Source organism: Coccinella septempunctata, chromosome 6 (assembly GCF_907165205.1).
Source record: "Coccinella septempunctata chromosome 6, icCocSept1.1, whole genome shotgun sequence".
In the NCBI taxonomy this organism is placed as follows: domain Eukaryota; kingdom Metazoa; phylum Arthropoda; class Insecta; order Coleoptera; family Coccinellidae; genus Coccinella; species Coccinella septempunctata.
In genome coordinates, this window is record NC_058194.1 from 1,467,552 (window position 1) to 1,539,640 (window position 72,089).

Genomic DNA, 72,089 nt, shown 5'->3' on the forward strand with positions numbered 1-72,089 from the left:
ACTATTTGTAACACAAAAATTTTCGTTTGTAACCTAACCTATGATGGGATAATGACACCCCCAAAATGTGAAGTTAGCACCCACATTTTCGAAAATGACGAAAATTTTTTCTGCATTTGTTAGTAAATCGTTAGTAACTATTTGTAACACCAAAATTTTTGTTTGTACCTAAAAAATACTGGTAGAATAACACCGTATTCCGCTGAGTGCTAACTTCACGGGCACCCACTGTTCGATTTTTCGCGAAAAATAAAGTACAGTTGAGAAGTTCAAGGTTAGTAACGACTCGGAACACACAAATTTTCGTTTGTAACCTAACCTATGATGGGAAAATGACAACTCCAAAATGCGAAGTTAACACCCACTTTTTCGAAAATTAAGAAAATTCGTTCTGGATTCGTTCGTAACTCGTTAGTAACTATTTGTAACACAAAAATTTCCGTTTTTACCTCAAAGATACTGCTAGAAAGCACCGCATTTCTCTGGGTGCTAACTTCAAGGCCATCCACTGTTCGATTTTTCACGAAAAATAAAGTACAGTTGAAGAGTTCATCGTAAGTTACTATTAATTTTTTTGCATTCGTTTGTAACTCGTTAGTACCCTCTTACTAAATGTTCGACTCACATAATTTTTCATTAGTGAACTACTCTTCAATTGACAACACCCCTAAAGTGTAAAATTAGCATATACACATTTTGGAGAATTCTGAATTAGTGTATTGCTTCCGTAAAATGAGTACTTCTTCTGTAACTACATATTTGTGACACAAATTTCTGTTTCTTTTAAGTATTTTTGTCATGGAAATTTTCGTCTGGGGCCCAATGTTTGTGTTCGAAGTAACTTTGTATTTTTATCCATACCCACATATCTCACATCCAATTCATATTGATTTTTATCCGTAATTTCACCGAGCAGTCTTAGAATTGTCAGGTAGGAGGAGAAATGAAATAAACGTTTTTATACCCAAGCCTTTCACTGTCTCATCAATTTTAGGTTTTTTGAATATAAATTGAATAATATTTTGAGAGAAAGTATATTTTCAAAATAAATTTACATGGTAAAATATAAAATTTTTCAAATACTATACAATAGTAGGTGGACGTCCAGTACCACTGTTTTTGGTACAATTTTCATTTTTTTGGACATATCATTGTATAACCCCATCATTTCTCCGACATATAGCAATGTAGTGTCCCAAGCTCGTCTTAGTATGTGATTTCTGGTAACATACCAAACCCCATACTATGAACTGATGTTCAGGAAAATTCAAATTCAAAGGCAAATTTTCCAACTTTACATTTTCGGCTTCACTCGTATCAATGAAAATATGAGTGCTGAATTCATTGTCCACTAATGTTGCCTCAGAACACATTCTGCAATTAAACTGTCCTTGCAGTGATTCCAGAAGAGTGTTTTCGAGGTTTTTAGGCTCAGTCAGCTGAATGGTTTCATACATTCGTGTGAACGTTTCTTCGTGAGAGCATTCCATGCACTTACGCTTTTCTATCACACTATATAATCCTTGTCCCATTTTTTGTAGAGCAGATTTGATATTATCTTGGCAGTCCACTTTAACGATTTGGTGGTTTATCGTCAGCTTTTGTTGTTCGAAGAGTTCACTGAGGAACACAGCTCTTTCCTGATAAAATTGGCTGCCCGATCCTTTGGTAGCTAATGTACTGAGTAGGTTGAATATTTTAAGATCTTCCTTTTTTTCATTAATTTCTCGTTGGAAAGCCCTACCCAGGCAACACAGACTTCTCCGCGAGATCTCTGGGAGGTTATAATGAGGATCTTATGCGAACTCCTATTGCGAAGTCTCGACGATCGCTATGTGCCTTAACTAAGCGACATTCTCACTGGTGTACGCAGGAGAAATCTCAGAGACCTCAGATTGCTTTTTCCTGGTTTCATCTTATTGCGAGTACCAGAAGATGTCTCGAACTTAACATCAATGAGCATTTCTTATTGCGACTTTCTGAAGTTATCCCGAATATAACCAGAACAATAAATTCTCAATGTGAGTTTCTAAAGTTATCGCGTACGTGACATGAATGAGAAATTCCCAATGCGAGTTCCTCAAGTTATCCGAAACGTTGCCTGAATGAGATATTCTTATTTCGTGTTCTTGAGATTTTCTTAAAAATGTGTATTTGCTAACTTCGCATTTTAAGGGTGTCATTTTACCAATATATGTTAGGTTACAAACCTTGTTACAAATAGTTACTAACGATGTACTATGTATATTCTAATAAGTAAGTAAGCACCCAGTGGAATGCGGTGTTTTTCTGGCATTATCTTTGAGGTAAAAATGAAAATTTTTGTGTTACAAATAGTTACTAACGAGCTACGAAAGAATGCGAAAAAATTGTCTTCATTTTCGAAAATGTGGGTGCTAACTTCGCATTTTGGGGGTGTCATTTTCTCATCATAGGTTAGGTTACAAACGAAAATTTTCGTGTTACAAATAGTTACTAAGGAGTTACAAACGAATGCAAAAAAATTATCTCCATTTTCGAAAATGTGGGTGCTAACTTCGCATTTTGGGGGTGTGATTTTTTCATCATAGGTTAGGTTACAAACGAAAATTTACGTTTTACAAATAGTTACTAACGAGTTACAAACGAATGCAAAAAAAATTATCTTCATTTTCGAAAATGTGGGTGCTAACTTCGCATTTTGAGTGTGTCATTTTCCCGTTATAGGTGAGGTTACGAACAAAAATTTGGGTGTTACGAGTCGTTACTAACGATGAACTTCCCAACTGTACTTTATTTTTCGCAAAATTTTCGTCATTTTCGAAAATATGGGTGCTAACTTCATATTTTGGGGGTGTCATTTTCCCATCATAGGTTAGGTTACAAACGAAAATTTTTCTGTTACAAATAGTTACTAACGATTTACAAACGAATGCAAAAAAAATTATCTTCATTTTCGAAAATGTGGGTGCTAACTTCGCATTTTGGGGGTGTCATTTTCCCCTCATAGGTTAGGTTACAAACGAAAATTTTTGTGTTACAAATAGTTACTAACGATGGACTTCCCGAGTGTATTTTATTTTTCGCGAAAAATTGAACAGTGGGTGCCCGTGAAGTTAGCACCCATCGGAATGCGGTGTTTTTCTACCAGTATCTTCAAGGTACAAACGAAAATTTCGGTGTTACAAATAGTTACTAACGAGTTACTAACGAAAGCAAAAAAAATTTTCTTCATTTTTGAAAAAGTGGGTGCTAAGTTCACGGACTTCTAAGGAACGTTTTCTTGCCCATACTAGCTCCATCTCATGTTGGCCGCACTCGTGGCTATTGAAACTCACTGGAAGGCTGGAAGGGCGCGTCCATGTGTTATAGGTCTATGGAACTACTCGACATAGACATAGGAGTATATCTCCCTTTCAGAGGTAGGTTTGTTACAGAGCTACAGTGGTCAGACCCAAGAGTTTGACTACCGGCCGCTAGATGAAGCAGGGAGTCACAACATCAGGTTTTGGCATTTTACATATTTCAGAAAAGTATTTTCTAAAAAGATCTGCAATGCTCACATCATCGTTTGCCACCTCATGTCACAAATACATAGATTTGGGGAATCGCTCCTGTGTTTTCTTATCATTAATAAATTTCCAGAAATATCTGGGGTTAGTGGAAATTTCAAGTTCAACCGATTCAACATATTCTCTATAACATCTATCAGTTTCCACCTTACACTCGCCTCTCAGTCTTGTGAACAAAAAATAATCGTCTAAACTTCTAGTTTGTTTATATATTTTATGAAGGTGTTTTTTTTTCAGAAATCAATTTTTTCAGCTCGGTGGAAAACCAATATGGGAAAGTAAAAACTTCTTTAACTTTTTCAGGGATATATAACTTGATAGCGTTCATAATGATTTCGTAGAATCCCTCGGTACAACTCTCGATATCCTTGTATGCCCGTAAGACTGACCAGTCAACTTCATCCAACTATGATATTTAACTCTCATAATCGCCATTTTTGAAATCATAAAAGGTGTGAACTGATTTTAAAACCTCCGGAGATGTTTCACTAAAAAAAAAAAAATATAGTGTGGGATGATGTAAATCGCATAGTAAAATAATATCGTTTGACTCTTCTATTTTAATAGTTGATTGAGGTGCAAATATAAGATCCAAAAAAATATCGTTAGAGTTTTTTATGTGATTCCGTGGTTGGAAGATCCCCTACCAACCCCTAACATATCGATGTCCCAGGTAGCCCCAGGCATGTTATAGTCCCCACAGCAGATAAATTGGCAAGAGGGATACTGCTCTAAAATACCCTCCAGATCCTCGCAATGTGTAGTATATTGAGATGCTGCTGAACTCGGTGGGATTTATACAGAAAACAAAAAACATTTCGATGCAATACTAATCATTACAAATACCTGCTCAATATTAGAGCGGCCAAGAAATATTTGGCGAGAACAAATATGCCTCTTTACGGCAATCAAGACCCCACCACCTCTCTGTTTTTTGCTATTATGTAGTTTCGTCTCTATCTTTTCTATATATACAGTACTCGTCTAAACCAAGTTCGGCGTTATTAAAACTTGAATGAGCAGTAGGTATTACATCGAAATTAACATTTGATACTGACTAAGCAAATTTAACAATTTTTGTTCTTAAGCCTCTCACATTCTGGTAATAGCAATGGATCCTAAAACTACCTACTTGCACCTTATGAATAGATGATCTATGGGCCAGCTCCTCTTCGTTCCGTGTGAAATGGCCGTATAAGCGTTCCCTCCGCCCAATGTTCAGCTCCCAGCAATACCCCAAGGTCCAAATCTCTACTTCCCAACTTGAAAGATTTCTTGGCACGTTTTGATTTGAGATCAAAACACAGAATGTCCCTCTCCGGCCATCTCTTGTTAGCATATGAGATTATGTTCGGAGCAGTAGTAGTATCATTAAGGCCTCCCACCCATATCCAATTTCTTCCCTTTGGTGCCGGTTGGATTAATGAACTAGGTTGAGAGGTACCTCTTCTGGTCTCGTTTCAACATTTTTCCTCTGAAACTTTGAGCTTTTATGAGGATCCTCCAGAGACATCCCCTGCTCGCTCGATCTAGTCTTCATTCCATTCTTCGATAAGTGTTCAATCTTTGGAATTTTCTTTTTGGGTTTTGTTGGTCGCATTTCTTCTTCGACACGATTGGCCAATGAAGCTTTTTCTACAGGAACTTTTTCTACTACCATTGTTCTATGTTCACCTTCAGAAGATAATAGCCGAACCATGTCGACGTTACTTTCCTTCAAAACACGGACCTCGGTCCGCAGCTCGGATATTTCATGCATTTACCATTTTTTGTACTATCGATTCTGATGCCTTTGAAATTTGTTTGTTTTGCTTTGATGCAAGGCTCACATAATTGAGATTCGCTTTTTGAATCACTTGGGATACCTTCGACCATGTTATTCTTGAATAAATTGTTCAAACTAGATTTACCTAAATGGCCATAATAACATAGTTTCATTTTTCATGGGCCGAACAAGTGAAGCCATGCTATCAGTTATAATTGGAAGATTTATTTTATATAATTTCATACCTTTTAGTGCTTCTCCATATATTTGGTCATTTCTTTTGATGATAGCTCTTCCCTGTCCAAAAATTACTTGGAAACTTTTTTCTTCCAATTTTCAGACACTCGGCAAATTGTGTTTTAAATTTGGAACAAATAATACATCCACCACGTTTATAATCTTTCCATTGTTGGACATCTTGATTATTCCTTTCTTTGTTGCCTTCAACTTTATCCCATCCTTAGCCACTGCATTTTCTATTGAAGTTTGCAACAATTTTGAGCTGTAAAAATAATTTTCATTATTAATCATGTGTTCTGTAGCACCTGAATCTAAAAACCATTCTATTCTTTCATCATTTCCAATTACTCCGGAGTCTTCATTTCCTACAACGAAACAAATTTCTTCATTGGAATCCTCCGAATGCGTTTCACAAGTATTTGCTTTTTGTCATTCGTTGATTTCCTTCTTGGGTTTTTGAATTTTTGTTGAAGTTTCCCCCTTGAGAATTGTTATACTGCTTCTTCCTACATTCCGAGCGTTTGTGTCCAAACCTTCCACAGTTGTGACACTGTATTTTGTAATTCGATTGTGTATGGAAAGCGTTGGAGGTTTGTGCAACATTTGAACGTCCAGTGAGTTTGCGTTTATTAGTTTCGTCTAATAAACGTGCTTCAACGATATCTAACGTGAGTTTGGTCTGGTCAATCGTTTCCAGAGCTGCTGCCATCGCTCCATATGATTTGGGCAAACTTAATAATAGGTGACAAACTGCGTCGGCTTCTTTTACAGTCGCTCCAGAATCTTTCAATTCCCTTATTAGCTTGTCGAACTGCAATAAGTATCTTTCAATGTCATCGGTATCTTGGTACTTCATCGTAAGCAATTTCTTCCTCAGGAACAACTGACTCGATATAGTTTTCCTATCAAATATGGACTTCAATGTGTCAATTATGCTTTTTGCCGATTTTTTATTCATAATATGTTCCAGCTGATCATCCGAGATATGGTTAATAATAATTGCCTTACATTTCTTTCCTTGTAGTTCCAACTCAGCCTTTTCTTGAGCTGTTTTGTTAAGGGTTGAATAATCTATGTCATATTCGGTGAACTTTTTGAGATCATGCTGTTCGAAATGCATCTAGTCTGAATTTAAAACTTCCAAATTTTTACCATCGAATTGGCATATTCTGTATTTTTCCGCTTCCATCTTCTGGCGTGTGCTTTCCGTTTTATACGTTTATGTTCTTCAACTTGTAAAATTCCAGCAAAATATTCCCAAAATTATTTTGCCGTTACTGGGCCCATAACCTGATTAAACCAGAATAACTTTTATAATAACTATTTATTTCTAACACCTCGTCATTCGATTCGTTACATAGTACGACACAAGGAGATATAGGAAAAAAGGGGCAGGTCACCAGTTGGTCGGGAAAATCTGACGTCATTGGACGCTTATGTCAAGCTAAATTGTCAGAACTGGTGTCCTTAGCAGTAGCTTAGATTATCTGCACGTAAATTGTTTTAGAATAAGCGAATCCAACTACCGAATCGATATATTTGTAAAGGTAGTGAATAATTATGGGATTATTGCTTGTGCTCGAGTTCCTCCAAAACTTTCCTGAACATGTTGGTGTCGTTTGATGAAAATTTTACAAGAACTTATATATAGAAAATTTCATTCTAACATCTCACTTACATAAATTATGTAATTTGTGGAGATAAATGAATGTAAATATTTGAGATAATTTATTTGGATGAAAACATATTATAATAATAATAATAATAATAATAATAATAATGTCTGGCCTGCCTGGCAGCTATCTGGTAGATGGCCTGCCAGGTAGCCATCGTAACGACGTAGACGGTGCAGCCAGCCACGCCTGCTGTCCGCAGTCCCACTCCTTCTTCCTCTCTCTTTCACATCCTTTATAGGGGTGCTCTTTCTGCTCTCATTTCTCTACCCCTCACCCAAACCGAGAAAGGGGAGCACAAACCCATGAAAATGGTGATTACGAGAAGCCTCGGAAACAAGTCGCTGCCTGGGGATCGTCAGGGCATGTCTGGAGCCGGCGCTGGACATGACAGCATGCGGGACGTCGGTGGCAGGATGTTGAGGAAGCGGGCTCCTGCTGCACAAGAAGCTACAGCTCCAAAGCAACAACAGCAACCAACGAGTCCAATTCAATTGCCGACTCGAACCGCTGAAGGTGCTGCGCAGGATATTCAGCCAGTGCTCACCCAAGCGGGGTTAGTTAGAAAGCGCATGAAGTGGACAACGTCCATGAATGAAACTATTGTGCGCATATATAACTCCATCACGGGACTAGGGCAGAACACGAACAACTATAGGAAAAGGCTCCATGAGGAATTCTGCATTGCCTACCCAAATCTCAATGTCACTGAACAACGAGTGGCAGACCAGTACCGCGTAATTCTGAGAAATGAACTAATACCAACGGCACGAATCGAAGCAATTAAACGAGAACTTCAGCGTCCGCCTACAATAGAGAATAACACCAACACCTCTGATGAAATTCTCATACCTGGGCAACAACAGGCAGAAGAAACTGATACTGAAACTCCATCTTGCAACGCAAGTGAGCCTGAACACCAGGACGATAGGGAAGAGCTCCACCGACAAGTTGACTCTGACATGAGGAGATACTTTGCCGAACTGGAAGGAACAGATCCTCTTCATCGAGTAGCACCTCCACGACTCAATACATCCAAAAAACTGTCACTTATAATCGACATCTTGAATAAGGACGTTTTACCTGAATACCTACAGAACGGAAGTTCATTGGAATATCTGCATCTAGTTTTTCACTGTGCAGCGCTGACGACAGCGAAAACCATAGGGGCAAAAATTCGCCGAACGAACAACGATGGTCAAAAATTACACAAATTACACGCGCCAGCATGGCAGAAACGTCTTCAACACAAAACAGAAAGGCTAAGAAGAGACATTGGACGACTGACGGAGTACTTGAACGGGAATCGAGGAAGAAAGGTTGTGAAAGCTGCCAAAGAGATCATGGATAGAAACAGGACACACACAGAACGAGAGACGGAGAATGCTACAGCTCACCATTGCCTCGACACTCTGAAGCAAAAATTAAGTCTGTATGCAGAACGCCTGAGAAGATATAAAAGCAATTATAGCCGGAAAAGAGACAATAATTCATTCGAAAAGTCGGAAGAATCTTTCTACCGGTCACTCACATCGTCGGATGGAGAAAATGGAAAGTTACCACCAAAGGAAGCCATTGAACAATTCTGGACCGAACAATTATCAACGAAACCTCAGTTCAATGGAGATACCGGATGGATTGAAGATGAAAAATCTGAAGCTATAAAATATGAGCCGATGCAGCATGACATGATCACAATTGAAGAAGTAAAATCAGCTATCAGAGGACTGCACAACTGGAAAGCACCTGGGCCTGATGGATTACAGAACTTCTGGATCAAGAAACTTTGGATCATGCATGAGAAATTGACCTCCGCAATAAATGATGTCATTGAAAATCCTGAAAGAATGCCAGTATTCCTTACACATGGCACAACATACCTGTTACCTAAAGACCAAAGGAATACAGAAGACCCATCCAAGTACCGACCGATCACATGTCTTCCAACGATGTACAAATTAATCACATCGTGCATATCAAACCGAATTCACAACCATTGCGAAAGAAATAACATCATCGCCATGCAACAGAAAGGATGCACCAAAGACAGCCGACGTTGCAAAGAACAACTAATAATAGATTCAGTTATCTGCAATCAAGCGTTCTCCAAGCGAAGGAATCTTTACGCTGCGTACATAGACTACAAAAAAGCATTCGATTCTATACCTCACGAATGGCTCTTGACGATCTTGAAGATTTACAAGGTGGATCCCAATATTGTTAAGTTCCTGAAAAACGCCATGTCAACCTGGCGTACTAGTCTTCAAATGAAAGCAGCAGATTGCTCCATTACAACAGGACCTATTCCAATAAGACGCGGAATTTTCCAAGGAGACTCGCTGAGCCCTCTGTGGTTCTGCATGGCCCTGAATCCCTTGTCTCATAGATTGAATTCTACGGACTACGGATTTTCCATCAAGAGCGGCAGTAGAACTATGATGAAACTGAATCATCTCCTTTACATGGACGATTTGAAACTCTTCGCATCTACCAAAAAACAAATGCAACTGATGCTGAAAATGGTGGAAGGATTCTCGGAAGACATCAAAATGAAGTTTGGACTAGAAAAATGTCGACTGCTAAACATAACGAGAGGGAAAATAGAAGATGGTACGTTCAAACTCAAGGAAGGTGCAGAAATTGAAGCATTAAAGGAAGGAGACACATACAAGTATCTAGGCATAAAACAGGCAAGAAAAATCAATCAGACTCAGATGAAGAAAGAATTAACGGAGGAGTTCACCCGAAGATTGAGGAGGATAATGAGAACTGGTCTTAACAGCAAGAATCTGATAAAAGCGATTAACACCTACGCTTGCTCGGCGCTGAGCTATTCATTTGGTATTATCTCTTGGACGACCACCGATTTAGCAGCTTTACAGAGAAAAATAAGGACGATGCTGACTAAACACAATAAACATCACCCCAAAAGCTCAATAGAACGGACAGAGCTGCCACGACATCTTGGGGGTAGAGGAATTGTTGATTTGTCCAACCGTATGTCCCAGGAAATTGAAGGACTTCGAAACTATTTCTTGAGCAAGGCAGCTTCGTCAGAACTCCATCGAGTAGTTTGTGTTGCTGATACTTCTACACCGTTAAAGCTACACCAGGATCACTTGGAAACCGTCGAACACTCTGCAGAAAGTAAAATGCAGAAACTGATTGGCAAACCTTTGCATGGGAGGCACCAGAATGAGGTCAACCATGATTACGTCGACATATCTGCGTCGAACTACTGGTTGACTTCCGGAAGGTTGTTTCCTGAGACAGAGGGCTTCATGCTCGCCATCCAGGATCAGGTGATTCCAACAAGAAATTACATGAGATACATCGCCAAGGATGCTTCAGTGGCGGACGATAGCTGTCGTTATGGCTGTGCGACACATGAAACTATCCAGCACATCACCGGGGGATGTCAGAAGTTCGCAGGCACGGAGTACAAAAATAGACATGATGCTGTTGCCAAGATTCTTCACCAAGAATTGGCACTAAAACACCAACTTCTAACTTCGAAAAGGGTTCCTTATTACAATTACCATCCAGATGCTGTGCTGGAAAACGAACATCACAAGCTCTACTGGGATCGCACTGTTCTCACAGATCGGAAAATAACCCACAATAGACCAGACCTCATATTGCTCAATAAGGATGAGGACACAGCACTATTCATCGACGTGGCAATTCCAAATAATAACAATCTTCTAGATAGACACACTGAAAAAATTTCAAAATACAGAGATCTCGAGGAACAAACCAGAAGACAGTGGAAGCTGAAAGATATAAACACCATCCCTATTGTCATTTCATCTACAGGCCTGATACCGAAGAAACTACTAGAGAACTTGAGAAAACTTCAGTTGGACGAAAATATTTATAAAGTCATGCAGAAGGCGGTACTGCTCGGAACGGCGAGAACTGTACGCAAGTACATGGGGAATGCAGAGGAACACCGTCTGCTACGACAGGAAGTGCGGGTGGAGCAGGAATCCAACCTACAGCAGGGAGCCGAGGAGCGACCCGAACCCGACCACCACCACGAGCCCGAAAACCTGGAAAGGGCTCCAACAGAGCTTAATCCTTTTGATATCTGAGATATCTGGGATAAGTGAATTTTCCTCTGGAGAGGAGTGTGAAAGCCGCAAGGCTAAAGTCATGCATAATAATAATAATAATAATGTTTATTTAACATAAATAAACATGATGAGTTACAGAGGTTTACAATTCTAGTATGCAGTTCAAAATGCCAACACAGAAATTATTTTCCAGCAATTACAACCAACTCAAGAAGACCGCCTGAAAATTGATTCTACAGTTGTAATTTCATTAACGAAATTTGAAATTCTTGTCGAACGGTTTAATTAATGATCACTCTCAACTGCTTGCAAAATTCCAAGTCAAATCACCACTTTTCATTTGAAATTTTCCCACCATATCATTTCTTGAAGATTGCAAGTCCAGTAATGCATGTACAACTTCAGTTATGTCAGAAATTTAATCTCGTATACTTTCTTCTGCTCAGGTTTCTCGGCACTATCAAAATCATGGAAATGAATATTCGCATTGCCTTTCTTAATCGTCCAACACTAGAAAATTCATCTAGAACAAAGATATCTCCTAACCTAAAATTATAGTGAAAATTGGTAAATAGTTTCTCAACTGAATGACGCTGATGTGAATACTCACTCAATTATTTTTATACCTATTTTTCTAGTCAGACATCTTAAAAATTTTCTGAATATAGTTCACTGGTAACCGAATATGTAATGAAAATATCCCAAACAACACACACACATTTTAAAACATTTTATAGACCATAGCTTATAGATTTTTAGATGATCTATAAAACATCAGAAAATATCGAACCTTTAACCTAGATTCGACGGAAAAATGTCCGCGAGATTTACGTTGGAAAGTATCACTTCTTCAGACGTCTATTCGACGTAATTCTAATTATTTCTATAACAAGTACGATTTCTGATATTCTCGAGATTATCCTGATTTGGTATTTTGTTTGATATACAGGGTGTCCCGTAAAGACCACGTCCAACGAGAACGGAAAGTAGATCAGAATGTGCTCTATCTGATGTGAAAAACTCGTTCTTATGAAAGTCTCACAGTTTTCGAGATATTTGATGTTTTATGAAAAAGTTGAATTTTTTCACTCAAAATGCTTTCTGTCTTGCGGAAGCTACAATTAAATACTTTTCGAATCAGTTTTTTTTTCCGTGAACTTTGTTGAATGATTACTTCAATTCGTGCAATGAAAAATACCACAAAATATTATACAGGGATTCTGAAAAAAAAATTGAAATTCATGTTTTGAAGGAAGTGATTTTTTGTGCTGAATTCTATCTGACGTGGTATAGAAAAAAGACACTAGACCTTTTCTGCATATTACGTTGAAAAGTTGCCTATTTTGTGAGGATTCCGAAAAGGTCAAATACAGGTGATAACCGTCTTCACGAAAATGAAGCATTTCTGTGAAAAACTGATTTTGTCACCTTTTCCACAAATTCTTTCATTTTGCAGATTCTGCTGTAACATATTGAATAATTCTCTTGAAAAATGTCAGTTAGTCCTTAAATTACTCATAAAATGAAATTATTCATTAATTGCAATGATATATATATTCTTTTGAATGTCAGCAATACATTTTTTGTTATCAAACAATATAGCATATGTATGAGTTTTAGGAAAGGTTAGTGTAACGGGGTACCATACAATTTGGAGTATGATACAAGAGCTTAGGGAAAAACCTCAGTAAAAAAACCCTGTCTCCCCGTGAGTAGTGTGGTGATTTGTTTACAGAATAAGCTTTTAATACTGAAGGGCTTCTTTTCCATCAATATAAAAATTTCTTCATCCTCTTCCCATTTCGGAATAATATCTGAAACAAAGAAACAGAAAACGAGAAAAAAAAGTGAATAATAAAGCTTTCACTAAAACTTAATCGAAGATTTGAAATAATGTAATAACGCACAGAACCTTCAACATCAACAAATCCATTGTGAAGAAACTTTATAAAAATATCAATAATAAAAATTCAGCATTATTATTAGAGCAAATGCTGAAAATGACCACCCCCTTCGCTAATACATGCCCTGCATATATTGGGAAATGACCTTTTCAAACCATACAAACTTCTCCCCGCTATTTTGGCTGATGAAATACGAATGCGGTCCCTAAGTGGTGCATCATCTCTTATAGGATTCGAATAAATATCATTTTTTAAAAAACCCCAGTAAAAAAATCCAGAGGATTTAAGTCAGGTGAATCATTGAATCGCATCACATCATATCGATGTTCGAGAGTTCTTCAGGCAAAGAAAAAGAAATAAAAAAACTCAATCAGTGAATTAGCATCTTAATAATATTTTATTGATTTGTTGATTGATTATTTTCAGCAGGAAGTGCAAAATGAAAGTATTTAGGGAAAAGGTAAAAAAATCAGTTTTTCACAGAAATGCTCCATTTTCGATAAACATTCAAATATCTCTTTTCGAGAAGAAGGATATCACCTGTATTTGACCTTTTCGGAATCCTCACAAAATAGGCAACTTCTCAACGTAATATGCAGAAAAGGTCTAGTGTCTTTTTTCTATACCACGTCAGATAGAATTCAGCACAAAAAATCACTTCCTTCAAAACATGAATTTCAATTTTTTTTTCAGAATCCCTGTATAATATTTTGTGGTATTTTTCATTGCATGAATTGAAGTAATCATTCAACAAAATTTACGGAAAAAAACTGATTCGAAAAGTATTCAATTGTAGCTTCCGCAAGAGAGAAAGCATTTTAAGTGAATAAATTCTACATTTTCATAAAAAACCAAATATCTCGAAAACTGTGAGACTTTCATATGAACGATTTTTTCACATCAGGTAGAGCACATTCTGATTTACTTTCCGTTTTCGTTTGACGTGGTCTTCACGGGACACCCTGTATAATAGACTTCTGAGGATGTACTTTATTAAAATCATTCGATAACGTTTATATATCATTAGATTTTTGACATTTTTCTTCGATCAGCAATCTGATAATATATAGATGATCTGAAAAACATGGACAATCAGGACATCTAAATCATGTAGCACTAAAGATCTTCTTTAGACTTTGGAGCATTGTCTTTATTGTTGAAGAAATCGGATTTCTATCAGAGGAGAGATTATTTATTGAAAAAGATAGTGTTAGTATTCACCTATTTTAGATGATCAAAGATGAACGTTTGTTAGATATTTCTAGAATAACCTTGTATTGTATATATAGTTTTTGTCCTCTAATTGTTGTCAACTTTGGAATTATTTAGGATAATTTAAAAAACTTGATATGAATGACTTCTTAACTAGACATATTTATTTTACAAGATATGTTTCGAAGAAGGTTCCATTTGAAAGAAAATGGACGTTCCATAGATTCAAGATCCACATCTTCGAATCATATCTATAAAATCTGACCACTTGAAAATCAATAGATTAGTGATGGGTGAGTTCATATTTATACGGAATGGTTGACAGTTCGTATGGGAGTTGGAAGAGAAAAAACAGGTTCTGATGAATAAATATATTTATAATAAAAAAAAACAAAAATAACTTTAATTCAAAAACATAACACAAATTAATAAAATTGGAAAAAACATAATATAAATAGATGGAATTATCGTTTATTTGTTTTTATTCCTTTCAAATTCATAGCGTTGATTGGCTAGTCGTAACCAGTCTTGAATGGCCCGTTTTATGACGGCATCATTTAAGTCTGCTGGCGTTTCACTTTCGAAAAGAACATATACAGCCTCTGGAAGCAACACAAAATACAATTAGCTAAATGTTTTTTGATTGAATATCAATTACAAGTCGAGAAAATATGCATAAAATATAATCTTTTCAAGAAAAGAATGATTTCAAAATTTTATGGAAAATAATGCATAATCTTTGAAACGATATATGCATTTTAAGATTGAGTTTTTTTTCTATATTTAAAAGAAATTGAAACTGTATGAAGGAAAAAATATTCGTCCGTTTTTGTGGATATTCAAATCTGGCATTTTTTAGGAAATGAGCTCAGTGTACGAATAGTTCCGAAGGTTATCGAAATTTTCAACTTACCAATCAATTTTCTGCAGCATTTTAAGGATTGAAAAGATTGTTTTGATTTTTGGCCAGCCCAACTGAATTTTCTGGCACATCTATTTGTCAGGAGGAATTTCATCATATTCGTTGTGGCGTGTTTTATGGTAGTGCCACCCAATGTCGCCAGTCTTTTTCTCTAAAGAACATCTCTGTGTGACAAAGAAAACTATTTGAGGAGACGATAAGTTAGTACTTACTAAATAATCGGCATAAAGTGGTTCATCAAGCTTTTCCTCCAAAGCCTTCAGATCACGAGTCTTCTTGAGAGGCATATTGGGAAACTCCGGGGGCTTTGCCATCTGATTCATCTGATTATTGCTCAAGATTCTGAGGATTTCTTGAGTGCGATAAGTATTCTAGGACTACTATGGAATAAGAGGAATAGAGAATGAATGGTTCAGATCCTACCTATCTGACCGTAAACAGCGGGTAGTTATTGAGGCTGATGGTACAAAAACTATATCGGAAGAGGTATGCATACAACTTGGTGTACCACAGGGGAGTATTTTGGGTCCTATACTCTTTATCATCTTCATCAATGACCCATCCAACAGAATACAGCAACATATGATAAATTATGCTGATGATTTCAATTTAACCTTGAGTGCAAATACCATCCCCGAAATTTTAGACCTAGTGAAAAACGCTCTAGAACAAACTATGCAATGGTTCCAATCCAACAGGCTATGTATGAATGTAGAAAAAACTTGTGCCATTCTTTTAAAGACTGCTCAGGCTTCACAGACACTATCTCACATCCAACTCGATAACAACAAAGTTACTCTACAAAACACTGGACGCTTTCTAGGTCTCGTGATAGATGAAAATTTAAACTGGAGAGAACATATATCAATTCTATGTACGAAACTTACTTCCATCTGCTACTCACTAGGAGTCTTAAGAAATTACTTGGACCTATCATCCATGAAAATGATTTATCAGGCGACATTTGAATCCAGGCTAAGATATGGCATTTTATTCTATGGAAGTGCAAGCACCATGGGTCGTGTTCTGATGATACAGAAAAGAGCTATTCGGACGATTATGCAAATGACCAGCAGAGAATCGTGTAGAGGAATATTCAGACAAAATAACTTGCTGACTGCAATTGCAATTCATATACAGGAGTGCCTTATTTTTGTATTCAAAAATAAACATTACTTCCAAACTAAATCGGTAACAACGTACAACACTAGAACAACAAAGTTGAAATATCCAAAACATAGACTAACACTGACCGAAAAGGGACCAGAATACAGTTGCATTAAATATTACAACAAGGTTACAGATCACATAAGAGAAACAACAGCACTTAAAATTTTCAAAAAACAAATCTTCAAACTGTTGGTACAAATAGAACCCTATACTGTTGATGAATTTCTAATGTATGAGATGGGAGATACCTCAAACTGTTAATTACATACCTTGACACTATTTCATTTCAAGAAGTAATGTATTATTATGTTGCTACTTAATTTGAAATAAAGCTTATTATTATTATTTTATTATTCTGCGCTACTTCCTCAGAAATACTTTACAATCGCATCATGATTTTCTCATAAAATCTTGATGGTCCAAATGCTCTTGGACTCGAACAGCTTATAATGCTGGACGATCCCGATCCAGTGTTCGATAAACTGAAAAAATGAAAAATTGCTCAAGTAAAACAAGAAATCATTCATATCTATACCGTCGATGAACTATTTTTCATGGTTCCTATAATTTGAAAGTTTTTTTTTTAATTGTTTGGAAGGTTTGTGAAGAAGTTGAATTCAATAAATTCAGCTCAGATTATTTGAGATTGTAGCAAGTAGTAATATATATTCCTTTAAATGTCAGCAATACATTTTTTGTTATCAAACAATATAGCATATGTATGAGTTCTAGCAAAGGTTAGTGTAACGGGGTACCACACAATTTGGAGTATGATACAAGAGCTTAGGGAAAAACCTCATTAAAAAAACCCCGTCTCCCCGTTAGTAGTGTAGTGATGTCAGATTTTTTTACAGAATAAGCTTTTAATACTGAAGGGCTTCTTTTCCATCGATATAAAAATTTCTTCATCCTCTTCCCATTTCGAAATAATATCTGAAACAAAGAAACAGAAAACGAGAAAAAAAAGTGAATAATAAAGCTTTCACTAAAACTTAATCGAAGACTTGATATAATGTAATAACGCACAGAACCTTCAACATCAACAGATCCATTGTGAAGAAACTTTATAAAAATATCAATAATAAAAATTCAGGATTCTTATTAGAGCAAATGCCCAAAATGACCACCCCCTTCGCTAATACATGCCCTGCATATATTGAGAAATGACCTTTTCAAACCATACAAACTTCTCCCCGCTATTTTGGCTGATGAAATACGAATGCGGTCCCTAAGTTGTGCTTCATCTCTTATAGGATTCGAATAAATTTCATTTTTTAAAAAACCCCAGTAAAAAAATCCAGAGGATTTAAGTCAGGTGAATCATTGAATCGCATCACATCATATCGATGTTCGAGAGTTCTTCAGGCAAAGAAAAAGAAATAAAAAAACTCAGTCAGTAAATTAGCATCTTAATAACATTTTATTGATTTGTTGATTGATTATTTTCAGCAGGAAGTGTGTTCAAAATCGAGGGTGTTATGATTTTGTAATTGAAGAGTAGTGGACTGTATGAGAAGATAATTGAGTTGGAGATGGTATAAAAACATTTATTGAGTATCGTTCACAATCCTAAAATGAATATGTCACCTGCATGAAGCTAATACAGTAAAAGCAACTAATATTAACCACATCTATAAACTCAGAGAGACATTATTCAACTAAAAACAAGAGATGGTCCAGAGCAGTTCAAATGAGAAGTCACTTGATGTCAAACTTAGACGTTGAGGAGTTCAATAAATTTAATATCAACACAACGGTTACACAGTGATAGAGCAATCAATTGAAAATTGATTGCGAGAGCCTCTTTATTCTATCAGAAAACGCGAGGGTTAGAATACTGAATTTTAAAGAGAAGACGCGGGAGTACAGAGAAATAGGCCAGAGGTGAAACTGCAATGTCTAAGTCTGATCATCAACGAGAAATCTATACATTAAATATGAGTTGATCACTAATGTTAATGTAAGTATGAGCAGAACAAGAGTCGCACAAGTATAATGGGAAGCACAATTAATGAATTTGAGAAGCACTAGAACATAAAAAATAATATGAAAAGGGCAATAAATTGTAACTAAATGAGAAGCTCAACAATAATTAATTAAATGAAAAGGACAATCATAATTAATCTGAGAAGAACATAGTATAATTCATTTAAATTGAGATGATCTTGAAGAGTGCAAAAATTTATCATTGAATTCAACATTTACAGAGACGAACTGCTCACAAGTAAGCACTATTAAACGTTCATCAGAAAAACAGAAGAAACAATTGATAAATTAAGAGAAGTCAAGAGAGTACTGAGTCAAATCCCTAATCATAGATTTTTGAGATGTGCTGAAGGCTGAGAAAACTAACATGTATGTTGAGTCCGATGAATGAATATAGAAAAGAATCAATGAGAGTACATATTATAAAGAGTAGACCATACCAAATGAGTATACACGAGTACTCGAGCAGACTTTCCAGGGTGGAGCTCAGGTCGAAGTGTATCGAGCAATCTCAATGATCGTTTAACTAAAGTTGAGGTGTTCACATCCTGTTCTGAGGAAAACAGCTACATCCAGGGTCCACCCTGGAGAATACGAGGATTCATTCATCTGAAACTCAACAACATTAATTAGTCATATGTACAAAGAGGTGATCATAAGAGTTGTCTTAAAAAATGATTAAACTGATTCTAATAAATTGGAATATCATGAGCAGACAATAAATCACTAATCAATTTTATTGAGATGGACTTGAGAAGTTTCAATCCTGGTGCTAATTATGAAATATAATAAAATATATATTTCTGAGAAGGCAATGGTTCGATTTGTCTTGAGTGGACAATTCAATTGAGCGGTGCTAGCAAGGATTATGAGTCTATTTCAAGATTCTGAAATCTCTTGCACGTGGACGAATTTCAGGAGAATGAAATTATCATGAAAAAGGAGTAATTAATAATTTTGAGTAGTCTGAGTGTACTTTACCTTATGAGAAGAACAATTTAGCACCAGGATTGTGCGAGAAGACTTGAAAAGTGAGAACAACTAAAAGAGGTGAACTTAAAATGAGGTTATACAAATCAGAATGATAGCAGAGAGAAGTTACTACAACGGTGCTAACAAAGAGAATCCTTAAGAATATGTGTGAATGTGTAGTTTTTCACTTCTGAAAAACACTGAAAGTGGGGCCGCTGCGTCGTTCAACCAGCGCACCGAAGAATCGGGGTACCATACGTGGCCACCGGAGCTGGTCAGGAGCGTCGACTAGAGAGAGGTCGGAGGGGGGCTTCGCTCAATTTTTAACATTCCGCCCGCCATAACTAACAGCGTTAGTTATCGAGATGACTAGAGAGGTTGAAATTCCTTCTTGGTTGCTTCGTCTGAAGAGTTGACTGGTAGAATTGCTTTCTTCGAGATTGGTCGGGTTAGAGTGGACGTGGAGGTCTTGAAGGTACCCTGGGTGTATGGTCATTACTCGCCCTAATGGCCACTAAGAAGGAGGTAATCGCTCGTCAGTGATGAGAAAGGGACGAGATTGTCTGACACGTTGTTCTGGCAATTGTCTCATGAGTTGTTCTCTCATATCTCGTTGCCTTACACATATAACACACTGGGCCCCTTCTTCCAATGATCCAATATTGTTGTCAGATGGTGGACAGTATGAGTTGTGTACCTCTATGGAGTGTTCGTTTGTGAGCAGAATCTATAATCAGAGAAGTGAAGATGCTTGCTATCTGGGTCTAAGAGAGCGTTGGTGATTCGTCCGCCTACACGAATTACACCCTCATGATCGATGAACACAGTGAGTCTACTGAACACATGTGAGGATGACAGAGCAGTACCATTTTGAAGAGCCTTGAGTTCTTGAGGAAAATACACTTGTTGAGTAGCCTTGATCCAATAGATCCTTGATTTTTCCAAGTCAGTTGAGGTGAGCGGAGTTGAGAAGTTCAGACTTGAGGAGTGTCTGAGTCGGGCGAGGACTCTTAAACAAAGAGAGGTGATTCTTAACAGTTTATTGAGAGAAGAATACCTGTATATAAGATCCCACGAGTAGTCTTGAGTTACGGCCGTGAGGAGGTTCTTGGTGGGTCTTGCTTCAGATTCGGGGTCAATTGTCGTTGCCGGCTGACGATTGGGCCAGGAATCTGGTGACTTGGAAATCCATGGTGGTCCCGTCCACCATAGAGTGCTGTTCAGTAGTTGAGATGACGAGAAGCCACGAGAAGCACAGTCAGCTGGATTTTCCTTGCCGGAAACGTATCTCCATTGCGCAGTTGGAGTTAGGTCTTGGATGAGCTCTACCCTGTTTCGAATAAAGTCCTTCCAGCGAGCTGGGTGAGATGTGATCCACGAGAGAGAGAGACTGTTGAGTCCGTCCACAAAGTCGTTGAGTGTGTATCTGTGTATCTAAAACACGATGAGCATAATTAGTTAACTTGGCCATAATGAGAGATGCTGAGAGTTCAAGTCGCGGGATTGTGAGGCGTTTCAAAGGCGTTACTTTTGTTTTCGAGCAGAGCAATGTGACTTTGGATCCTGTGGACGGTGAGCGGACTACGAGATAGAGGACTGCTGCCATGGCAAGTTGAGAAACATCAGAGAAGCCGTGAAGTTCTATGGTAGCATTTTCTCGGGTGCCTACCCATCGAAGAGCACGTAGTAATGAATCCCAGTTTTCTGAGGAAAATTGGAATTCATTTTAGTGCATTCCTTCCGTTTTACATTTCCGTCTTTGAAAATATTTTAATTCTCGAATATTCAGTACGTTCATTCCGATAGGCAGAGTAAATGTAAAAAACCGTTTATCTGTGTTTAACGTTGTTTTTCTTACATGCCGTTGAAGATTTCGACGTTTTTCATCTGTTGATATGCGATAAACCGGAGCTGACGACGTTTTTCATTCTTGTCGCATTCTGGAATTTTCAGATTTTTACCGTGAGGGGGGATTTGCCTATAAAAGCAAATTTTCCCCCGCAACGGTCACTTTTTAACTTTTGCACGTTTACTTCAGTACTTCGACTTGTGACTTTTCGCTCTTTGATTTCAGTTTTAACGTGGCGACTTCTGCTTTTGATCCAGCTCTTTTTACTGTTTTTACTTTTTACTTAGTTTTCCGGTTTTCGCCGTTTAAGAATAATTTTCTTGTGTTGCATCTTTCCTTTGATTTTCCGCGAGTGCCTGAAACAAAGAAGGTAGTTCCTCGTCTGTACCGTTCAGTTTCCTTGTTAGACCTACACCGATTACTTCTTTGACTTTGACACTGCTGTACTGTATCGCTTTTTGTAGTATTTTATCGTTCTTCACCCTGTTTCGCGAGTCTGACTTTTCCCTTCGCTATCAGTCATGGTGCGCAAGCCATTGGGGTACTGAAGGGAAAGTCTCGTCAACCCCCCTGTCCGCGTTCCGCGTCATAAGCGTTGAATCCGAAATCTCTTCTTTCCTATCAGTAATGGCGCGTTATAGCCCATGAGTAGAGAATAAGAGATACCGCCCGCCGTCAGTGAAATCCCGTAGTTGCGCTAAAAATAGACCTTTTCTTCGCTATCAGTCATGGTGCGTTATAGCCCTTGGGGTAGCGAATAGAAGTCTCGAGTAGACCCTCCCTGGTTGTGTTTCATTTCCGGAGGAATACAATTACATCCCGATACCGTATAGCAAGTCCTTAGTATTCGTTCCGTCAGTTCTGGTTGGCGCATTTCATTGAACCTTTAATTTTTCACTGCACCCGGTATAAACTTTATAAAGTGCTCGTGACCGGATATAATTTCCCGAATGTATGTTCGCTTATAGATTCGCTCATAGTTCATACCTACACATATCTCCCTTGTACATATAATCAGTTTCCGAAGGTGTGAATAAACTTTTACACAATTTGATTTTGACTACTTCGTTATCGCTACCACCCTAGATAACAGCGAACTCTGTCTTCGACTAGTAGCTACTCTGGTAGGTTTGCTATTCTTCCTATTGAAAAGAATAGCTGGCGCTCGAGATAAGTATTCTCCGACGTGACCACGTTACAACGTATACTGGCCAGTGATTTGAGATCTTCTCTGATGTTACACCATCTTTCTGTGAGTTGAGGTGACAGTGGCTCGTCCCATGACAGTTTCTGGAGCCAAAGTTCCTGCAACAACATTTTGGCCCTGATCGTGACAGGGGATACTAAACCAAGTGGATCAAAGTGTTGAGCAATATGAGATAACATAGTACGTTTAGTTACCACAGACCCAGATGAGCTTGAGTTGATCTTGAATGAGAAGTAATCCTCTTGAGGATACCAGAGGAGGCCTAGAAGTTTCGTTGAAGTAGGACAGTCGTCAAATGAGATTGGCGATGGTATTTCTTCCTCGGTTACCATCTTGAGCGTACTTGGAGAGTTCGATTGCCACTTTACTAAGGGGAGGCCGCCCGCCATGCAGAAATTTTTCAAGTCGATAGCGATTTCTGAGAGTTCTTCCTTCGTGTCTGCACCACCATAGATATCATCAACATAGCGACCTTTGGTGAGTGGTGGAATGGCGAGTGGATACTTGTGACCTTCATCTTTGATGAGCTGGAGGAGGACTCGAATGGCCAAGAAGGGAGCAGCCTTGGTTCCATAGGTGACGGTGGTGAGGTGGTACGTCGCTATCTCATCTTCTGAGTTTTGCCAGAGAATCCATTGGAGATCTAAATCGTCTGGATGCACCATGATCTGTGTATACATCTTCCTGATGTCTGTGGAAAACACAAATTTAAAGCGACGTACCCAGAACAATACATCAATAACATCTAACTGAAGAATCAATCAAGTTTCATTTACGACCCTGTATGTAATCCAAGAAGAGATGACAGGTTTTGAGGTCTGATTATGAAGAAAACCAATTATGTATAGGCCGACGTTTCGTTTATTTTTATAAACATCCCCAGGGCACTAGAAAAATTACAGAGAGCTTCGTGTTATGACTCAACCGAAATAAGAAATTTGCAGGCTAAATTACAAGGACAATAATTTAACAAATGGACTAACAGTATTACAAAAACAATTAAAAAATTTCACAAAACGACGTTAAAATTAGATAAAAAAAATTATTTATATACAAGTCAACAAAATATGAGGTGTATAAAAGGTAAAATAACAATAAATCACAAATAAATCACTTACAATACTATATGATTTTCCTTGTCAAAAAATACGCTACAGTAATACAACAATGAAGTAACTCACTTGACATAAATGAATTCATTATTCGGCAAGCCAACGAGAGTGAATGAGGAAACTGACTTGAACCAAATGCGTAACAAGGGTGACAATATGTTTACAATTTCTTCATCATGGATATAAGAGAATAATATGCTGTATTCAAATTTTCAATGTCAGTTCTTCTATTAACAACATTTCAATCATCTCGTGTAACAGTCTCTTTCTTAAATTTGTTTGCTTGCCAAGGACCTCCGCTTCATTAAAATTAAAAACATGTAAAAAATCTCTTCAGTCTGAATCTAACACCTGATGAGAGCGTATCGATTGTTTCAGTGGGTGATAAGATAAAGACGCCGCGTTATCTTACAGATAAGTAAACAGTAAACAATTTTCTTTTATTTAAGGGTCAATTTATTTTCATTATTTGTGAATTACAAGTTTAATTAGGGAAATTTCAAAATGGGGGATACTTCAGACGGGTACCCCCGTCTGAAATAAATGATGCGAATATGGATGAAGATTCTAGAAATAGTAATAATGGAAATGTAGTTTCCATTAATCCTAACAAGCGAACTTATGATTTAGAGAATAGATACCAATATCTTGACAAAGGTCCGTATTACGTTATGGTAGAGCATACTGAAAACAATCTCGGAAGATTATTTCCGATTAAGATAGGGCATTACTTGATGTCTGATCAGCACTTGAAACAGGACATTCTTGATATCAAAGCTATTGGATCTAACAGAGTTAAAGTTATTTGTAAAACTTATAATTCCGCAAATAGCTTGGTCAATCATAGTGCTTTGACAAAAAATAATTTGGTTTCCTATATACCAAAATACTACACACAAAAAAAAGGAATTATAAAAATGGTAGATACTTCATTTTCGGAGCAGTATTTGTTACAGGCTATTGAAAGTAATGTTCAAGTTGTCGAAGTTAAGAGAATGAAACGGAGAGTACGCGAAGAAAACAGTGAAACTTTTAAATTAGTAGATAGACAAATGGTGATAGTAACATTCTTAGGAAACAAAATTCCAGATCATGTTAGAATAAACATGGTTAATTTTCAGGTTGAACCTTATTATTATCCTGTCGTTCTGTGCTATAATTGTCTACGTTTTGGTAATACAAGTAATCAGTGCAGGGGTAAAACTAGATGTAATATGTGCGCATCGGATAACTGTAAAGGCAATCCTTGCCAAAACAATTTTAAAAAATGCGTTCATTGTAATAGTTCTGAACACGAATCTACCTCAAGAAACTGTCCAGCTTTCAAGAAACAAGCTAACATTAAAAAGGTGATGGCAACAGAAAACATAACCTTCAGAGAAGCCGAATTTATTGTCGAAAATCCCTCATACGCCAAAATAACGACCCAGAATAGGTTTACGTTACTCGATCAAAATAATTTCCCATCCTTACCTGAACCTAAAACTAACTTGGTTTTACGAAGGCCCTCATTCACCAGGACACCAAATACAAATTCTCAGTTCAAAAAGAGAAAAGCTGAATCTCCTTTAGTTATCCCACTCTCTACAGAGAAAACAAATGAAACCAGTTCACTGTCGGTATTGCCTAATCCCTATCGGGATGAGTTCTTCCAATATAAGGAAAAAATTGTTAATAAATTATTTCAAATGGTAACTACTTTCTTATCAAACAAAGAGAAAATGAACGAACCGGACCTGAAGAACAATATTTCGAAAATTCCAGAAAGTTATTCCCAAATGAATAGTGAAAATTCTCCTGCTAGATCCTTTGACTATGATAGTAACACAGTAATACTATCCGAATGACAGAAAAAATGAGACCAAAAATACATACGCGAAAAAAACTGAACATTCTTCAGTGGAATATTAAATCACTAACCACAAGAACTCCAGAACTTAAAAACTTAATTAAAAAGTATGACATTGACATAATGATATTATCGGAAACATGGTTGAACAATAATATTGATTACAACCTTAAGGGCTTCAACGTTATCAAGAAAAACAGACCGGATGGATATGGGGGCGTAGCCATTATCATATCGAAGGGACTTAAATATAAGGAGTTAAGAATTTCGGATACTAGCAATAAAATCGAACTATGTGCTGCGAAACAACATGTATGTGCTGCGAATGTGTTCGGACGTGCCAATTCGTAGCTCCCGTTTATAAGGCGAAATCCAGTGAAAATTATTGTTGAAGTACATTTTTCGAATAATTTTTGTGAGCTTAAAATCATACAGATATGAAAGGTCAGTGTGTTTTGTGTCAGAAAACAATAAATGATGTAAAACATCCGGGTCTACAATGTAGTTCCTGCAACAAATCTTATCATGCGAACAACGTATGTTCGGATGTAAATAAACAACAGCTTTCATTAATCGACACATTGCCTGGGACCCTCTGGTTCTGCCGCGGATGCCGTGACTCAACGGAATCTCCCCCGCGACTTCCCAATACTCGGTCCCGGACTGGAGCGCAACCGGTTTCACGGGACGCTGGATACTCTGCTGAGGACGTCGATCATTCCTCCACTCCACCTAATACAGATCTACTTTCATTACGGGATGAAATCCGTGACATGAAAAGGAGCGTGGACTTCTGCTCCGATAAAATTTCGGATTTTGAGGGTGTAGTTAGCAGATTCAATAACCTGCTGAAATTAACTCAAGAATTAAAAGCTGAAAACGCCGATCTTAAATTAGAGATATCATCCTTAAACCATAGGTTGAATTCCATGGAACAACATACTAAGTCTAATAATATCGAGATACAGGATGTCCCTGAGAAGACCGGCGAAAATTTATTCCAAATTATTGATAAAATTGGTAACTTTATCGGTCAACCAATCAAAAAAGAAAACGTTGATTTCATCACTAGGGTTAACACAAAAATAGCGTCCAAACCAAAACATATTGTGGTGCGATTTACAACGAAGCTGCTAAGAGATGAATTCTTAGCAAAGGCCAAAATTAAACGCAATCAATGTGAAAATCGCAGTTTGATGCTAGATGGAATATCAAATAGATTTTTCATCAACGAGCATCTCACAATTGCGAACAAGATCTTGCTCAGAAAAGTCCGCGATGTGTCCAAGGAACGAAATTTCAAGTTTGTCTGGGTTCGCGATGGTGCCATACTGGCACGAAAGGACGAGAGAAGTAAAATAATCCAGATATCTAGTGAATCCGATATTGCAAAGATCAAGTAATAACTCTATCTGTATAGTTGTCTTAGTCGACCTTATGGCGGTTCATTTTTTCTATCAAAATGTTAGAGGACTGAGGAGCAAAATTCATGAATTCAAGAGGAACTGCTTGTCAAATAACCATGATATACTATTAATTACCGAAACTTGGCTGAATAGTACTGTTTTTGATGCTGAATTGGTCGATTTAGATTATTATTCCATTTTTCGTCGTGACCGTGAATCATCAGGATCATCACATAAGAAAACCGGAGGAGGTTCATTGATTGCGGTTAGGAAGAAATTCGATGCCTGTTTGATCCCCCAGTTTCACAGTAAGGCAGAGGATATCTGGGTCTCCCTTAAGATTGGATCCCTGAAGGTGTTATTATGTTGTGTTTATCTTCCTCCTGGGGATAATGTTGCTAGTGCCAATTTCGCAACAAAGTTATGTGACATCAAGAGTGAAATCGAGAGTGACTTAGTTATTTTGTGCGGTGATTTTAATTGTTCCAGTGTTCAATGGGTTGCTGATTTGGACTCTGATGGTGCCTTTCTCCAACCAAGTAACGTTGAAGCCAAATATTCTGAGTTGATTGATGCTCTTACTCTATGCGAACTGATGCAATTCAATAGTATTCGTAACACTAACCTGAGGACTCTAGATTTAATTCTATGCAATCAGTTCGTTTTATCTCATTTGAGCCATTGTTGTAGCCCATTGGTTAGGGAGGACCGACACCACCCTTCTTTGGAGTTCTTAGCAAACTTTAATTACAATTTTCTCTCCAAACCAATGAGACTCACACATAACTTCAGAAGAGGTGACTATGCTAATATAAATGAGGAAATATCAACGATTTCATGGTGTGACGTTTTTGAGGGAGTTGATGTGAACGATGATCTCGACTCATTTTATAATGTGATTTATGATATTATAGATAAGAATATACCCAAAAGACGCTTCTATCGAGGATTTCCATCGTACTTTTCCAGTTCCACTATTAAATTAGTAAAGCGCAAAAACAAAATACATAAAAAGTTTAAAATTTATAGGAATACAAGAGATCTGTTGGAGTTCAAGCGTCTTCGAACTTTGTCAAAAATAATGATTGAACAGGACCATTCTGATTATATAAAATATGTGGAAGAAGAACTTCCCCAAAACCCTAAATTATTGTTCAATTTAACTCGTACAAAAAATAAAAATAAAGGTAATAGATTCCCGTCCTCTATGTCTTACAATGGTAGGTCTTGTGTTGGGGGTGAGAACATTTGCGACAGTTTCGCCAAATTCTTTCAGAGTGTATTTGTACCACCTGTGCGGAATACGTATCCCGCAGCCTGTACGGTTAGTACACCACCTGCCTACATCTCGAACATAGTTGTGACCCAAATGGAAATTGAGAAGTCGATAAGATCCTTGGATCAGAGCAAGGGTGCTGGTCCTGACGAGATTCCATCTTACTTCATCCGCCGTTGTCCTGCTTTGTGTGAGCCTCTTCATCATATTTTCAACCTATCTTTGAGGACTGGTATATTTCCACGTCGTTGGAAGATTGCTAATGTTATCCCAGTTTTCAAGGGGGGTGATAAAAGCTCTGTAGAGAATTATAGACCCATCAGTAAATTGAATATATTTTCTAAGTTGTTGGAGACCTTTGTTTACAGCCACTTGTTCCATATTGTAAAGAATCAAATAATCCCTGAGCAACATGGTTTTCTAAGGGGTAAATCTATTGAAACTAACCTCCTTGATTTTGTCACCTTTTTACACGGGGCGATGGATGAGTATCTTCAAGTTGACGTTGTCTATACAGACTACAGCAAAGCATTTGATAAAATTTCTCATGATATACTTGTCAAGCGTCTCTCTGATGTGGGTGTGGGTGGCAGTCTTCTGGACTGGTGTGGATCATATGTCTCCGAGAGAATTCAGTATGTTTCGGTGGATGGATATGACTCTTCGGGCTTCCTTTGCACTTCCGGGGTGCCACAGGGTTCCCACCTTGGACCTCTGTTCTTCTTAATCTACATTAATAATATCATACATGTTTTTAAAAGGTGCAGAATACTCATATACGCGGACGATTTGAAAATCTTTTTCGTCATCAAATCTGTCGATGACTGCGCTACCCTTCAGGAGGAGTTGGGGAGATTCGAGGTTTTCTGTAGCCACCACCAGCTCTATCTCAATGTGTCGAAATGTCGAGTACTCTCTTTTTATCGTGGAAAAACTCCTATACTTTTTCCATATCATATTGGCAATTCGGCTTTAGTTAGAGTCGATCAAGTCAGAGACTTGGGTATAATTCTTGATCAGAAACTCACCTTTATTCCACACATTGATAGTATTGTTAACAACGCCAACAGGATGCTCGGATTTCTATTTAGACAATGCAGAATTCTCAAAAGCTATAAGTCAATCCTCAGTGTTTACTACGCCTATGTGTTCAGTAGGGTCAGTTTTGCTTCGGTAATCTGGAGCCCCCACTATTATATTCATATTAATAGAATTGAACGTATCCAAAACAAAATGCTAAGATTTTTAAGTTTAAAATGTAATTTTACTGTTTGTGAAAATGAAAACTTTTATTGTCTGGCACGTAAACATTTCAATGTTTTATCCCTTCAGGACAGGCGTAGATTGAACGATTTTCTCTGTATGAAAAAAATTGTGAGCGGTGAGTTGCAGGTACCGAGTTTGTTGCAAGTTGCTAGCTTAAATGTACCAGCAGTTAATCTCAGAACTTTCGAGACTTTTTTCATTCCTTTAAGAAGAACCAATGCATCGAAAAATCAACCTCTATTTCGAATGCTCCGTGCCTGCAATGAACTTCAGGAGGTCGTTGACATTTTTCACGGTAATGTTCTGAATTCAAAATTGCTCCTCAAAAGATACTACCTCTCAATGTAAAATCCATTTTTTTTTCTTCTCTTGTTTTCGTATGTTGAATTGAATCTAAATTTTGTTAATTAGTTTATCACTGGTTATTTCGTTTTATTATGTTAAAATGTGAATACTGTTCATGGGTATATCCTGTTTGTATTCCTTGTTCAATAAATAAATAAATAAATAAATAAAAATGTGCTGCTGAGGTCAATAACGGTGAATTAAACATTGTCTCCATATATAAGCCTCCCAATATCCATGTGAGTACACATGACTGGGATACTGTTTTCGGTCAACTAACGGGTGCGACTATATTTGCTGGGGACTTCAATTGCCACCATAATTTATGGGGATGCAAAAATAACTCATACCAAGGAGTAAATCTCTTGAATGCAATTGATGATTATGATCTTGTAGTAATCAATGACGGAAGCCCAACTCGTATAACCCTACTAGGACAAAATCCCTCCGCTATAGACTTAACTGTTCTATCTCCACGAATAGCAGACATAATACGTTGGAGAGTACTTCCAGACACAATGGGCTCAGACCATTTTCCAATCCTTATTCAGACAAATGTCTGCGCTGATAAATATGCTATAAGGCCAGCGTGCAAGTGGAATGACTTACGAGTAAACTGGGAAAGTTACGAGGGTAGTATATCCGATCAAATTGCAAATATTGAGTTCAGCACTATGTCAGTAAACGAAAAATACAACATATTCAATGAAACTCTTGAAAACGCGGCCAACGAACATATGAAAGTTAACAAACCCTTTATCCCTAGTAATAACAAGTCCATCTGGTGGGACGAAGAATGCGCAGACATGGTTCGGAAAAGGAAGGAGGCCTTGGCAACCTATAAAAATGTTTCAAATTGGTCAAACTACTTAGCCTATAAAAATACGGAGGCCTCGGCAAAGCGATTCTTCAAAATAAAACAACGCGAAAGCTGGAAAACGTACCTAGAAAAGCTGAACAAAAACCACCCAATATCCGAAATCTGGAAAATCGTTAAATCTATAAACAGGAAAGAAGTTTTACGGAAACCTCAAATACCTGAAAAAGTGATAATTGACACCATGAATGATTATGCACCGCCCTCAGTAAAAAATAGACCTTTCTATAACTGCCATACAACTGCACAGAACAGAGAATGTGATCTTGATAGGCCGTTCTCCATGTCGGAGCTTAATTTGTCATTGAAGAATTTTCATAATTCGTCCCCAGGCCTCGATGGCTTCACCTACAAAATGCTGTTCAAATTACCAAACTGCGCTAAAGAGCTCCTGTTGGGCATTTTTAATGATTTTTGGACAAAAGGTACAAATCTGGACAATTTAAAGAAAGTAGTTATCGTCCTGATTCAAAAGGCAGGATAAGACCCATCATTGTCAACTTCATATAGGCCAATTTCACTTATGTCATGTGTCCTCAAAACCTTCGAGAAAATGATAAAACTGAGGCTAGAATTTTTTTTAGAATCCAAGTCGAAGTTGCCCAGAAACCAATTCGCTTTCAGACGCGGTCTAGGAACATACAGCGCTTTATCCGAACTCATAACAGATATACAGCTATCTTTCTCGAGAAACGACTACTTGCTTTGCTTCTTATAATAGCGTTAATTTGGAGATATTGTATGAAACAATGGTGGAATTGGGAATCGAGGAGAGGATTGCGTTTTGTATCCATTCAATAAGATGAACACATAAATATTTGTGTTGCTGGTTTTTATTAGGGAACGAAGAATTGAACAATACTGTAGGTCGGTCCTGGTCACTCAACGAATATTCTTTTTAGAATTGATTATTTTTGGATAGAAAATTGAAAAGCTTCTGATGAATTGACTGATGTATTTTCGACTGTCTTTTTATATTAACGAATCACCCTAGTAACTAATATGACATGAACACGCACGCTATTTTAATAAAAATTAAACATACTCCCCGGGCTGAACCGTTGAGGTTAAGAATTGAAAATAAAGAGTTCTAAAATTATGATATATTTTAACACTTCATATTAAGATTCAATATTGTTATCGCAATATGGAAGAGGGCATATTTTAGTGATTGATCTAGTGATTGTTCCTCCTTGAGTTTTAACTTTGACAATACGAACGCGTGAGTCTTTGCCCTTAATCAATTCAATAACACGTGCTAGTGGCCATTTGAGTGGAGGTGTTGCTTCATCCTTCAATAATACAATATCATTTACATGAATATTATTATAAGGAATGAACCATTTAGGTCTATTTTGTAATCTATTCAAGTAGTCGGTTTTCCAACGTGCCCAGAAATGCTGTTGAATTTGGCCGCATTTCTGCCAAAGCGATAATCTATTCATTGGAGAACAAGTGATATCTTTTTCTGGATAAGTTGTCAAACTAGTCCCTATCAAAAAATGTCCTGGTGTTAAAACGTTAAAATCTGAAGGGTCATTGGAAATGCCACAGATGGGGCGTGAATTAAGTACTGCCTCAATTTGGGCTAGTACAGTACTAAATTCCTCGAAAGTGAAAATATAATTTTTCATAATTCTTATGAGATGATATTTTGCGCTCTTAATGGCTGCCTCCCACAGGCCACCATGATGAGGTGAACGAGGGGGAATAAATTTCCACTGAATATTGTTTTGAACAGCATACCTTTGCAATATTTCAGAAGTTCCAGGTTTTTTGAAGAATTCATTTAATTCCTTCAACTGGTTTTTTGCGCCCAGGAAATTAGTGGCATTGTCAGAGAATATTATAGAAGGATTTCCACGTCTAGCTATGAATCTTTTTAGAGTGAGTAGAAATGACTCTGTACTTAACCCTGAAACCAATTCGATGTGAACTGCACGAGTTGTCATACAAACAAACACTGCCATATAGCATTTCATAAGTGGAGACCTTCTCAGCGGAGAAGATTTTATTAAATAAGGACCACCAAAGTCAACAGAGGTGTTTGTGAAAGGGCGTGATACTTGAAGCCTTTCCTTCGGAAGATCTCCCATTAATTGTGAACACAATTGTGGTTTGAATTTATAACAAGTATGACATTTATTAATGATACGCTTTATTTCTCTCAGTCCATCTAGTGGCCAATATTTAAGTCTGATACTCGAAAGCGTGTTTTGAGGGCCTGCATGCAATAGTCTCAAATGTTCTGATTTCAACAAAAGTGTTGAAATATGATTTTTAGAAGGAAGTAATATGGGAAATCTTTGATTGAAGGGAAAAATAGCATTTGAGAGTCTACCTCCAACTCTCAGAATACCTATGGAATCGATAAATGGATTGAGTTTTTGAATAACTTTGTTTTTCAATATCTTTTCGTTCTTTATATTTCCTATTTCACAGGAAAAATACCGTCGTTGAGTAACTTCAACAATTTTGATCTCTGCTGAGTTGAGTTCAGTAACAGATAACGAATCAATCAATTTTTTGAATGGTCTTCTGCAATTTTGAATGAATCTGAGGCAATAGGCCATTACCCTTTTTAAGTGAAATAAATCAGAATACTGTGTGAAAACATCATAAATATCCAAAGTGTTTTGAACGAAATGAACAGTTTTCTTTTGCTCTGGAAGATTACCAAAGAATTCCTTGACATTGAATAGGGTTAAATCAAGGTCTGGTTGAAAAAAGAAACTGGGACCGTGCCACCACAAATCTGAGACTATCAATTGTGCTGGCAATGTACCTCTGGAGAGTAAATCAGCAGGATTTAGTTTGGAACTTATATGTCTCCATGTGGCACCTTTTGAATTTTCTTGGATTTGAGCTACCCTATTAGAAACAAACACAGACCAACGGGATGGATGAGATCGGATCCATGCTAACACTATTTCTGAATCAGACCATAGATTAATGGAATCAATATTTTGTAAGTGGGATGACAATGAATTAGAGATTTTTGAAATTAGTTTTGATAAGAGTACAACTCCCATCAATTCTAGTTTAGGTATAGATAAGATTTTCAATGGTGCAACACGACTTTTAGCTGTTATCAGCTTTGAAGAGACAGATTTATTCAAATAGACTGTCCTTAAATAAATACAGGCTCCATATGCCTGAGAGCTGGCATCGGCAAATCCGTGAATTTCATGTCGTAAAATTTTTGATTCAAATTGAAGAATAGTTCTTGGAATTTTTAATTGGGAAAGCATTGAAAGACCTTTTAAGGCAGTCTTCCAATCAAAAAGAAGTTCTGAACTTATGTTTTCATCCCATCCAATTTTTGAAATCCAAATTTTTTGCAAGAGAATTTTCAAACTAACAACAAAAGGATTTATGATTCCTAGAGGATCATAAATGGATGCTATGGTGGAGAGAACTTCTCGTTTACTATAAGATTCTTTCATTGAAAATTTTGGCAATGCAATTCTAAAATTATCAGACCGCGAATCCCATAGCATACCTAAAATTTTGTTTGAAGATTTTCCTGAATCTAAAGTATAATTTTCCTTGTGAGAATTTTTTGAAATAGAATTTAAGAATTCCTGAGAATTTGAACCCCACTTGTGGAGTGATATGCAAGCTGATTGTAAGCAATTAGTGAGTTGATGGTGAGCCTCAATCAAAGTTGATACATCATGACAGCCAAAAAGAAAATCATCCACATAACAGGAGTTCAGAATTGCTTCGCTTGCGAGAGGAAATTTCTCCCTATTTTGCATTGCTAGCTCTTTTAAGCATCTTGTACTTAAGAAGGGGGCTGAATTTGTGCCATAAGTAACTGTTTTCAATTCTATACACTTCAGTTTATCTTGAGGATTGTCACGCCACAAGATGTTCAATAAATATGTGTGATTAGTATTTATTTGAATTTGCCTAAACATTTTTTCAATGTCAGCAATAAGAACGTACCTGAATGTACGAAAACATATTAATATATCGAATAAGTCTGGTTGTACAGTATAACATTTAAGCATAATATCATTAAGAGAAAAACCAGTTGAGGTTTTCATAGAACCATCAAATACTACACGAAGCTTAGTTGTGATACTTTGATCACGAATGACACAATGATGAGGTACGAAATATTTGTTAAGGGATAATTCATTGGTTAGAGTTAAAGGTACAATTGCTGCATGTCCTAAGGATAAATATTCATTGATGAATTCTGAATATTGGGCCTTTCGTTCAGGGAAACTTTCAAGTCTCTTTTCTAAATTTAAAAATCTCTTTTTTGCTTGAGAGAATGAATCACCTAGTTTGGAAGGTTCATTTGGACCTTTGAATGGTAGGTCAACCTGAAATCTACCAGACGGCAACCGAATGGTTGTGTTTTTGAATATTTGTTCAGCTTGTTGCTCTGCTTGAGTCAATATAGATTCAGATTGAATTTGTACTTCTTCAATTTCCCAAAATTCGGTTAAAGTATCATTCAACATATCATCTGGATTGGCAGTAGGTTCTGTATATTCGAATAAATATTGTGATGCATTTGAATGAGTTGCACGAGACATGCATCCTGACTGAGGAATATTTCCAGCAATTAAATATCCTAGATGTGAATTTTGAAGAACAGGCAATCCAGGACCTAATTTAATTATACCATCAGTAATGATGTCAAAGTATATGTCTACACCCAAAAGTATATCAACATTAGATGGAGTGTTGAAATGGATATCTGCTAATTGAATGTTCATTGGAATAGGAATAGAACTCAAACTAATTGGTAACTGTGGTTGTTTACAAGTTATAGTTTTAAGAACAGCACAAGAAACACTAAATTTTCGTTCGGTGTGTACTAATGAGTGAATTTTTAGATCAATCATTCTATTTGACATAGAACAACTTTGAGAGATACCGGAAATTTGAATTTTCTGGTCATAAGTTTTGAGATTGAGTTTCCTAACTAAATCTTCAGTTACAAATGATGTTTGACTTGCTGAGTCTGTCAAACAACGAGCTATAATTGTCTGGTTGTGAGAATTATACAATTTGACACATGCCGTAGCTAGAAGCACTTCATTATTAGAGGACTGTACTGAAAGAGAAGACAAATTTTGAGCAGAAGAATCAACCTCTTCTCGCACTGGAATGTATGGTTGAGCACTAGTGGATAAATGGGAAGATGCTTGCGTCGAACTAGTTGATCTGGATGGTTCATCATGAGATCTGGAATGGGAAAATGAATTTCGAGATGAATTCTTATTGAAATGCAATAAACTATGATGAGACCTTTGACAATTGGAACATTTGCGTTGACTAGAACATGACTGAACAGTATGGCCTAATGAAAGACAATTCAAACAGGCATTTTTTGCTTTAGCAGCAGCATGACGATCGTTTGGAGATAAATTCAGGAACCTTTTACAGGAATATATTCTGTGCTCATCGGTACCACAGATGAAACATTTGAAGAATTTAGTTTTATCTGAAGTATCAACATGATAAGAACTACGAGAAGTATTATTATTTTTGTGCGAAGAATTTAATTTTGAATTTTGAGTTGACTCACTCAAATTTTCGAGAACCTTATATTTTCTTTCTAAAAATTGTATAAATTCTGGGAGCGTTGGAAAATCGCGAACATTTCTTTCCCCTTCAAATTCTTTTCTTAAACCAAAATCTAGCTTCTGTGTGAAAATTTGAATAAGGATCAAGTCAGTAAGTTTTTCTGATAAATTATAGGTGTTTAAAGCTGCCAAATTTGTTTTAATTTGTGAAATAAAGTTTCTCAGATTGTTATCATTACCTTTTGTTAAGGATGTGGAACATTCAGTAAATTTCTTATATATGCGTTAACAATTAGGTATTTATTATCGAATCTATCCCTCAACGTATTAATAGCTATGGGAAAGTTCAACCCGATCACTTCCAAATTTTCTATGAGTTGTAATGGCTCCCCTGTTAGAGCAGATTTCAGATACATTAATTTTTGAACATTAGATAATTTTTGATTATTTGTTATCAGTGCAGTAAATAGTTCGAAGAAGCTTGGCCAGTGTTTGATATCGCCCGAGAAATTTGGAATAGAAATTTCAGGTAACTTTATACTTGAATGAGATATTGTAGACCGATTATCAGTTGAAGAATTGGATTGTTGAGTGTCCTCAGACTGATTAACAATTTTAGTTACAAAAGAAATCAAATTAAAATATTTATCTTCCATAATTTCTCTGTCTTGATGATGTGATTCATAATCCATAACCTCTAATTCAGTTTGAAAATTGTCATAGTCTTTGAAAATTTGCATTAGTTGTTCCAAACGTTATTTACATTGAACAATATCAAGAGGTTTATCTTGTTTGAACCAATTTTCCATTCTAGTCATCTTGGCTTTAACTATACCTCTGTTTTTAATCAGAGTTCTCACTTCATCATCGACTTCACTCGATTTTAAATTATCTTCAGACATTGTAATTGTTATAAGCACAGTAGAAAACAAAGCTCAATAAAAATGAGACGAAATTTGCACGATGATAGTGCTACTTATCGAAAATCCAGTGATGAACTCGCTCGGTAGAAGTATTAAACAACCAGCTGTCACCCGATTCCTCTGTCTTCTGGGGGTGATTAAAATCCAACCATGAAACAGCAAACCTCTTCACTACTCCTCGGGATAGGAATTGAAATCAACCTTCACTCTCAAATACGGCTCGAATTGGACCAAATTTATGTATCCATTCAATAAGATGAACACATAAATATTTGTGTTGCTGGTTTTTATTAGGGAACGAAGAATTGAACAATACTGTAGGTCGGTCCTGGTCACTCAACGAATATTCTTTTTAGAATTGATTATTTTTGGATAGAAAATTGAAAAGCTTCTGATGAATTGACTGATGTATTTTCGACTGTCTTTTTATATTAACGAATCACCCTAGTAACTAATATGACATGAACACGCACGCTATTTTAATGAAAATTAAACACGTTTGTTATCACAGAAATATTCAATGGCAGAGAAATTTTCATCAGAGATCACTTAAATGAGCTGCATGGTCCGAGAGTGGTATACAATGGACTCCCTCAAGGGTCCATTCTCAGCCCAATACTATTTAATATCTATACGTCCATCTTGCATCGCTTGTTCAAAAGAAATATAAAAATACTCCAATTTGCTGACGACTTCTGCTTTTATATCTCCCATAGTGATTATGAAGAGTGCTTGAGAGAGCTAGAGGAAGTACTGAGAATACTCAAAGAGTGGCTGTTCAAAATGGGATTTTCAATGTCAAACGAAAAATCTGCGTTCATGTGTTTCACCAGACACCGTCTTCCTACGAGAACACACCTAAACATAGCAGATTTACAAATTCCCTTCGTCACACAATATAAATACCTTGGCATGATCCTCGACCCTAAGATTCTCTGGACAAGTCATATTGAATATTCGACGAACCGTTGCGAAAAGGCTCTGAATATATTGAGATGTGTAACAAAAAAATCTTGGGGTGCCGACCCCAAAACAGCACTACTTTTTTATAAATCTTATGTGAGATCAATTTTAGATTATGGGAGTATATTTTACGGGTCGTCAGCAAATACAAATTTAAAGAAAATAGACCGAATCCAATACAAGGCCATAAGACTCTGCATAGGAGCTATGAAATCCTCACCATGCGATGTAATATTGGCGGAAGCGAATGAACCTCCCTTAGATCTAAGACGTCAATACCTCACCGAAAAGTTTATAGCTAGGCTCAGAGCATGCAACTCTCCATTAATAACTAGGCTTGCACACCTGAATACGGAGAACCTCACAAACCCTTTCTGGCGTATAAAGAATTCACCTCCCTTGACGACCGCCTTCTTGAACACTCAAGAATTTTTCCACGATCCTAACCAGTTGGAAACCTCACCATCATTTTCATTCCGGTTCGAATTACTTCTTTTTGAGCCGCTGATAATTTTTCCCAAATATTTAGACATCCCAGTATATAACCATGGTATTGTCCAATCACTAATACAAGACCTCCAAATAACAACGACCATTTTCACGGATGGAAGCAAGGATTCGTTTGGTGTTGGTTGTGCCTTCTTCATTCCAAACTTGAACCTGACTAAAAAATTCAAATTGCCAAAATCTTGTAGAATTTTCACAGCTGAGGCCGTTGCAATCGAAAAGTCGTTAAAATGGTGTATTGAGAATGGCAATGGTAATGATGCAATTATCTTCTCGGATTCGAAGTCTGTTCTCGAAAATATTGACAACATACGATCAATTAACAAAAGAAGACCACTAATATATCGAATTAGAAACCTCCTCATGGAAGCGTCACATAAAAACATAAAAATTTTTCTTGTATGGGTAAAGGGTCATAGTGGAATAGACGGAAATGAAATAGTCGATGCCTCTGCGAAAGATGCTCGCATAGGCGGAGAAATCTTAAATATTCCTTGCTACCCGGACATCTTAGCTGAATTCAAACACGGCATTCGAAAAAGATGGAAACACAGATGGAAAGAGATCGGTCAAAATAGTAAAAATAAATATTTCCTCATACACCCCGACCTCCCCAAAAAAGTACCACACATTTTTGCGTTCGATGTGAATAAGAAGTATTGTACCATAATTACGAGAATGAAAATCAATCACGGACTATTTAATGAGCATTTGCATAAGATTGGAATCTCAAACTCTCCCTTATGCGCAGAAGACGAAGAAATCGCAGATCTAAACCATTTGATTTTTAGTTGTAGCAAAACTAGAGAAAAACACGAATTGATTGGAAAACTATTGGAGACAAATATGCAACTTCCAGTAAATATACAGGCTCTTCTAGCCTCCGAGAACAAAAACGTCTACGATATCTTGGTAGAACACATTATCAAAAATGGCATATTAATATAAAACACCTAGTGTCAAAATTTTTAGTGTGTGGCTGAAGAACTATGTTCAGTGCCAACTAAGAGGGAAAAAAAAAAGAATAAAAAATCTCTACTATGTTCTGCCAGAGCCGTACAGCGCTCTTTAGATTTCAGTGGGTTTACGCTATTTACCATATCTCTATTATGTTCAGATAGTCGAGTTTTTAAGTAACGTCCTGTCTGTCCTATATAAGTCTTTGTACAGTTCGAACAAGGAATCCTGTATATTACGCTCTAACACACGAACTAATGGGAGTAACAAAATTTTTTATAAAATACCATATATCGAGAATGTTTCTGAGGAGATTCGGAGGGTGCTTAAAACGGATGAAATTGATATTGTTCGAAAACCTGAGAATACTGTGGGACAGCGATTTTATTCGGTACTGAAAGCTAGGACACCTAAGGAATTCTTGACTAACGTAATATACAGGATTCCTTGTTCGAACTTTACGAAGGACAGACGGGACGTTACTTAAAAACTCGACTATCTGAACATAATAGAGATATGGTAAATAGCGTAAACCCACTGAAATCTAAAGAGGGCTGTACGGCTCTGGCAGAACATAGTAGAGATTTTTTATTTTTTTTTAATTTTAATGAAGCGGAGGTCCTTGGCAAGCAAACAAATTTAAGAAAGATACTGTTACACGAGATGATTGAAATCAAGAATGACTCTAATGTTGTTAATAGAAGAACTGACATTGAAAATTTGAATACAGCATATTATTCTCTTATATCCATGATGAAGAAATTGTAAACATATTGTCACCCTTGTTACGCATTTGGTTCAAGTCAGTTTCCTTATTCACTCTCGTTGGCTTGCCGAATAATGAATACATTTATGTCAAGTGAGTTGGTTCATTGTTGTATTACCGTAGCGTATTTTTTGACAAGGAAAATCATATAGTATTGTAAGTAATTTATTTGTGATTTATTGTTATTTTACCTTTTATACACCTCATATTTTGTTGACTTGTACATAAATAATTTTAACGTCGTTTTTTGAAATTTTTTAATTGTTTTTGTAATTCTGTTAGTCCATTTGTTAAATTAATGTTCTTGTAATTTTGCCTGCAAAATTCTTATTTCGGTTGAGTCATAACACGAAGCTCTCTGTAATTTTTCTAGTGCCCTGAGGATGTTTATAAAAATAAACGAAACGTCGGCCTATACATAATTGGTTTTCTTCATAATCAGACCTCAAAACCTGTCATCTCTTCTTGGATCTAACTGAAGTTTCGCTCCTGTGTGCATGATGTCGTTCAGTGAGAGGCCTGTTGAGGTGGGACTGGAACCATTGAAAACTACTCGCAATTTGGTGGAGGAGCTGTCTGGTTTGAGAATTCCATGATGCGGCAAATAGTATCTGGGATGCGAGATGTCTGAGGGAACCTTCTTTATGTGCTTGAGTTGTTCGTATTCAGTGAGCAACAATTGAAAGATGGTAAATTAGTAAATGGAGATGACAAGATATGAGCATTTATATTCACGGTTTTTTGATCGTGAAGAGATTTCAGTGTAATACTGATCCTCTTGATCTTGAGGCGGCTCCACCAATTCCAACGATGGTGACTTTGGATTGGCTTCGAGGAAGGCTGAGGTGTCTTGAGAAGTCTTCAGAGATGAACGAGAGTTCCGATCCAGAATCGATTAGGAGTCTTGTTTTGTACGAGATGACTGGAGCGATGAGCAGTCGATAATGAGATGAGATGTCTTCGAGGGGTTTTGATGACTGCCTGAGCACTTCAGGCCCGTTTCGAGGTGGCTGGCTAGGCTTCGCTGGTCTTTTGAGCAGTCTTGGATGAGGAGGCTTGAAGTGACTTCAGTGAGACGACTCGACTGAGGTGGTCGTGGGGCCGTTTTGGCCGTTAAACGAGGAGGCACGATGCTTGAGAAGATCTTAGAGGACACTCTAGACGAGGCGACATTAGAGGCGGCATAGTGAGAATACGAAGATTTTGGTGTAGAGCTGGGTCTCATAATAGAAACGAGGACTTGTTTGAGACGAACACTGAGGGGTCGAGAAGATCTTATCGCAAAGAGCAGCCAAGAGAATATGTTTGTTCTCGTATTGAGAAGTGAGACTTCCCCAAGCTATGGGAAGTGAGGTGCCAGTGAGAGCCAAGCCACAGATCAGCTTCAGAGGAGTCGGCTGAAGAGAAGATCTGAAGTAAAGAGAGGCGTTCAGGATAAGAAATTGAGGAGTTGAATTACGAGGGACTGGAAGAGGTCCAACTTGAGTAGTCGCCAGAGAAGACTGGTGATGAGATGTCTGAGCACACGAGGACGAAGCAACCGGCTGAGATGGCGTTTGAGGTGGCTCGAGAGACTCCTTGAGATGACGAATGCTTGTGGAGATGAAGGCATGAGCAAGCTTATTACTCAAAGTATTCGTGGTCGAGGTGCACAATTCCATGAGAGGGCAGAGAGGAGAACTATGATTAGTGAACGATGATAAAATTCCAACTCAATCATCCGGCCTGAGGGACCAAATGTTCAAAATCGAGGGTGTTATGATTTTGTAATTGAAGAGTAGTGGACTGTATGAAAAGATAATTGTGTTGGAGATGGTATAAAAACATTTATTGAGTATCGTTCACAATCATAAAATGAATATGTCACCTGCATGAAGCTAATACAGTAAAATCAACTAATATTAAACACATCTATAAACTCAGAGAGACATTATTCAACTTAAAACAAGAGATGGTCCAGAGCAGTTCAAATGAGAAGTCACTTGATGTCAAACTTTGACGTTGAGGAGTTCAATAAATTCAATATCAACACAACGGTTACACAGTGATAGAGCAATCAATTGAAAATTGATTGCGAGAGCCTCTTTATTCTATCAGAAAACGCGAGGGTTAGAATACTGAATTTTGAAGAGAAGACGCGAGAAAATGCAATGTCTAAGTCTGATCATCAACGAGAAATCTATACATTAAATAAAGTTGATCACTAATGTTAATGTAAGTATGAGCAGAGCAAGAGTCGCAGAAGTATAATGAGAAGCATAATTAATGAATTTGAGAAGCACTAGAACATAAATAAATAATATGAAAAGGGCAATTAATTGTAACTCAATGAGAAGCTCAATAATAATTAATTAAATGAAAAGGACAATCATAATTAATCTGAGAAGAACATAGTATAATTCATTTACATTCATTAGCGAAGAAACCGTACTGTGCACACGTATATCATATCCGTTCGTTCTGATATTATTTGTTCGCTTGGTTGGTTTTGTTGTTTGAAAATTTGAAAAGTGTATACCTCTTGTAAGTACACTTCGAGTAACAGTTCTGAGATTATATTGCTTATTATATTGTTCTTTGGATAATTTAGTCCGCTCTTATTTGGACGTAATATTTGTTTACCTAGGAATCCTTATCATTGCTCCGAACATCTGACCGATACTGGGAGTTCCCTCGATAAAGGAGACCACACACGCTCCTTCAAATATCCACTATTCGTCTTACCTGTGTTTTTCACCTGTTTCCTTCCTTGGCCTTTTTCTGTTTGTCAAGTTTGAGTCTCCCTGACGGGTCACAGAGGAGTGAAGCGTGTGTCCCTGTTTTATAATCCTTTTTTTTATATTTACCTGGTAAATAATTTTTGCTATGACTAGTAAATTGTGTTTCTGCTGCAAGCAACCCTTCCAGGAGCATATGATTGTTACCTGCAATATTTGTCGAAATCCTTTTGAGAGTTCCTGTATCAGAATGAGTTCATCTGAAGTACGAGTTATTAACTCAAAAAAGGCCATCTCATGGTCGTGCAGGAGCTGTGAAGGACTGGGAAATGATTTGAATTCTTTGAAGGGAGTTATTGTCACGCTTCAGCAGCAGATTAAGGATCTCGGGACTGCGTTGAAGAGTGTTCAGAGTGACGCCAGCAATGTGTTGAGTGACGAAACGTTCGAGCAGATTATGTTAGAGTTCGATGATCGTCAGCAACGTAAAAACAACATTATTCTCTTTGGTCTGCAGGAGCAGCCACTTGATCTTTCTGGGGAGGAATCTAGAGTTCGAGATAGCCGTAAAGTTACAGAGGTCATAACTCGTCTATCAAAAAGTATTTCTAATGTGAGCGGCCTGAAGGTAACGCGACTTGGTAAGCCTAATAAGACATCAAATAGGCCCAGACCTGTCAAGATAACTCTACCAAGTGCTGCTGATGTCCGATCTGTTCTCAGAGACTCTAAAAATCTTAAAAAGAATCCTCAATATTCGCAACTTTCGATTTCATCGGATAAGACGCCCCGACAGCAGCTATTTTATCAAAAGGTCAAATCTGATATGGAGAAGCGTAGATCTGACGGAGAGAGCGTGCAGTTGAAGTTCGTCCATGGAGTTCCAACAATTGTACCTCTGAAAATCTAACCTCACCCAGTTGAGGTAAATCTGGAATCAATTGCTATTACCAAAATGTGCGTGGACTTAATTCAAGGGTAAATGACTTGTTCTGTTCGGTTTCTGCTGGTGACTTCGATGTGATTTGTTTGAGTGAGACATGGTTAAGAGGTGGTGTTTTCAATTCGGAGCTTTTTCCGGATAATTACTCCGTTTTCAGATGTGATAGGGATCTTCAGTCGACGGGATGTTCTATCGGGGGTGGAGTCCTCGTGGCTGTCCATAATAGGTATTAATCGGAGTGCGTGGATTTGTCTATGCTGCGTACTTTGGTTCCATCTATAGATTTAGTTGGCTGCAAAGTTAGGATTGGATCACTGTCAATTCTTATTATTGTTGTTTATATACCTCCTCAAATTGATATAGTAACATATGACTTATTTATAAGCGCTCTTTCAACTACTCAGTCAGTACTGGATAGTAAACTGTTAATCATTGGTGATTTCAATGCGCCCCAGTTTGTAAACAATCCGAAATCGGATGGGAAATGTGTTTCCTTGAGGGTATTGGCAGAGATTCTGGAACTTTATCAGTTTAATAATTTAGTTAATAATAATGGTAGACTGCTTGATCTGGTGTTTTCGAATGTTCCGTGTCACGTCTCTCATGATGAATTTTCTCTAGTAAATGTTGATCCACAGCACCCTCCTATTCATTTTTATGTTTCCTGTAGGTCAGAGCATGTTCCTTCCATGAGTGTGAACTCTGTGAACACCAGGGAGTTCAACTTCCGTAAGGCTAATTTTCCGCTTATGTACCAGATGATATTGGATGCCACTTGGGATGATGTCATTGGGTCGACCCAAGATGTCGATGTAGCATGTGACAGGTTTTACGCTATATTGAATAATATATTTTTACTAACTGTGCCCTTCAAGATCAAGAGAAAAAGGCGTTTTCCTTCTTACTTTAATTAAACTATAATTGACAACATCTTGAAGAAAAATCTCTAATTAATTTTAAGAAGCATGGCGATGAGTTTTATTCAATTAGATACAAAGAATTGAGGAAAGCCATCAAACGTGACATTGCCTTGGCTTATAAGAGCTTCATTAAGGACTCAGAAGATAAAATTTTGCGAGATCCTTCTTCATTCTGGTCTTTCATTAGTGAGAGAAAAGGTAACTCCAGAATTCCTGGTGAGATGAGATATAGCGGAGAATCTTATTGTGGACCTACATCTATCGCTAATGCCTTTGCTGAATATTTCCGTTTGGTTTATGATCCTGTTGTTGAACGTGACGCATGTGATATGCGTCAGGATGCAATACATATTGATTCGATAACTCGGGATCAGGTTATTGTTGCTGCCAGGAAGCTCTCTAATAGACTTACATCTGGTCCTGATGGGATACCAAGTTTTGTTGTGAAAGATTGTATTGATGTATTGTCACACCCATTGAACCACATATTCAATCTTATCTTGAGCAAAGCCACTTTTCCTAGAGCTTGGAAATTGGCCAAAATTGTGCCAGTCTTAAAGGGGGGAGACCCTTCCATTGTTGATAACTACAGACCAATTTCTATTTTATCGAACTTCTCTAAACTGTTCGAAATTGTTGTTTACCAAAGTGTTTATCCAGTCGTGAAGGACCATATTAGAGTTGAACAGCATGGATTTATGGCTAAAAGATCTTGCACAAGCAATTTGATCGTGTTTTCCCAATATGTGTGCGAGGTGTTTGATGCTGCTGGCCAGGTTGACGCAATATATACAGATTTTCAGAAGGCCTTTGATAAAGTTGCACATGAGCTCCTCTTATCGAAACTGCGCAATAGATTTGGCTTTTCTGAGAGACTTGTCAGGCTGTTTCGCTCATATTTAGTTAATCGTCGTTAGTTCGTCCAGCTGGAGGGTGTACGGTCATCTGAGTTCATACCCACCTCTGGGATACCCCAGGGATCCCAGGGGTCTAATCTCGGTCCACTCCTGTTCATTTCGTTTGTAAATGATCTGATGGGTTACCTAGGGTTGCCGCATCTGATGTTCGCTGACGACTTGAAGTTATATTATATAATTCGGTCACTGGCGGAATGCGCCCGGCTTCAGCTCGATCTGGACAATGTTGCAAGGTGGTGTAGGGATAATCATTTGGGTTTGAATGTATCAAAGTGTAAGGTTGTTACCTTTACAAGGAAGGTGGATGTATTGAGGTATGATTATGTCGTCGGGGATCAGGTCCTTCCCCGTGTTGATTGTGTGAGGGATCTTGGTGTGATCTTTGATAAAACGTTTTCTTTCATCCCACATATCTCTCAGCTTGTTTCATCTGCCTCAAAAACATATGGATTCATTGTTCGCAATGGCAAGTACTTCGGGAATACCTCTACATTCTTGAGCCTCTTCAATTCCTTTATTCGTAGCAAGTTAGAGTATGGCAGCATGATTTGGCGTCCTATTTATTTTTGCCATCAATACCATCTCGAGGCGGTTCAGAGAAGATTCTTGAAGTATTTGGTTTGGAAGGAGGATAAAGTTTATCCACCGAGGGGATTCGATCAGAGTATATTGTTGAGTCGATTCAATGTCATGTCACTACAGGGTAGGAGAGAGATTTTGTGCCTTAAATTTCTTTACAAACTACTGCACAACAATATTGACTGCCCACCTCTGTTAGCCGCTTTGAGTTTCCGCGTTCCGAGACCAACGTCCCGTGCTGTGGAGTTGTTTCACCTGCGGACGCCAAGGACCAATTCGCTTATGCAGTCCCCAGTCTGGTTTATGGAGTCAGTTTTCAACTCAATTGCGAGAGATTGTGACATTCACGTTGACTCGTTGGCGTCAATTATCGAGAAATATGTTATGGGGTTAGGTCTCCTCTAGTTTTTGTTGGTATATAGTATATGTGTATGTGAATATATAAAGTTGTGTCTGTTGTTTGCTGGATGAATATAAATATTTTTTTTTTATTAGCACTGTTCTTGGTTTCTTTTCATTATACTAGGTTTAGTTATTTTCTGTAACTGGGTATGTACCTGTTGGAAATGAAGAACTTATTATTATTACATTGAGATGATCTTGAGGAGTGCAAAAATTTATCATTGAATTCAACATTTACAGAGACGAACTGCTCACAAGTAAGCACGATTAGAACGTTCATCAGAAAAACAGAAGAAACAATTGATAAATTAAGAGAAGTCAAGAGAGTACTGAGTCAAATCCCTAATCGTAGATTTTTGAGATGTGCTGAAGGCTGAGAAAACTAACATGTATGTTGAGTCCGATGAATGAATATAGAAAAGAATCAATGAGAGTACATATTATAAAGAGTAGACCATACCAAATGAGTAGACACGAGTACTCGAGCAGACTTTCCAGGGTGGAGCCCAGGTCGAGGTGTATCGAGCAATCTCAATGATCGTTCAACTAAAGTTGAGGTGTTCACATCCTGTTCTGAGGAAAACAGCTACATCCAGGGTCCACCCTGGAGAATACGAGGATTCATTCATCTGAAACTCAACAACATTAATTAGTCATATGTACAAAGAGGTGATCATAAGAGTTGTCTTAAAAAATGATTAAACTGATTCTAATAAATTGGAATATCATGAGCAGACAATAAATCACTAATCAATTTTATTGAGATGGACTTGAGAAGTTTCAATCCTGGTGCTAATTATGAAATATAATAAAATATATATTTCTGAGAAGGCAATGGTTCGATTTGTCTTGAGTGGACAATTCAATTGAGCGGTGCTAGCAAGGATTATGGGTCTATTTCAAGATTCTGAAATCTCTTGCACGTGGACGAATTTCAAGAGAATGAAATTATCATGAAAATGGAGTAATTAATAATTTTGAGTAGTCTGAGTGTACTTTACCTTATGAGAAGAACAATTTAGCACCAGGATTGTGCGAGAAGACTTGAAAATTGAAAAAAACTAAAAGAGGTGAACTTAAAATGAGGTGATACAAATCAGAATGATAGCAGAGAGAAGTTACTACAACGGTGCTAACAATGAGAATCTTTAAGAATATGTGTAAATGTGTAGTTTTTCACTTCTGAAAAACACTGAAAGTGGGGCCGCTGCGTCGTTCAACCAGCGCACCGAAGAATCGGGGTACCATACGTGGCCACCGGAGCTGGTCAGGAGCGTCGCTAGAGAGAGGTCGGAGGGGAGCTTCGCTCAATTTTTAACAAAGTGCAAAATGAAAGTATTTATGGAAAAGGTAAAAAAATCAGTTTTTTACAGAAATGCTCCATTTTCGATAAACATTCAAATATCTTTTTTCGTGAAGAAGGATATCACCTGTATTTGACCTTTTCGGAATCCTTACAAAATAGGCAATTTTTCAACGTAATATGCAGAAAAGGTCTAGTGTCTTTTTTTTATACCACTTCAGCACAGAAAAACACTTCCTTCGAAACATGAATTTTAATTTTTTTTTCAGAATCCCTGTATAATATTTTGTGGTATTTTTCATTGCCTGAATTGAAGTAATCATTCAACAAAATTTATGGAAAAAATTGATTCGAAAAGTATTCAATTGTAGCTTCCGTAAGAAAGAAAGCATTTAAGGTGGAAAAATTCTATATTTTCATAAAACATTAAATATCTTGGTTCGACGAGTGTACGCTGTCACGAGCTGACGTAGTTTCTTTGTGCTCTCTTTTATACCTCCTAAATTGTGTGTTATATCGCCCACAAACAAATCTGACAACGTCCAGACTGTAAGTTAATTGAGATACTTTTCATAGTGATTGATTTTTCTGGATTTTGGAAAGATATTTTTCTCATCCACTTTTATAAATATTTAATAATAAATATAAATAAGTAAACAATCCGGTGACCTTGCCCGCCCCACGTAAAGCAGGTTCCCACCACCAAACCAGTGGTCAGTTCTGCCGTCGCGCACTGCTCCTCTCCAGCTGGTACCCACTTCCCAGTGTCCGCTCGACGGAGGTCGAGTTCACGCTGTTGAATAATCCGAGGTTGGACCTGCTTTCACTTTCACGCATCGGGTCCCCATCTGCGTGTCCACATAGGAGGCTTGTTGATTGCCATTGAACGTTATTCGCCTTCCTATATCCTCATCTGGTTTCCCTGTCCGTGGCCTACCCCATCTGTCTAAGCCTTTCCTACGGGCCCAGGGTGAAGAGTTGTGTTTGTTTTTCCCATCCTCCACCTGCTCGTTCCTTCTTCACGATGCCTCGCAATTGTGCTAATTGTAGCAAGTCTATTCCGGACTCTGCTTCGCATGTTTCTTGCGGGAAGTGCAAAAGGTACTTCCACCCTGAATGTGTCAATCTCACTAATAAGGAATTAGAGTTCCTCAAGGAATGCAAGGAGAAGTGGTACTGCGCAGCATGCACTTCGGGCGAACGTCTCTTGCGAAGCAATTCGAGTGGTTCCCGCGCCGTGTCCCCGTCTCAAATTCCTATTTCACCCTCTGTGCCTGATTCTTCCGCCACTGCTTTTACTGTGGAGCACTTTAACCTCATGATGGAGCAAATGCGAAATATAACCTCGACTCTCGAGCGCGTTGAAAAAAGACAGGATGACATACTGACTCGACTCGATAGTTGCACTGCCGCCATTAAAAGTCATTCTGATACTCTTGAACTTCATCAAACTCGAATTGTTTCTTGCGAATCCAAATTAGCATCATTGAAGGATTCGCAGTCTGAACTTTCGCAGAGTATTTCGACTCTCAGTGAACAGATAACAAATCTCGAACCTCTACAGTCTTCCTCTAATAACTGCTCTGAAGCCATCGTTCCTGAAATTCTTGATAGGATTAAGCGTTTCCACAACCTGGTCGTATCTAATGTTCCTGTGTCTGACGGATCTTCAGACTTAGCGACGGTTTCTGCCATTGTTGATCACATAAAACCCTCCTCCAGTCAACATATCTCAAAAGTTACTAGAATGCCAGCCAAGGACTCTAGCCGCCCTCCTTGGGTAAAGGTTACATTTTCCAACCCCGAAATTGTACAGAGCATCCTCAGAAACAAAGTTGCATTGGTCGGCAACCCTCGTTTCCGAGCTATACGGATCCAGGATGACAAAACCAAAGACCAGATATCATGTCTCAACAAGCTGAGAGTCGAACTGAGGAGAAGGCAGGATGCTGCTGAAAGGAATCTTACGATTAAATACATCAAGAACGTCCCAACTATCGTCACCAACTCACCGACGTCGACCAATCAACCTTCAAAAAGCTGAACGAATTTCATTCTTGGCCTATCGTCTTCACGAATATTTTATCCTTGCGGTCCAAACTCACATCCTTCGTATAGCTTCACAAACCCTCTATAAAATTCATCTGCGAATCTTGGCTTTCTCCTCGAATCCCGAACTCGGTGGTTCACATTCCTGATTACACAATTTATAGAGAGGACAGCCGAGAAGCTCCTGGATTTCGAGGTGTGTGCATATATTTACATAAGCACATTACAGATTCATACAAGATCAAGTCCACGCACCATGATTGGGTTGGCATCGATAACATCTTCCTTGAAATTTCCAGCCACCAATTCTCGCTTCTGACTGGATGCATATATCGACCTTATCCATTCGAAGCTGACCTATGTTGCGCAAACTATCTGTCCTTATTAGCCTCTAATAACAAAAACACACTTATTATGGGAGACTTCAATTGTGCCGATAAGGTATGGCCACTATCTCAATTACCTGCTCCGACATCATCATCTTATCCATTCGCCGAGCTAGGATTTGGTTCTGGCTTGCAGCAGATCGTCGATAGACCCACCAGGTTCAGAACCGGTCAAACCCCCCTCTTTTCTTGATTTGATCTTCGTTTCTGACACTCAACTCACTTCAGATCTAAAATATCTTCCCCCTTTCGGCAGATCGGATCATGCCACCATATCCACAGAAATACAGTTTCGCTCCTCAATAACCAAAAGGCAGTTCAAGACTATTCGCAGACTGGACTACGGGGGCATTTCCAGTGGGCTGGAGTTGATTGATTGGGAGTCATTTCTTACCCCTCTGGATGACATCGAGCTGGTGTGGGGAAAGTTTGTTGATATCGTCGACGAGATTGTTGCTCACCATACCCGAGTGGAGAATGTTAGGCATAGCCCGATCAGGCCCTGGATCAACGATCAGTGTCTTCGTCTGATAAGAAAAAAGAAGGCACTCTGGCAAAGGTATCTGACATCAAGATCGACGGATGACTATAACCTTCACCGTAACTTCTCAAATCATGTTTCCACGTCGCTACAAAAAATTAAAGCCCATTTCGAAAACAATTTAGCATCTTCAAAAAATAAGAGGAAACTCTTTAAATACATCCGGTCCTCTTCCAATACCAAAGTGAGCATTCCACTGGTCAGGAACCTTTCTGGTGAGATCAGTAACAGTCCCACAGAATCGGCTGATGTCCTGGCTGAGGTTTTCTCTCATGTATTCACGCCTGAATTGCCCGGCCCAATGCCACTACCTACATCACCTCGTTCAGATTCCGAAATCTCCAATGTTGAAATAACCGAAGAAATTGTTGGCAAACATCTTTCTGCATTGAACATTTCTTCAGCACCTGGTAGTGATGGAATATCTTCACTCCTCTTGAAACGCTGTGCCAACGCATTTGCAGTACCCCTCACTATTATATTTCGTGAATCTTTGTCTTCCTCTTCTCTTCCCTCCGATTGGCTTTTCGCTTGTGTAACCCCTATCTTCAAAAAGGGAGACAAGCTTTCACCTCACAACTACCGTTCCATTAGTCTCCTGTCGATTGCTTCCAAAGTTTTGGAGAGGATAATCAAGGAGCAGATTTTGAAGTTTTCCCTCGAACACAGGCTGATACCAGACCAACAACATGGATTTTTTCCGGGGCGTTCAACTGTTACAAACCTTCTTTCCTGTTTGTCCGACTGGACAAAGGCGTGGGACTCCGGTCAGCCAGTGGACGTGATCTATCTGGATTTTTCGAAGGCGTTCGACAGGGTACCACACGGCCGACTTCTCACTAAATTCGAACACCTGGGAATCAGGGGAAGACTGTTGAGCTGGATTAGGGCTTCCGTCCTGAGACCACTACTGTTTATTTTGTATATTTCTGATTTGCCACATCACTTAAGATCCACCATATCTCTTTTCGCCGACGACCTTGAAATATACAATTCTCCGATTACCTATTCGACACTCCAAGATGACCTGGATAGCTTGAACAACTGGTGCAACACCTGGATGCTTCCTCTAAACATAAGCAAATGCTCCATTCTGCACATCGGAAAAAAGAACCCTCGTCTTTCATATAACATAGGTGGTCAGGTTCTGGCACCAGTTTCCCAATTATCTGACCTTGGCATCATAGTCTCTAACGATCTCAGCTGGCGTAGCCATATCGAGCACATCTCACATAAGGCCAAACAACTGACCTACGTGTTCTACAAATGTTTCAAGGGATGCAACAACAGAACATTTGGAACCATGTTCAAGACCTACATTCGTCCCACACTCGAATTTGGGGGTCCGGTTTGGCGGTGCACAACGAGAGGCGATGTAGATTTACTGGAGACTACGCAAAGATGGGCCACTCGTATCGGCTATGGACCTATTCGACCCACTTATCAACAGCGACTCAGAGCCATGGGCCTGACATTTTTCGAGGAGAGAAGAGCTCGCGGGGATCTTCGCGTTCGTGTCGGTAGCGAGCTTTCTACTAGATCATGGCAGGTGCTTTCTGGTGTGCCCCAGAGGATATTCTCATACCGAGCTATTCGCGGTTTTCTGGGTGACAGAGTTAGTGACTTGTTCACTCTGAATAGGAACAACCTCAGAGGTCACCACTACAAACTTAAACGTGAAAACTTTAAAACAACTCAGCGTCAGAACTTTCTTCCAAATAGAGTTTTCAGTGCCTGGAACAGTCTTCCAAATTCCGTTGTGGAGGCCCTTTCGGTGAACACGTTCAAGAACAGATATGACGGATGGAGGTCGGTTCAACAGGGACACTAATGTTCATGGCTTGGACAGATCTTATCATCAACGACGATCTTAGAATATAGAATAACAGGAAGGAGCATACTGATCATTTCAATTCGACCGGAATAGAGGAGAAATATGGCCGACATATATTTCCGTTTCAACAGTGGCGTAGGACAATGAAGTTTCCAAAAAACTAACTTCAATAGTCAGTTGATTCTGATTAATCAAAAAAATTAGGAAAGCACTGACGTAAAGTCAGAAGCTTTTTCAAGCTCGTTCAAATTGAAAATCAAAGCTGAAATTCGCCCCGCCTAAGACTGCTTGGCTATATACTTAATGGTATTAAGGTCTATGACTTAACATCACCTACGCCCATGGAGTGTTATTGTCATGGGATAACCTTGTTATGTCATGAAATTCAGGAACTCATAATTAATACATGATATTCAGCTTAAAAAAATCATCTGCCTTTGAATTATTGACGATAAAATACCCAAAATCCTTAATTCCAGCAAATTTCAAGAATCCAAATTACCAAAATTAAGTTAAAACATCACTTAGTTCATTTGACCACAGATAACAGAATCATTTGACTTCCAAGTCTGCCACTTTTCAAATCAAAACTTGGAAGACCAATATGGCCGTTTCCGTCGCACAATTCCCGTCACATTTATTCGAAAAAGCTCCTTCCTGATATTCTATGTTCTAAGACGACGATAGACATTCTTTCTTTTCTTTCTCTAATATCTTAATTTTTTTCTTCTTTCAAGGTTACTCTTCACCTATTGTGACTGCGTACCAATTTGTGAATTTTTCTTTTTGAGTTTATAGGTTTTTTTAAACCTCAACTCTTGTAATTTTTGTAATAATAATAATAATAATAAATAAGTTACGACCTCTAGTTGTGGTTAGTCTGGATCCCCAGTGAGTGTTTTTGGCATTCCAATCGCCACCCACAATAAATCTCTGCCCAAGAGTGGCGAAGAACTCCTTGTATGTGTCTGTAGATATGGTGTGTCGTGGTGGGCAGTACACTGATGTTATGTTGATGTGGCCAATTTTGGTTTTTGCTGATACGGTCGTTGCTTGAATGTGGGCTGTTTGAAATTTTTCTTGTTCGTAATGACATATAGAATTTTTGATAATGACTGCAGATCCTCCATGAGCTGTTCCATCTGGGTGAATAGTGTGGTAGACTGAATAGTTTGGGATCGCAAATACTGTTCGGTTGGTGAAGTGAGTTTCGGAGATCAATAGGACGTCAACCTTGTTGAGATCTAAGAAGGTTATTTATTTCTCGTTTGTGGTTTGCCAATCCGTTGGCATTCCAAGTCGCAATTCTGAGAATCTCATTAGTCCTGTTCGACATTATGGAATTGTATTCATTACGGTGGTGAGCAGATTCAGGATCATGCTGTTCTGGTTTAGTAATTGCGAGAACATATTTTTGAATTCTTCGAGGAAACTAGATAGTTGATGACTTAGCTGGGATAGGGGTTGTTCTAGATTAACATTTCTTGTAGCTTGAGAGTAGGTTCGTGGAGGTTGGTTGTTTGGTTGCAGAGATATTGATGTTGCTATGTTGGTGGAGGGTACATTTGGTCTGCTATTTGGTGCATGGTTGTTACTTCTGGAATCTCTTTGTATGAGATCTTTGTATATTTGGCATCATTCATAGTTAGCTGGATGATCGCCATTGCACAAAGCACATTTTGCAGGAGTGTTTTTGGTTTTCTGGCAAATTTTGGAATCATGTTGGCCGCCGCACTTCACGCAATTGTGGGGTTTTTAGCAATATGTTTTGGAGTGACCATATTCTTGGCACCTCATACACTGTACTATGCCTCGTTTTCTCCTAGGTGGTTCTATATTGACCTTAGTGCTGAAAATGTATCGAAGATCATATATGGTTTTATTATTTGGTTGAGGTTCAAGATCTACGAAGAACATAGAGAGTGGTTCCTTAGTCACTCTATGTTGAATATTTAAGATATTTCGAACTTTATGACCATGTGTCAGAAGTTCACTTCGAATTTTTTGAGTAGGCACAGAGTGGTGTAAATTTCTTATGACAATTCTATATGCTCGTTCCTGTCGCATCTGTATCCACGGTCCACGGTGTATGTACTAATTTTTACTTTATCATTGGAAAGTACCCTAGTATGGAAAGAATTCTCATCAATGACTTCAGCAAAGGTGTTCATCATTGCTTTAAAATCGGCAACGTCATAGATGTACATCGGCGGTGGTGTTGGTGGTTTATCTTCTTTTTCTTTCCTGGCTTGGTTATCATTTATAGTTTGTAGAGGTGCAAATCTGTTTTCAGTTGGTGTTATAGATGGACTAAGAGGTTGGGTTGGTGATCTTTTCCGTTTCTTCGCTGTCTGCCAGTCATGCGTGTTGTTGGGTTCCATTTCTTGGTCTTGGTTTGTGGTGACTATCTTTAATGTCTTGCTACTATGTTCTCCTCGGTCGGGATCACTATTGAGTTCATCCATAGTTTGTTTCAAGATTTGAGCTGTTTTATTAATTGTTTCAGATGGTGGGAAACCTAAAAATCCCTGTTGGTTCTGATGAATGATCACTCCAGGTTCATTATTTTCAGAGGACATAAATGTTCTCAGTGTGTGGAACGCTTTACATCTCTTCACAAACCTTTTAGGGCTTTCACTCCCAATCTCTGAAACAAAATCAATTGAAAATGAAATCAACGATTTGCTCCTGCGTAAATTCTTGCACTAATTTGTCAGGAGCAAAAACTTCCGCTTGATAAATCGAATGAATTTAGAGTACTAAATAAATTGTTACTTGATAAACCTTTTAAAATAAAACCAAATCTAAATAAAATTGAGAATAAAACTATAACTTCATTGAAAAATGATAATAACATTAAAATTTTACCTGCCGATAAAGGAAATGCAACAGTTATTATGGATTCAGGTGAATATAAAAGAAAACTTTTAGAAATTGTTGATGATACCGATAAATATTCCAAAATCAAAAAAGATCCAACTTCTCTCACAGAGAATAAAGTGAAGAAAATTATTTCAAAAAATTCCAAAAAATTCACATATGCTCAAAAAAAATTTATCACACCATCTTATAGCAAACCCCCACATTTATACGGCCTACCTAAAATACATAAACCTCTTATTCCTTTGAGACCAATAGTAAGTTCACTCGGATCCCCCTGTCAAAATTTTGCTAAATATATTTTACAATTTTTGAACCCATTAACAGGAAAATCAACTAGTTTTTTTAAAAATACTCAACACTTTCTTGAAAAATTAAGAAATTCTAATTTAAATGCAACAGACATCTTAGTAAGTTTTGATGTAGTAAATCTTTTTCCAAATGTTCCAGTTGATAAAACTCTTGAAATAGTGAGAACAAAATTGATTAATGATAGAACCATTTATGAAAATTCGAAATTGACTATTGATGATATAATGGAGATATTAGAAGTTTGCCTGAATTCCACATATTTTCAATTAGATGATGTTTTCTATAAACAAAAATTTGGTATGGCTATGGGTTCTCCTTTATCACCAGTAATGAGTAACATATTCATGGAATCTTTCGAACAAAAATATATAGACACATACCCACTAAAACCAAAGACTTGGTGGCGATATGTAGACGATATTTTTGTGATTTGGCAACATGGTAGAGATGAACTAGAGAATTTTTTTGATCATATCAACAACAAAGAACCTACAATAAAATTTACAATGGAATTAGAGCAGGATAACAAAATTTCATTCCTAGATGTTTCAATAAAAAAGTTTCCGAATTATTTTGAAACGAGCGTATACCGAAAAAAGACACATACTTATAGATATTTAAATTTTTATTTCAATCACCAAGTAAGTGTCAAAAGAGGTATCATTAAAACACTTTATGATAGAGCTAATTTAATTTCATCTACACCCGAAATTAGAAATAATGAAGTTGACTTTATTAAACATTTTCTTAGGGATAATCAATACCCAAAAAATTTTATTGAAAAAACAATATTAAATTTAGAGAGAAAAATGACTAACCAAAATCGTAATAATGATCAGGAACAACCAACAAACCGTCAAGAACAACCAAATTTGTTGAATGTAATTCCTTATGTTAATGGCCTTTCAGAAAAAATAAGAAGAATCGGTTCGAAGTTCAACATACGAACTGTTTTTAAAACGCAAAATGATTTAAGATCTAAATTAACAAAAACTAAACCTTTGAACGAAAAACAAAAATCAAAAAATTGTATTTACAACATACCCTGTATTTGTGGTAAAACTTATACAGGTGAAACGTCCAGACCTCTAGAAATAAGAAAACGCGAACATAAAAATAATATTAAAAATAGAGAAATTGATCGATCGCAAATCGCAGATCACATTTGTTCAGTAGGTAGACAGAGCAGATTCTCGACCACAATGGCGACTGAAGAGTAATCCGACAAAGTATGATTCGGAGTACTTGAACATTATTATGTGGTTGGATTATGAAATGTTATACTGGTGTGTTATTAGATTGATTGATGAATATTTTTCAGAGTTAGATGAAAAAATCGTTGTTTAATTAAGGGTGGTGTCTCTGTGTGCGTGAAAGGAAGAAGCTATAAAGGTGGTCCATGATTTCGTATAATAGATAAAATTGGAAATGTTTCTTTGTTCCTTTGACAGAGGTTTTTTTTTTTCTCATCTGTGGAGATGTTCCGAGAAAAACGTTTGGGTCTTTTATTGTTTAAATAAGGGTGTCTTTGCATGCCGGAAAAAAAAGAGCAATAAAGATCGGTAATAATTCAGTATAATAGATGAGATTCCTTTGACAGGGTTTTTTTTTTCTTATCTATGAGGATGTTTCGAGAAAACTATCAGTTTGGGTCTTTTATCATAAAATGACAATTATCTGAATTAATGGTCACTCTTTTACTCCCCAATATACCTGTGGATTCTCACCGTAATAAAAATGTAAAGTTTACCCATTCGAAATAGTTTTGGTGCTATAGGTATTCGAAGATGTCAGTCTGCAGTCCGCCTCAGGTGATAAGAATGACAGGTTTACTCATTTCCTTTGTCCCAAAAATGGTACATTATGACCACTAATGGGGGCTGAAGGTTTATTGTGTTTAATGACAAAGGGCGGAGCTATCCCTTAATTCTTCTCGATACACCTGTCGAGTGGCGTTTCTCACCGTAATAAATAAAAGATTTAATTGGTCTTCAGTTCAGATTCGTTTGATGCAGATCTTTTATAACGAAAACAGTCTGGTTATTTTTTTGAATGGTAAGAAGGGCCATGATGGTGGGGAAAAAGGGTCGAGAAGAATATAAAAAGAATAGAACTGACATTCCAACATCAGTCTTCAATTCTCAGTTGCTCTGACTTTGATGAAAAAAGAAATATCACAGAGTTTGTTGCAGTCCATAGAGTAATAAGAAATTGTTTTTCTTCAGTGAATTTGTGTTACGAATCTCATTTTCCAATGTAAGTATTCAAACTTTGTAGCGATGGAAATATTCTTAAATATTTGAAATTTATTTCAGCATAAAATAAAAAAAAAAAAAACAATAATAATTATAACAATGGATTTGACAAAAATTAACCAGTGTGGTTCACTTTCACAGCACCAGAAACCAATTGCATCACTTAAGGATTTGATAGTGGGTGAAGTCCATCGAATAATTGATGCAAAATTACTGAAGACTAGATTCGGGGAATCTATTCTCTTGGAGTTGGAAGAAAAGTGTATATTTCTACCGAAACGTGCAAACGACCATCTGAAGCAAGTCATAAAGGAATTCAGTGGAGCTGGGTTTGGAATCAAATTCCTTGGGGTGAAGGAAATACCGAAATATAAACCAGTTCAACTCTTTGAGATTGTCCAATTGTGAAGATGGAGGTATGTAATATTGATTTATTCCATAATGCAATGAATCTTCTGTTTCACGAAAATGACATCATGATTAGAAAAAAATGGATCAATTTGATTAACAAACATATTCGTTTATTGAAAAATTTAATGAAAAATACTCATCACGGACAAAAATTCAGCATTCAATCTGCCATTTGCCATTTGAAAAGATACAAAATTCAACTCAAATCCTTTGATGCGCATAGAGGTGAGGGAATAAGAAGCGTAAGAAGTAATCGGGTGAAATGGGAGGATGTTCAATCAGCATTTGAATCAAGAATAAGAACTGGGGTTATAATCAATTTGAAGCATACGGTCGTTGAAGAATTTTTCGATGATGCATTTCATCTTTTCAAATATAGAATTAGAAATGTAATAAGCAGTATTGGAATTGTTAAAGTGAATTTAGTATTTTGCGGACAATTCATTAAAAAAAGTGGTGATGAAGAGCTACTCGATTTCAAATATTTCCCTACACAAAATGCAACAATTGATGGGGGAACAGATTTAAACGATTGGTTTGAAAGAAATGCTTTAAACATAATCAAACAAAAACTTGAAGAATTTCAAGAGAAAGAGAGTGGTTTTGCTCTTCAATCAATTGTTTCATTAGAAGTCAATATGAATAAGGTGGAAATGGGTAATGGAGGTAGTTCATTCATCAATCTTCCTGAAAAAATTGCGGCCAAAAAAGCATGCATTAATATCAAAAACAATGATCAATGTTGTTTTTTGTGGAGTATTACTGCATGCTTACATCCAGCATCTTCCCACTCTGATCGAGTGTCATCATATCCCCACCCAAGCACTATTTTTAATTGTGATGGTATAGATTTTCCTATAAAACTTAAAGATATAGAGAGGTTTGAAATGTTGAATAATGTTTCAGTGAATGTTTTCTCACTGCAAATGGTTAAAAATGATGATTTCATTGTAGTTCCATCTCGTATCTGCAAATCCAAAATTCCACAAAGACATGCCAATTTACTTCTAATTCAGAATATATATAACCATATTGATGATGGGAAAAATGCTCCTATTGATGTCAAAATAGAATATCATTATGTGTATATTAAGAACTTGTCGAGGTTAGTGTCGAAACAACTTAGTAAGTCTAAAAAAAATAAGTTCATATGCGATCAATGTCTTAATTATTTCACTACAGAAGAAAAACTAGGGAAACATATCGAATTGTGCTCGAATCATGAGCCATGTCACATACAGTTTCCAGAAAAGTCTCATGTTAGTTTTACAAATTACAGATACAAACAGAGAAGTCCTTTTGTAATGTATTGTGACTTTGAGTCATATTTGAAACCAATCAATGATATAAATTTGAGTTGTTTAAAGTATCAAGAACACAAACCTATCAGCGCTGGTTTTTATTTGAAAAGTTCTTATGAGGACATTGTACCGTCATATTATGAGAGCTATACTGGGGTTGATTGCATGGAATGGTTCTCGAATAAATTGTGTGAGATTGCAGATAGGTTATGCAAAATAATTAATGATGTGAAACCCATAAACTCAACTGGTTCACATAGTCGAGTTGTATGCCATATATGTGAGAAAACATTCAAAGCGGATGATAAAATAGTCATGGACCATGATCACTTTACTGGAGTGTGCCGCGGGTGGGCTCACAATAGTTGTAATCTCAATTTCAAAAAGTCTTTTATCATACCAGTAGTTTTCCATAATCTAGGTGGATATGACGCACATTTTCTTATAAAGGAGATTGCAAAACAGGGCCGCGTTTCTCTTCTACCATTAAATAAAGAAAAATATATTAGTTTTACGAAATATGATGAAAATACTCAAATACAATTCAGGTTCATTGACAGTTTACGTTTTCTCAACAGTTCGCTAGAGAATTTAGCCTCATATCTTTCATTGAATCAGTTTATTGAATTGAAAAAACAATTTTTCGACTATAATGATGATGCATTCAAACTTTTGACTAAAAAAGGTGTGTTTCCCTATGACTATATTAGTAGTGTTGATAAATTGAATGATACATGTCTACCGTCCATTGAGAAATTCTACAACAAATTGAATTATGAAGAGATAAGTGATGAACAATATCTACACGCTCAACTAATATGGTCCACATTCAATTGTCAATCATTGAAAGATTATATGATGTTATATCTTAAAACTGATATTATGCTTTTAGCCGATGTATTTGAACAATTCCGCAATAGCTGTATAAAAGAGTATGAATTAGATCCTATTCATTTTTACACCCTTCCGGGTTATACCTTTCAATGTATGCTTAAAACAACAAAAATCAAATTAGAAATCATTAAAGATATTGACATATTACTATTCATAGAAAACGGTATAAGAGGTGGAATAAGTCAGTGTTCAAACAGATACTCTACGGCTAATAACAAATATATGGGGCCAAAATTCGATGTTAATGAACCTGAAAAGTATTTACTCTACTTAGATGTGAATAACTTATATGGTTGGGCTATGAGTCAGTTTTTGCCATATGGGGGATTCAAGTGGACAGACACAAATATAGATATTAGACAAATACCTGATGATGCTCCCGAGGGATATATTTTAGAGGTTGATTTGGAATATCCCGCCGAAATACACGACAAGCACAAAGACTTGCCATTCTGTGCGGAATCACGTATCCCACCTGGATCAAAGTTGCCTAAATTATTAACTACCCTTTATCATAAAAAAAATTATATCGTGCATTATAGGACGTTGAAACAAGCCTTGAGTCATGGACTTGTTTTGAAAAAAGTCCATAGAGTTCTTCAATTCAAACAATCTGCCTGGCTCAAAATGTATATTGACAAAAATACACATTTGAGGCAGACAGCAAAAAACAATTTTGAAAAAAATCTTTTCAAATTAATGGTTAATGCTGTGTATGGGAAAACGATTGAAAACGTCCGGAAGCATAGAGAAGTTAAATTGGTCAACAAATGGTATGGCAGATATGGTGCAATGAATTTGATTTCTAGCCCTTTCTACAAGGATAGAATGATCTTCGGAGAAAATCTAGTCGCTATTGAATTGCAAAAGCGTTTAATCACAATCGATAAACCAATATATGTAGGAATGTCTGTATTAGACATTTCAAAGGTTTGCTTGTATGAATTTCATTACGATTATTTCCAACCTAATTTCAAAGAAAGTATATTGAATTATGTAGATACTGATAGTTTAACTTATGAGGTATCAAATCAAAATCCCTATGAGTGCATAAAACGAGATTGCTACACACGCTTTGATACATCTGACTATCCTAAAGGAAATCCATATGGAATTCCTCAAGTCAATAAAAAAGTATTGGGTTTGATGAAGGATGAGAATAATGGTAAGATTATGACCGATTTCGTAGGATTAAGATCAAAAATGTACTCATTTCGTGTTGATAAAGAGGAAATAAAAAAAGTGAAAGGCATAAAGCGGAATGTGATTAAAAGCCTTTCTTTCGATGACTACTTGAAATGCTTGATTGATTCCAACACTAAATTAGTAAGACAAAGAAATATAATATCTAAATGTCATGATGTTTTTTCTATTGAGCAGGAGAAAATTGCATTGTGTAGTAGAGACGATAAAAGATACATCCTACCTAATTCACATTGTACTCTACCTTGGGGTCATTATCGAATACCATCATCATCCTAGATTCCAGAGGGTGAGAGGGGGAGAAATATAATGATGAATTATGCTGTGACAGCCATTGAGAGAACTTTCTCATACGACCCGAATTTGTCTGAGAAATTCATCAAAAAGTTTCCACAACAATATGAAGAATTTGAACAGTTTCCAATAAAGGATTGGATGCTTGTGGGACAATTCATATTGTACTTACAGGGATTGATTCCAACCTTTGACATAATCGAAGTATGGATACTGGGTCCTCATCATGATCTAATGATGGATTGGTTCCGTGGCAAATCCATATTGTGGACAAAGACAAATGAGGGCGATGATGATGATGATGATGATGATGAAAATCACGCAGATTTTCATTTTGAGTGGAATTTAATCAAATCTGATTCATATATATGTACGATTAATGAAATTACTATCAAAGTTCATGTTATGGAATACACAGATATGCCAGCGAAAAATATGTCGCATTGTCATTATTTGGACACGTTCAGTAAACTGAATGATTATTTTTCAAATCATGTTGACAGACGAGCATTGCTGTTAAAAAAATCCATATTGATTAATTCTTACTATAGTAAATGTCACTCTCATTGTGTTGAATCAATTGATTCTGAAATGTATAAAAATGTTTTAGTTTATAATCCTCCTCCTCTTAAATATTTGTCTTTTTTGAAATACTTAAGCGATCCCTCTGTGTACCCCATTTATAGATATTTATATGAAAAGTTGGAAAGGGAACCTCCAGATTTATACAAATCCTCATTTTGTTTCGATTCCGAATCTTCAGATTCGGACTCTGAAATATTTTATTTATGAAATATGTTAAATGAACCATTCAACATTGTAAATATGTGGATATATATGTATATGAAATAAATACTAAGAAATGTATAAAAAGTATTTTTATTATCCTTCACAAATATTTCTCTATGTCACAAAGAATGTTGTTTTCATTTGAAATCATACATTCACATAATATCAAATTTTCAATAGAAGGATTGATCTGACAAAAAATTCCTATTAGTTCTTCTATGGATTTCGAACTATCTTTTTTAATATTGGTTATAGTTATCAGAAAATTCTTATAATAAGATTTGAAATCAAGTTTCATAAGCATTTCCAATCTATTTCTGAGAAAACTTTTATTGAATTCTAGAATCTTAGCAACATCGTCGCTAATAAGATATAAATGATTTTCCTTCCTTGATATCATGATCATTTTGAATCCATTCACAGTTGTGGTTGTAACAGAAATATCATCAATAAATCGAATATCATTTGCTTCATTCAAGTTGAGGATTTCAGTAAGCATCATCCATTGCATGTAATCAAACGAAATGAACATTTTTCCACCAAACATCAAAGAGTCTTCATTCGTTGACAGCTTCACTGAGGGTTCATAGTTTCTCGCACTACTTAAGCCGCAATCGATGTTATATCCTCCTGTTTTGAAATTTGTATTCAAAACAAATTTTTTTTCGATATCAATCATTTCAGAATCGTAATATGGAGATGGATTAAATTCACTCTCTTGACAGTACATGTTGCTGAACTGAAGATCAAAGCGATACTAAATTAAAAAATCTCTATAAACGGTTGGATTTATCTATCCATGAATCATGTGACTGATCGAATCCAAGCCATCTCACAAGTACTTTGTTTCCCCGCTCACATAGAATTTTTTCAACTAAATATATATCTGAGTTTGAAGCGCTTTGCAGTTCAGGCTCATAAAAAGCTCCTCGGATTGGATTACCTTGTAAGTCATCAAGAAGGTAAGTTACTGGATTAGTAATTTGTATCTTACTGATTTTGAATATTTCTGTTGTCCAATTTGGTAAATAACCCTTAGAGAAAACATGTTTGAATTTACTTATACGCACAGTATCACCAACTTTAAATTTTCCTCTACCAGCTATTTTGATGTGATTGTACCGACTTCTAAGTAGGAGTTTCTCATTTGACTTATTTACTTCAATAGGACTCATTCCAATTGTTCTATGTTTAATTGTATTGTAATCAGCGACAATTTTCGGTAGGATTTGCAACCAATAGTATGTTCCATTCAAACTGAAATACTTGAATAGTTTTTCTTTAAGAGTTCGTATTACTCGTTCAACAATTGCTGCTTTTTTCACAGAATATGTATTGTAATGATTGATCTTATATTTTTTCATTAGGTTTTTGAATTTAAAATTGAAAAACTCTCTTCCTTGGTCAGTCTGTAGGTTCTTGGGTCTTCTATTACTCTGTTTCAATATTTCCGAAAACGCCTTAGTAACTTCTTCGGCACATTTCGTTTTCAATGCTTTAGTCCAGACAAATTTGGAAAAGCAATCAATCACAACGAGAACAAATGTATGATTTTTGTTTTCATCAGCATACGAGTCCATTTGCATCAAATCACTCTGCCACAAATCATCTATACCCTTGATGATAGTACGCCTTCGGAGGAAATTTTTTCTAGCTGGTCTATGCAGCTCATTAACCACTTGAACTTTCTCCTTTGAGTGCTCCATTGGAAATGGTCTTTTTTTTTTATTGAGTAGGATAACTATCGAGTCAGTTGTAGTTGTACCTAGTCTATTCGTAAAGTTAAAATCTCAATCAATTCTTTGTGACCTTCTCACTAAACTTTATAACAAATGATCTGAAATCTTCCCTCAGTTCTTGTTTCAAATCCTGAAGACATTTTTCCTGGTTGGATAAAACATCGGAGGTAATTTTCTCATGGCTGAGCTCCAACTCGTTTTTGATACTTTGGACTCTGATTCCTAAATCGCCCATTAAATTGATAACTTTGAGCAATTCATTGTCTAGAATTTCTTTAGTCACAACATCACTTTTTTCGGTAGGTATTCTCACATTGCATAGCTTACGATTACCGAAATCATAATCACCATCTGAAGTTAAAGGGAAGCTTTGAATTTCAGTACGTTTACGTTTATATTTATTTTGCAGCCCTCGTGAGGTTCCACCAAACTTACTGAGAGGCATTCTTGAACTGTTGATCATTTCAAACTGCATTATTAATATATAATGTTAGCTTCGCGTAGTTCTTCGATAATAGATTGGATTTCATTATCCACCGATGTATTACCTGCATCTCTTGACGCATGAAGTAATTGTAATCTATCAACTAGTTCATTCACATCATTCCAATACACATACTCGATTGGTTTTTCATTGTATGTCAACAAACTACCTCCTTGAGTTGAAGTTAAAGGTTTTATAATTTCAACCCATTTAAATGCTGCTGATCCACGTCGTTGCTTTGTAGCATCAAACTGTCTCCTATGAACGTTTGTCAAATTTAAAACTGTTTTATAACATTGTGAATCCTCTTTCGTATAATCGGTCGGTTGTTTATCGAATATCAGTCTGTACAGCCCTGGTGTACCGGGAAATCGTTCATTATTGTCTATTATAATCTCACTAGTTTTCCCATCAAAACTGATAGCCTTGTTACCAAGGAACCATTTAGAAATTTTAGAATCGTATTTAGGCCCATATGTGATATCGACTACATTATCTTGTTCAGGGGATGACAATATAGATGAAATATAATGTCTAGATTCAACTGGATACTGTTTCAAATATTCATCAACACTTGATTGGTACACATTTTCATACTGAGTCTCTTGACTTTCTTCTTCAGTGTTTTCCGGAAAGAAATCTTCCTTTGAAAAATATGAGGAATCTGACAGCCCTGCTGTCTGATGCTGTTTCAGAGCTGACAGCTTATCTGTCTGAAGCTGTGTTGGATCTGTCAGTTGAGCTGTCTTGAGCTGTACTGGAGGTGTATGGAGTTTCACAGTCTTCAATAAACCATCTGTTTGCTTATATTCTATTCTATCTAGTCGTTTGGTGATCGGATCAAATAATTGAGAAATTGATCGATCGTCTTCATTTTTTCCTAGCTTGAATGTGAGAAACTTCTTTCTCACATCTCTTATAAGTTGTTGTATTTTACGTTTTCTCTGCTGCTCAATAGCACTCTTCATTACGGCTTAGTTTGATGTATACTGAGGGCATTTCATGTATTTACATAATTTTTATATTTGACTGAATTTTTTTTTTATGAACCTATCAAATCCTTGACGATAGCGTCCTCCATCAATATCAAAGTTTTTAACAATAACAATGAATCCATATTTGGTTGAATTCCAACAGAATGCACACAGTTGTTTAAACTCTTCATATGACATATCCGGAGAGACATGCTCATTGAATGCATGTTTCAGATTAGTATCATCTTGTTTGAATAATACAATAACATTCAAGTTATCACGACATAAGTGTTTGCTTGCCATAACATAAGTTTGACATAGAAATGCCACATCAATGGCCTTATGTCGACCCATAGAGTAATAGGCTTTAATCTTATCTTGCTTATCTCCAACAACATCATCAAAAATAATGATAGAATTTTCTTCAGCGTCATTAGGATCAATTATATCATCATTCTCCTTGTATGGATGATAACCTATTTCAGGCACGCCTTTCAGCACTTGTTCCAACAATTGATATTTCGGTTGATAAAGACTCTTAGAATAAATATATATATTTTTGAATCGTAATCCATTCGGAGATAACAGTAAACTCAAAAGTGCATTGGATTTTCCACAACCACTTGGTCCGGCAAATAAAATTCGACAACTGTCAGGAAAGAGATCTCCATGTTTTGGAAATCTTTCATTTTCTAACATATCTAAATTATCAACTGATAAAACAGATGGTTGCTGTTCGACTTCCATCTTACAATCAAATAAAGCCAGATCCTCTTTCTGTCTCATTATATAATGTTATATATGAATAGAGCTTACACATTATTTATTCAGTATAATGCTGACCTTCGCCAATGGTGGGGGTCTTATAAACTCCATAATAAATAAGCTTCCTATTGAACTCCATTTGCCTGGTGAGAAAAAAAAATGATGAAAGTTGTACGATGATAATTAATATATTCTCTCTCTCTCTCTCTCTCTCTTTCTCTCTCTCTCTGTAGGATACTCATATTGTGGACCTGGTACTAAACTGCAAAAACGATTAGAAAGAGGTGATCCTGGAATAAATCCTTTAGATCAGGCGTGTAAGGTTCATGATATAACCTATAGCAGGACAAACAATTTAGAAGAAAGACATAAAGCAGACAAAGAATTGGAAGATAGAGCTTGGAATCGATTTCGCTCCAAGGACGCTTCGTGGCGTGAAAAAACTGCAGCGCTTTTTGTAACTGGTACTATGAAAGCCAAACGAAAATTAGGTATGGGATATCGAAAATCCTTCCGGACTGCTATATTGAACCCTGTGAATAAAATATTACAAAAATCTAATACGAATGATCTGAAGAAATCAGCATCCATAGCTCTGAGAGCAGCAAGAGCAGCTGTTAAAAGGGCAGGTGGTAAACGTAAAATACGAATTCCACGAACTATACCATTTGAAAGTAAGTGTGGTGGAGTACTACCATTAATGGGTATTTTAGCTGGTTTGGGTGCTATTGGATCAGTGCTTGGAGGAAGTGGTTCAGTTGCCAATGCTGTTATCAATGCCAACAGAGCAAAAAAGAAGTTAGAGGAAGAAAAACGGCATAATAGGGCTATGGAAGCTATTGGACATGGATTGTTCTTAAAAAAGATGAATAAAGGTTATGGACTATTTTTGAAGAAGCAAAAAAAAAAAAACCTCTGAAAAGTTTGCCCAAAAGGGCATTATATGATAACGAGATATTACAATTTGCCCAAAGTATTCCTCATTTTCGAGGTGTATTTATGCGAAACACTTTACCAAAAGCTATAAACAGAACAGAGTGTGGAGTTGTGAATTTAGATACTTCATATGGTCCAGGAACGCACTGGGTTGCATATGTCAAAAAGGGAAAAGATGTAGAATATTTTGATAGTTATGGAAATTTGAAACCGCCTAAAGAATTAGTTCGTTATTTCAGAAACTCTGAAATTAAATATAACCAAACTGATTATCAGAGAACTAATCCCTACAATTGTGGTCATCTGTGTTTGGAATTTTTATCAAACAAAATGATATAAATAAATAGATGATGTGTTACTCTCTTTCAGTCATGTCTGTTCTTTTCACATTGAAAGATCGATCTCCTATACTCTCTATTGATTTACCAACTCCAATAGAATTAGATCCAAATTACCAGTATGGCATTGCATTGATAGGATTTCATACTTATAACTCAATCCCAAACATTGACGAAAATAATAATAAGTTCTGTTATTATGAAACTAAAGCAGGTTTTGATGACTTTCTGAATGAAAATAAAAAAGTAATTGAAATTCCTTCAGGGGCGTATGAAATAAGTGATATTGAAGAATTTCTGAAGAAAAAACTACTTCCGGAAGAAAAATACAGGAGTGACAGTGAGGAACTATTTTTCTTAAGACCCAATCGCAATACACTCAAAAGTGAAATTTACCATAAAGACTTTGCGATTGATTTCTCCAAAGACAATTCGATTGGAAAACTCTTGGGGTTCTCTAAAATAATTCTTCCACCAAATCAAATTCACGAATCTGATATACCTGTTAATATTGTTAAGGTTCAAACTATACACATAGATAGCAATATTACTGGAGGAGCTTTCTATAACAATAGACCATCACATACAATATATGAATTTTCAGTAGACTCCGATCCTGGATATAGTATCGACGAAGTGCCTAGAAATTTGATTTATTTACCACTGACGACATCAAGAATATACAATATAACTTTGAAAGTGCTCGATCAAGATTCTGAACTAGTTAACTTCAGGGGTGAGGAGATAATAATACGATTAGAATTGAAAAAATGGTCTTGATAATTAACTCATCATATAAATATGCAGCCCCTACTCCATCTATACCAGTTGTGAAAAATAAATATGCAGCCCCTACTCCATCTAAACCAGTTGTGAAGAGAACGTGTAAGAAGCTGGGTGGAAAACTCACCGTGAAGAATAAATTATTCCTAAAATCTATTGGACATGCTATCCAACAACACCTTTAACCTATATCAGCCAGTCAACAATGACGAATCAATCACAAAAGTGGAGACAAGAACATATTTGCCGTTTGTAAAATCTTTCGGCAATAATGATACTATTGAAATAACCATAAATCGTGCTGATACATGGGTCCTTATGCATGATGCAGCTCTCATCATTAAGGGAAAACTTCAAAAAACTGCTGGTAATGGAACTGTTCAATTAGTTTTGAATGGGGGAGCTTTCCTTTTTGACACAATCTCGTATGAGTTACATGGAACTGAAGTTGATTCGGTACGAGATCCAGGATTAATAAGTACAATAAAAGGATATCTGTGTTACGATAAAGATTCTGTGAGGGAATTGGAAACAGCTAGTTGGTCATATCCTGATGATCCTAAAATAAACGCTGATGGAAATTTTGTATTTAGAATACCATTAAGACATGTATTGAATTTCTTCGACGATTACCGTTTAGCTATCTGTGGGAAGCAAACTATTCGATTGATGAGATCTCAAAATGACAATAATGCTATGAAAATCACACCTGGTCCCGAGGAAACAGTCAATGCTACAAAAGGCAAATTTACAATTGATAGTATCGAACTGAAAGTTAAACATATCTATCCAAATGATGTATTGAAGATTGAATTACTAGAATCAATGAAATCAAATAGAGCAATATTATTTCCATTCAGAAAATGGGAAATTCACGAATTGCCAACTCTGACAGCGAACTCTCTAACAGAAATATGGAATATTAAAACTACTTCAATTATTGATTATCCTAGATTCATAATATGCTGTTTTCAGACAAATAAGAAAAATAAGAGTACTGAAAATTCCACGTTATTCGACAATCTGGACATCTCAAATGTCCGTTTGCTACTGAATGGTGAATTCATTCCTCAAGAAAATTTAAGATTGAATTTCAATAAAAATGATTATGCAGAAGCATACTATAATTATACAGAATTTTCAACAAGTTATAATAATCTGAAAATCAATCCAATATTGCAATATTCAGACTTCAAAAACAGATGCTTATTTGTTATTGATTGCTCGAGACGAAGTGAATCTTTTAAATCTTCAACTGTTGATGTGAAACTTGAGATTGAATCTAGAGTTGGTTTTCCCACCTCCACTAAAGCATATTGTATAATCGTGTACGACTGTGTGATGGAGTATTTGCCTCTAACTGAAACAGTTCGAAAGTTGACATCGATATGATCAGTATGTAATATAGTGACGGGTTCATTGACTATAAGGAACTTGTAACATATTCAACAAGATATTGGTTGGCCTTGATATTGTTCATCTAAAAGGGCTTCAAAATATAAGTTCTTAATGAATATATTGAAATCTACCGTTACAATGATCAATTTGGGGAATGAGATATGTCCGAAATTTGAAATGGAAAAACCTGAATGCATTGCCCATGCGGATAATATGAGAATCTGTACTATAAATAATTGTGAGAAATTGTATACATGGTTGTGTGACACTGCTAATAGATCAAATGATAAATGGATTGATGTTTTTCATAATAAACATAGATTTCTAAAACTAAAATGTTCATCTAGACATATAAGATTGAATAAAGAGTAATGTATCAAGTTTATATTTTTTTTTATTTCAGCTACCTTCATCTTATCTATCCTTAAAATGTGAAAAAACATTAGAGCATAATCCTTTTGATATCTGAGATAAGTGAATGTTGCTCTGGAGAAGCGTGTGAAGTCACCAATGCGAAAGTCTTAATAATAATAATAGGATGAATAGGAGGATAAAATCATACTATGCATTATCAATTTTTATTTTGTCTCATATACTGATAAGTTACACAATCGCATCTGCAATTTCCAAAGGATTCACATTTTGAACATGCAATTCCATCAACAGAGTCCACATTTAGTCCCCATCCGATGCATTTCAGTGGACAGCAGTATATTCTTCCATCGATAATGAAACTGTTTCTTTCGGCATCCATTTTTAAACAATCTTTTTGAATTCTTTTGCCGAAACAGAAGATTGTAAGTCCACAACTAAGACATTGAATATGATCAAAATGAAACTTGAACTTTTGACATATAGTAGATGGCTTAACCAATTTATTATAATTATAATATTTTATAAGCACCAGAATTGCTATTACTATTATTATTGCTACGACGATGTATTGGATGAAGTGTTTATATTTCCAAACGATATCATTTACTGAATATTCAGCCATTATATTTCAGAAGTAGTATTCTATGAATTCCTCGGATAAGGCTGAACAATTTCTTATTGAAAACTGATATGAACATACAATTCATCAACGTTTTATGTATTTCACCATTACAATTTTTTCAACATCATAGCCCCTCCTACCATTCAAAAAAATAACCAGACTGTTTTCGTTATAAAAGATCTGCATCAAACGAATCTGAACTGAAGACCAATTAAATCTTTTATTTATTACGGTGAGAAACGCCACTCGACAGGTGTATCGAGAAGAATTAAGGGATAGCTCCGCCCTTTGTCATTAAACACAATAAACCTTCAGCCCCCATTAGTGGTCATAATGTACCATTTTTGGGACAAAGGAAATGAGTAAACCTGTCATTCTTATCACCTGAGGCGGACTGCAGACTGACATCTTCGAATACCTAT

At 36.8% G+C, this 72,089-nt stretch overlaps 2 protein-coding genes across 2 annotated transcripts; one reads left to right on the top strand and one right to left on the bottom strand.

Moving 5' to 3' along the window:
- Nucleotides 1–14,892: 14,892 nt before the first annotated feature.
- On the bottom strand, nt 14,893–15,674 carry LOC123315357. The gene is made up of 3 exons (XM_044901021.1): nt 15,556–15,674; nt 15,335–15,494; nt 14,893–15,023 (listed from the first exon to the last, which is right to left on the bottom strand). Exons 1-3 carry the CDS (start codon nt 15,664–15,666, stop codon nt 14,893–14,895), a joined length of 402 nt encoding a protein of 133 aa, XP_044756956.1. The 5' UTR covers nt 15,667–15,674.
- A 10,161-nt stretch (nt 15,675–25,835) lies between these two features.
- LOC123315704 lies at nt 25,836–26,891 on the top strand. The gene has a single exon (XM_044901532.1). It carries the CDS (start codon nt 25,926–25,928, stop codon nt 26,889–26,891), a length of 966 nt encoding a protein of 321 aa, XP_044757467.1. The 5' UTR covers nt 25,836–25,925.
- Nucleotides 26,892–72,089: the final 45,198 nt, after the last annotated feature.

Coding starts and splice junctions, on each gene's coding strand:
- LOC123315704 (XM_044901532.1), top strand. CDS start 25,926: ATGAAAGGTCAGTGTGTTTTGTGTCAGAAAACAATAAATGATGTAAAA.
- LOC123315357 (XM_044901021.1), bottom strand. CDS start 15,666: ATGAATCAGATGGCAAAGCCCCCGGAGTTTCCCAATATGCCTCTCAAG. Junction 15,495..15,555: donor CACTTTATGCCGATTATTTA/GTAAGTACTAAC, acceptor GATGTTCTTTAG/AGAAAAAGACTGGCGACATT. Junction 15,024..15,334: donor ATGCTGCAGAAAATTGATTG/GTAAGTTGAAAA, acceptor TGTTGCTTCCAG/AGGCTGTATATGTTCTTTTC.